This window comes from Argopecten irradians, chromosome 13, assembly GCF_041381155.1.
Source record: "Argopecten irradians isolate NY chromosome 13, Ai_NY, whole genome shotgun sequence".
NCBI classification, from domain to species: Eukaryota; Metazoa; Mollusca; class Bivalvia; order Pectinida; family Pectinidae; genus Argopecten; species Argopecten irradians.
Window position 1 is genome coordinate 26,344,378 of NC_091146.1, and position 72,089 is coordinate 26,416,466.

A 72,089-nucleotide genomic window follows, 5' to 3' on the forward strand; every position below is an offset into this window, starting at 1 on the left:
TAAAGCAAGTGAGACGACTGGTTCGCCCGCTGTCTGTGTATTGTGAACTAGTAATCGGGTGGCTTCCAAACCAATTGCACTTCAAGCATGTAACACCGTTTGGACGAGAGGTTTTCCCTGGATGTTTCTGACTGTGAAAGTTACTCCGCGTGGTATTTTTTCTCTGTTAAAAACAGCAGCAGTCGCATTAGTATTATTTTTTTTCAGTTAAAGAAGTTACTTACTTTACTGCATTACCAAAATTAAAAAAGTTTGAGTTTCTTATTTTTGGTACCGCGGTTGCCGAGTGGTTAGATGACATAAGATGTCTTGACATATTATCCCCCCATCTCTGGTTCATGAGTTCCAATCCCAAGTGAGGCAGTTGCCAAGTACTGACCGCTGGTCGGTGTTTTTTCTCCGGATACTCCGGCTTTCATTCACCAACAAACCTGACACGGTTTTATATGACCCCGGCTGTTAATAGGATGTTAAACAAATAAAACCCAAAACCCAAGCTTTTTATTTTACTTCAAGATAGAAATTAAAAAAAAACATCCCGGAAGCATATGGAGATGGTGTCATAGGATACAGCTCACTGGTGTTATAAGATATTGTAGAGTGGATATGGTTTAACATCTTGTGTCATACGAGGATGGTGTTATAGGATACAGCTGGCTGGTGTTATCAGATATTGTAGAGTGGATATGGTTTAACATCTTGTGTCATACGAGGATGGTGTTATAGGATACAGCCAGCTGGTGTTATCAGATAAATTATTACAATTATATGTCATAGAGACCCAATGTTTTTACGATGCGCATCATATGTAGTTGATAGGGAATTATTGTTCTACAAATGAAATGATAAAAAAACAAAGTATTTGCATTTACGTTCTGTTCTATTTGATATTGACATTAGTTATTATGATATTGCATTATGCTTGTCTATGCTTGATATAAAAATCCGACAATAGCACCAATTCATGTCCATCGCCGATATACTGTTGACATATATCATAATAACATTCTTGTTAAGGCACATTGTCATTTTATAGCACTTAAGTACATTTTGTTTTAAATGTAAAAAAAACGACCAGTACGCAATACAGAGATATTGATAAAATTAAAATCAGTATATCTGACCGCATCATTTCATTCTCATGAATCATACTCACATACAATGTACATACTTATTAAGAGGGCACACAGCGGATTAAAGACCCTTTATATTTTGCTAGAACGCCGTCAGCAGGGAGGTAACACTATAGAGAATGTAAATATGATAGCGTCTGACACTGGGTGAAAATTACGAAAAAGTGAATTAAATCTCGTTTCATTGTTGTCAGAGAGAATATCTCAAAATATGGTAGCCGTATCTTGAATGAAATATAACCATTCCAACCTAATAATGAGTCAGAATAGAGTCCCGCGCAATTTATGTATTTTAAGCTTAAGAAACCTCTATAGACAACCTGTTATAATCTGACTTCGAATTACGTTGCATAATTGTCCAAAGAAAGGACGAAAATCGACTAGAGTGGGTGTCCATATTTCGACGTTTTTTTTACTCGTTTTTTCCAAGAGTAGATTTTAATTGTTTTTATAACAGATACAATTAACAGTCTAGATAAAAGGTTCCTCATATTCTTACAAAATTGATTACTTACAAAAGTATGAATAATATATTTTTGTATGAATAAGGTTACAATATCTTCGAATTTCGGATACCATTTTCCATAGGGTGTCCAAATTTCACCATTTTGGTAAATAAAGACGATTTAAATGAAGATATAAAAATAGATATTAAATAAAATGTCTATGCACTGTCAGATGATTATTAAATAGGCCACTCATTCAACATTGTATGAAATCATTCACAAGAAACAACATTTTATCATTTTTTATCAGGTTAAACTATTTGATAACCTCAAGGGAAATAATCGCCCTTTCTAAGAACCGTACTGGAAAAAAAGGTCTGACAACCGATGTGGAATGGAAATTTTATTATTTGAATATTGTTATGAAGATTATCTTCATTTCTTACTGATACTGTGCTGCTCATTTAATGTCATGATTACCAAATTATCACTTGTTATCATAAAATGGCGAAATTTGGACCCTGGCGAAATATGGACAATGCTATACCCTAGATTTCAAGGTTTTAATGGAATTTATCAAACCTTTAAGAACAATAACAAATTGAAAACAACATACCTATATATTTTTAAAATACCGTATCTAGAGTGTTTTGTCATAAAAAAAGGGTAAAGTCCATCATACATCGTCGACTATTTCGTTGTTTTTTGGGGAAGATCGTGGTATACACTGGTAAAGGGAGATAAGTTATCAACTGCTGTGACCTTCAATATTATTATACATTCGCAATCTATTTGCCCTACATGTACATAATGATTTTTTTTCGTATTTTGACGTTTTTATCAAATAAAACTGGTAGCCAGGTATATTTACATTCTGAGTGTTTCGTCACTATATGAATCAACCATCTGACGAAAATAAACATTTTTCTATGAAAACACTATGTTCCTTGATATTCCGTCTTTGCATAATACAGAGTTAGCTCCCTTGCGGGCAGGTATCGATTGTTACGTCATTATTTTGTGAGCGCAATTCACGTCGATTTATCCGAAACGTATGACGTTGCGCTCCCAAACACATGACGTCACAATCAATACCTTCCCGCAAGTGCAGATAACTCTTTGATATGCAAATTCGGAATAGACTCAATAATGTGTACTGTAATAAGTCAATCAAATCTTATTTTAACTATATTTCTTCTTTATCGTTTGTCATTTGCAAAAGTAGGTCGACCGGAAGGCGGAAGCTTGAAAACGCGAAGTTGTGGAACGACTTTGTCATCCAGCTGTTCCATTAATCTCGTTTCTCGTCGTATATGGGTGTCATGATTTTAAATATAATATAATAACCTTTCAATAATTTTTATTTTAATAAATTATTCTAATGTAAATATATGGATTGAATGTATTTTTCTAATTTTCATATAGGCCATGAATAGCAGAAGCTATCAACATGTTTTCCTTCAATATTATTATACATTCACCATCTATTTATCTTAACATCCTTGTTATTTCCGTGTTTTGAAATTTTAAGCTATCAAATAAAAATGGTAGCCAGGTTTTACAATTAAAGTTTTGGTGTACAATTAATGTTTTGTTATGCATCATAAATCAATATATCTATAAAACAACAACAGACACACACAAAGAAAAAAAACACGAAAAAAAACGTGATAATATAGATCTTGATAACATATTACATATAACTAGGACATACCGTAAACCAACTGTCTTGGATTTTGTAATTCGAGTAAATTCACGAATGTTTACCCCCGGTAATGTGATATGAACATCACATACCAATAGAGATTTCACTGGATTGTTTCAGACAGAGAAATTTATTCATTGCTACATTGTAACTACTATTAAGAGGAAAAGCGAGAAATTTATTAGATACAGAACACTGTTGGTTTGTAGAACTCCTGTTATGTAACGAGGCAGATAAGACAGTTGGTTTTCAGTATTTGAGCTACAGTTCAGTTTTATATAGCAATTTGTATCCAATCTTTTACACGATTAATTTGATAAAATTAAGTACCGAAACTTCTAACCATCAGTATGTACCTTAAGTTCCTTTTTCTAGATTCAAAACTAACTTAACAAAGGAAAAATAATTAAAAAGTTAGTAAATAGATATCGCGTCAAATTGAAATACATACTACACGTACTAGTATCAGTAGGCCTAGTATAGACCTATAACAGAGATGTAACAAAACGTTAAAATAAAATAGAATACTCCTTGTTTCTTGATAAGCTACAGTTGTATTCTTACATGTTGAAAATATCAAAGAAATAAGGTATATAAATAAATTGATGGTGATATAAAGTAATATTTGCAAAGACAATTACTGGTAAAATAAACTTTCCATCCCATAGTTAAGACACATGACAATGCACGTTAAACTATGTTGAAAATATGTAAATAATTGAGCTATCAACTCACAAAAAAGCATATATATACACGAATTGTATAATGAAACAAAAACTACACAGACATCATTATATTAACATGATAACTATAAAAGGTTGAACCTTGGAAATAATTCAACAATAACAGATTATAAAAATACAGAAATATTTATAAGACATGACAATCAAACATCTTATATATAAGCCAATACGACGGTTTTTATATCGAATTGATATTATCTTGCGTCGTAAGTGTATTTAGAGTGTTTTTATATGTTTCTTCGCCTCTCTAAATTTTAAACTTTCGCTGTTTTCCGACTTTTGTAAAGTTCGTAGTCGCAAAGTTATTAAACACGTAAATGAAAATATCGTTTTTTAACGTGTACACGTTTATAATAGCTCGGAAGTATCCATACTATTCCAATATGTTCCGATCCGTACGGGTAATGCCGATATTGACCTAGTGATACGGGCTCGGGAGGTTCTGATCTATACGGATGTCGATTACGTGATGCAACTCGTTTTTCCGACATTACCCGAAAGTTTGAAACATAATATTGAGTGTGGTGTTTTTTTCAAAACGTGTGAAATTTCATGCGACATTAATCGCGATGTCAATAGTATATTGGTACTTTAATGGATCTGAACCATCATATATAAGCATCCATATTCACACACTGTATGTTTTATGAAAGTTTGTGATGGTGAAATTTACAAGAAATACAACTTTAACAGATGTTTTTTCATAGTGACGCGTTCTGTGTTCGTCCGTTCTAAAAATTCTGAAAGTTCATTGACCCATGATCATGATCTATTGAAGTGATTTCCCCTGCACTAAATTACAATGCATTTAGAGATGACAAGTTTCATTTATTCTTGATGAGTAACGCACTATCTGTCTCCAACATCGAATGTCATATGCAAGGTAGGATATCGTCATATTCTTATTATTTTCGCTCTTAGCTGGTTCCCTGCAAAAGACATACAAAATCATATTCAGCATTTGATTTCAAAGCTTAAAATTATGTTAAACTACTTACTGTAAACCAACTTTTATTCGCGTGTAATTTACTTTCGCGAAATTTGCGATAGATTAAAAATCGCGAAAGTTAATCTCCGCGAATTAATATCGATACATTTGTATGACTGTATAGTTCAAAAATGCTTTGTTAGCATTAAGTTGATCATATTTGTTCAGAAGTAAAATATCTATAAAAAATATGTCAAACTAAATAAACAATTCAAAGATCAGTAAAAAGTAAAATCCTAGAACGCTACCGTCCACATTAGACAGTGTTTGTGTTGGGCGCCATGACAGGCCAGAGGGAAAACATTATCTGTGCATTCGTTTTGTTTCAGTGAGGGGACAAAAGGGGTCACTTCAGTTCAGAATATTTCAGATCTCAAGTCCCAGAATTTTGAGTTATGATATCCTTTTTAGCTAGCAGATTTGTTTTTTTAACTACACTAATACCTTTTACCCAAAGACAATTCAAGACATACTGATCGTCGCCAACATTGGCAGATTCCATTGTTTATTTGTGTGCAACCGTGAGTTCTATTCTGTCGTACTGTACGTGTTTTTATAGTGATTAACACTTAGACCCATTACGAATGAGATATCTTATACATACGTATGTAAACGACTACAGACTGCTTCACAAAACAGATCTGTAATACCTTATAAATACTTTATACTTTCACGAAATAATGAAAGTAGACAAATAGTCTGATCCGCGAAAGTCTATCTCCGCGAACTTGTTTTGAAACGAAATTCGTGAAATTAAGTAGCCGCGAATAATATTTGGTTTACAGTATACATTCAAATGTCCAGATCATGTTAGGAAAACAGGTTAAGGTTATTTGAAAATAAAAATACCATAAAAAACGAATCGTAAACATGAATGCACTTTGTATTCGCATAGATGAAAATCAAAATCTGAGGGCAATGACTTGATATTGTTATTATTTTTTTCAAAAGTCGATTTTCTATCTCAAACAAAACAATCATAAAAGTGAATATAGTCAGTTCTGGAAACTTATATAATAAAGAGAGTTTATGTAATACGATACCTCTGTGGCGATAAATGCTGTGATAAGAGACTCCGTGTCCATGTTAAATTCTTGCATCGCCAGTAAAATCATGTTCCTTGTTGGCGGAGGCTGGGTCTTGGTGATGAACTTTTCCAGCAATGCTTTCAACGTGTGTTCTGGTTTGTTTCTGTACTTGAAGTCTGCCCAGTCCACGTCCTCTGGCTGGAATCCGAGTTCGATGAACAGGTTGAAGTATGCTTTGACGCTAATATACCTCGCAATGACTGGGACATCATTTACAGAGAGTAATTCCTGTAACCACCCGTCTGGTAACCGCTCGTCTGAAATCATTTATTATACATTACTAGAATTTCTTTATTCAATTGATTAAAGACATTAAGAAGCTTGTATTCAGACAAATAATGAGTTTTAGAGTAATTGGTCTTTCCCAAAATTGTACATGTTTAGTGTTATATATTTAGCCTTTACGATATATGTATCATTATGTTCTGATATCTTTTTAAACAGGGCTTTTACAGTTAGATGGTTTTGCTTAAATTGTCTTGCTCATACGAATCACCGTTACCATAACAAAGTATAGAGGACCCTCGATAATCCGGACTGCGATAGTCCGGAAATATCAAACACCGGACGGAGATATCGGATTACATATTTCATTATTAATACGTAAACATAATATAATGCGACAACTAGCAATCCGGACATTTTTTCCCTTTTTGATGTTCGGATTATCGTAAGTCGACTGTACATACAGGCAATTAACCCTCATGTTCTATACTGCCAAATGTTACACACGTATCCTTATCACAAATCTTAATATTTAAACAGACAATATTGAAATTCTTGCATTTAAATAATAATTAGTAGTACTACACTGTTTTGCAATTCTTTAGTTCCATATTTTTATTATTCTATTTCTAACAAATGCCGACCTCTATATTGTGTTGTCCCGTTACAATCAATGATTTCGATCAGCTTTTCTGGATCCATTCCGTTTTGTTTCATTTCTTCTGCAATTGTCCGGAATTTTAGATCCGCCTTCCGTTTTGTTAGTTGAATTAAAATCTTTGTGATTCGAGATCGGAACACCAAATGCCTGTGCTCTTCCATCTCCTGCTCCAGCAACTCACTTGGACAACCCAGTCCAACAAAGAATGTCTGGTAAGAACTTCCGATGTATTTGGACACTCTACCGATCTCTTTAAGCGTCAAATTCCTTTCTGGTAAATCAGCTGACAACTCTGCAATTACATATACTAGTAACTCTGTACATCTTGATGAAAACATATATCAATAAATGATTCATATTTCTTACCAGTTGAACTAAGGTAAACATTATAGTAAACGACATGTGGTCTTGTCGGTCATCCAGATGTAATTGTCATGAAGTAAGTAATTAACATACGATACGCTCAACTCACCAGCAGATAAAGTGGTCTTCCCATCCATCTGTAAATGATATAGGTAATATTGGATTATAAATATGATAAATAAACAAATATATTATATCTAAAATATAGAATCTTTGAATATCAATTATTAAAAAACATACTGCATGAAAAAGCAGACATATTTACACACCTTTTCCGTAGGGTCTTTGAACCAGACGTAGATATCATCTGTCTTTATCAATGTTGGTCCATCGATGCCAAAGCATTCCAGATTCTCAAACGTCTTCAGGTCGTCTACCTTCACCATCTTGTCATTTTCGTTGAAGCGGTAGTCATTGTGAAGGTAAAACTGGTATTCGAGGTGACTCTGGTGATTTTGCTCCAGAATTTTCTGTAGGAGGTTTTTGAGAATGCTACATAATAACTTACTCCAACCCCCGCTGTTGACCTACCGGTATAGTTTGTGAACATAACTACCCTTAATGCATTGTCCTGGCAGTTAACAACCATGTTCCATGCCGCGTTCACTTTTAGGGAAACAAAGCTACGCTGAATGACCTCGATTTTACCATACCTTGGTTCATCTAGTTTTTCAAATCGGTGAATACAAGAGGTGATCATCTTGTCCCATATGGCCCTTGGGATGAATGACTTGTTGAACTTGATACAAAGAGTCACAGTTGTAGCAGCATTTGCAAGTACAGGAAGAATGAGTTCTGGATTGGCGGTTTGAAGCATGCATGGCACTATGAAATATTCTACCTCAGTGTTTGCATTTGTGATCGGTTTTGCGATAAGACTGAGAGATTCCATTACGATGCAGAGTGTCTCGAAGTTATCCACAAACATTTTCTCACTCCATAGTTTTGCGGCGAATTCCATCGTTAGAACTCCGGATTTTTCATACTCTTTCCACTGTGTGAACAGCTTTGTTGATAGGTTTTCCTTGAAGTGTTGGGCTGTTATGATTTGTTTAAAGCCGTCAATTATCCACTGCGGCTGCAATATTACAAAGGGACGTCGTGTGTGCATATTAAAACACAGAAACGTCCCTGTAAACTTAAGGTTTCTGAAAATAAAATCCATAACATGTTTTTCTGATTAAGGGCAACAGGTCTGTTTAACAATACTAATAATATTAATAATAATACACATGTATAATAAATGGATATTGGCATTCCCTTAATTCTTCAATATTTAAACTTTTCAATTTAAACCTTTTCAGTGTAAATGGTAAACTACAGTCAGTTCATTTATCAAACAGTTTTATGTCAATCGCTGGCCTTTGATCGGCTTGATAATAAATTATGGAAATGCTTACATAATAAAGTTACCTAATTGTTGTTATGCCAACTCAGTTTTGAAAAAAAAAGTAATGTTGTTGTTTATATATGAACACAGCCAGTAATCTGACATATTTACCTGAGGAATTGATGGATTTCAGTTTCATGCAACGGTACGGCTACGCTGCTGTTGACATTCAACAAATCTTCATATGTCAGGATTATCTGCCCTTGGTTCTTCAGTCTAATGAGCTCAAGCTCCAATGCAACACATTTAGAGGGAATGGGCTTCCTCCAATGCGATTGCAATGGAGCAATCTCGGTTACTTTCTGCCACAATGCTTCATAAAATCATCTGGTTTTACTGTCGAATCATTGAGATTAGCTATCGCGAACATTTCCTGGATATTTTGTTCCATTATTTCCTTAAGTTGTTGATTTTCTTGCAGCTTTTCAAGTACCTTAACAAACGATTCCTTCTGCACCACAGTCTGCGTTTGAAAATAAAATTAGTTATAATTTATATTGCTAAAGCAAATATGTTTATTTCATAAGTTTCTATAGTCACAAAAGCGATCTCCTGCTAAACCTAAAGTCATTCGATTCGCTCAATCATTAGAAATTCTTTTACTGTAGGCTTAGATATTCTAACTTTGGTGAGAGAAAGATATACCGTACTTAATTAAGGTTAAGACAGCCTGCATGCGTATAACAATTATATGAAGTGACGTCACGACAACACTATCATGACGGCACGACCGCAACGTTCCATTGAGTCAACGTGGTGTTTATCTATGCTAATATATGTACACCATCAATCTTAAACGTTACCCATGAATTTTACATCGTGGAATGAGATTTCCCCAACTTGATAAATAATACTTATTTTAGTTCTTACATCGGAGGACACAAGATCCATGTGCGAACCCACCAAGATGATTGGTGGCGTTCCTTTGGCTTCCGTTTTATCTTCTGAAGAGTACGTGGCTATATTTTTTAACCAGTACTCTGTGATCTCTGTTAATTAGAAAAAAAAACAGATATCATTGAATCTTTTATCTTTCACATTGTTACAATCTACAATTATCAGTAATTAATAACAATTAAAGATATATGTGCCATAACTGGGCGAAAATGGTGACATGTTATTTTCTCTTCAGTAATGTATTGAAAAACATCAGGTTTGATAAATGGAGCTATAGACAGGCAAACATGTGAAATATCTTATCAGCATTAGCATTAGCATTAGGTTATGTCCTATATATATTTAGATGGAAACATGTATCACCAGAATTTACTGAATTACAATTACTTATAATATTGTGAACAAATGTAATACAATTGTAGACTTCATGGTATTAACTGCATGGTATATACTCATTTCACAACACGATAAATGTGAAATTACTGAATTTTGGCAGTCTGCCAAAAATCGTTTTCAGCTCTTATTTTTACTTTTGAATTTAAACCTAACCAATCCACTATGTATAAATGTTGGGTGATGATTGAAAATAAAAGCTGTTCTTGACTCATTTGTATGAAATTTCCAGCAAACATAACTTTTAAAAACATGAAATATATATGGAGTAAATACCGTAGCCTGTTCTTGACTTTTCCGGATCCAAGCACATGTTCACATCAATCACTAAAACAAATACCATGTTGCTGGACAGGAAACAGTGGTGCGTATTATAAAATACGCACTCACCGCCGAAGTCATATATGGTGACGAAACCTTCCACTTCCTCTTCAACCTTATTTGTTGTTTTCTGCATAATCTGACGGATTACATCTTTTTGTTGTTTAGGCAGCTCTTTTACAGTCTGTTTTACTTCAGGTATTACATTTTCGTAGTTCAAAGGTTCACTTTCTGTATCAAGGAACATGACTACAAACATATTAAGAAACAATATTATAACGTAGCAAAGATAAAATAGAATGTTATGTATTTGTTTTAAGTCTAAGCACGATTTAAATTATATATGCTTGGTAAATGTAATGAATACTTAAATTACTTAAACTAGTAAAACATATAGTATGGAATGGAAATTGTTGAGAGCATTTGCCAAATGGAAACACTTTTTGAGTTATTCATCCACCTGTATTTACGCGCTCACACAAATAACTCTATAGATATATGTAATGAAGTTATACCTTTAAATTCTTAGACTATTTATTTTCTTTTTTTTCCACTAGATATGTCAATAATAAAAAGTGACATCATTAATCAATGAAAAGTGTCACTAACCTTTGTCCCTCGCTCCCTTTATCTCAGATGTTGTTGTATCGCCTGTGTATGTCACCATTGTTTCCGTAGTTTGGTGATCAGGAGCTATGTCATACATTGTTCTCTTAGCTTCCTCTCCTTTTCTGAATTGTTCGATAAGTCGTTTTATTCTAATAAAGCCAGTCTCGATTTCTCCATTTTTGTCTAGCTTTTGGCGAAATCCTGTTTTATGGTTATATGTTAAGAAATTAACGTAGAAATCGGCTGTGTCTGTAGAACCAGGTCCACCTTTCGGTATGCTTTCTTTTATTAGTTGTTTTACAAGACACGATTTACCAACTCCTTGGTGACCAACAACAGCGATAGTGATGTTGCAAGGATTTTCGACAGTTCCGGATATCCCTTTAGAATATTCATGTTGTAGTCGTACGTTTTCTGAACACAATAGAAATACATACAACTCAAATTGTTACCTTACGTCAAAAAGCATGATTCTGATCATCACTTTGTAAAGTGTAAACATTCTGCAAAACGCTTAAAATTATGTGAATGGCTCTTTAATTAACAAACAATATAAGTAGCAATCGTATGTACCGATAGAAATAGCAATTGATATATATCATCATTAAATGATTTTCTTTTAATACCAATGGTACGTAAAAAGCATTTCATTTTCCACTTAACTGCTAATGCATATGACGTACTGTAGAGAATATATATATTTTGCGAGTGGAAGTTTTCGATAAGTTAATTTCATAATCAGCATTATATACTTTCACATTTCCCCGATCTAGGGTTTTGAGTTTTATTACAATAACGTCCTTTACAGTCAGACTATCATATATGTTGGTGTAGGGAAGCCAAAGTACCGGCAAAATAAACCATCGACTAGTGGTCAAGACCAGACAAAGGCCTCATGGGATTCGAATTCGCATCTCAGTGCTGAATGGCCTGTGACAATATGTCGAGACATCTTAACCACTAGGCCACCACGTACCCCCTTCCCGAATCTAAATATAAGTTATTTCTTCATGGGCAAATAGTTCAATTTGAGTCGAGTCAGTAATTACATATTTAATCAGCATATCAGGTCACGTTGACCAAATTTAGGTTCATGGCAAAGTTTACGCCAAGTAAATTTCCACTTTTACCGTATGTTGATATTGAATGTAATGTCAAGTCAATTGATTTGAAGTACGAAACGCCTCGAATGATGTGACTATAAATATGAATGTGTTTATCATTGAAGAACTACATTTGCTGTATATTGGAAACGTTAACGAAGACTTCCATGACAAGTAAGTATACAAACACGACTTGTGCAGAAATATGCGTTAAGGCTCAGTATAGTGGCTAAGTGGAAAATACGTATACAAGAAAAAGCATTATAGTGAAATTATAAAAAGGCGTACAACCTTGATGCTTTGCAATGGCATCGGACATAAGTCTTCTTTGTGTCTCTGACAGCTATAAATACAAAAGTGATAAGACATTATTGACTTCTTTCTATGGAACAACTTCAGAAAGGTAAACGATATATTCAGCGCGATGTGTCATGCTATATTATATATATATCAGATAAATAAGACACGAAATGTTGAATACGTGACAATAAGTGGTTTTAGTAGTAGTATTAAATATTTCATCAATATACGAGCAAATGTTCTAGGTCATGTAGGATGAACGTTTGTGGCTCCTTACCACGTTTTGCTCTCGCCATTTCAAAAATTCACATTTTTGCTAAAAAACATATTGTTCTACTTCACCGTGGAGAAGGTTAACGAATCAGGGTGCGAAGGAGGTGCGTACCTCTGACTAAGGGGGCGCTTAGGAGCTCGAATCGAGACAATGGCCGACGGTAGTTGTTTACATTTTTTCGATGCGATCATAGGCAATTTTTGCATCTAGTGTGATTTCCATTCTACCGAAGTGAGATGAACTGAGAAGAACTGAGATGTGTTGGTTGAAGCCAAGGATGCACAATTCGTTCAAGCTAAGCCACATAAGTCATGCGAGTAGGGGCGTTGGTGATTTGTTTTCTTTTTTTCGCAGTAAAAATACGGAGAATGCGGTGGTTTTACGTACTTAAAACTGTGTGTAAAGATACCTAATTGATGTTAGATGTTTGAATATTAATTTGTAACGAAATTTTAGGTGTAATTCAGTGGCAATTTGATGAAATAGTGAATATATTGGGGACGGAGGTATGGGTGAGGAGGCCGAAAGCCGGCGACGGCGGCCTGGGTGAGCACGTCCGTGAATTTCATAATGAGGAAATAATTAAACGAGTGTTATTTTGCCGCTATATTGTAATTTGTTAGCCTTATAAATTATAAACTAGTGTCAAGTAATCCCATTAAGATATTACAATTACTCGATATTTCAACTACACATGGGATCCGTTGAGCGATACGTGTACGTTTTATGTTTATATCTTTCTTTCATTCAGGTAATTAATTACAATACTATGTAAATATGTTGCAACTTTGGACAAGTACCTGTACATACCGGAACCAGGATGTTAGTTAGTTAACTCAAGGGGTATTGTCTTGATTGAACACATACTACATGTATAGTAATACTTCGAAAAAAAATACAATAAAATACTTGCATAAATTTTCAAATAAAATTAGTAGATTTTCACAAGATAAGTAGATAATCTAGGTTTACTTAAAATTATTATTTCATTTTGTTTCGTTTGGAACACAACCACATGGGGAAGTCTAGAACGTAGGCTTTATTTTACTAGTTAAAATTGTACAGGTACATACAGATGTAACTAGGCTGTCGTTATAAACGGACCCCCTGGAGATCGATTAATTAGGTAACAATGAGCTATATTAACCTACATGCTGTGACGTTTGACTGATCATCATATCAGGTAAGATGTTATATTTGGTATTTGGGTAGGGAGTGGCCTCGGGGAATGAGTCGAATGGGGGCAATGTGGAAAGTTAAAGGCCTTGGTGGTCATAACAACAGACCTACAGGTATGTATCTGTAGATAGTTACAGGTACAGTATCTAAATATTAGGTGCAATTATTATACAACTATGTATATCTGTATCCCCATCTGTGTCTGTATGTTAATATATCTATGTATTGGGTATATATATAAATAAGTAATGATACGATTCAGAATTGTAAAACATAAATTTACTGGATTAAGATAAAAACCAGTAATTTAATATTCTGTGTGTAAAAGCACTAAATCAGATTGACAATTAAAAATGTTTCTGACAGCATGAATTATGACACATTGTCTGCAACTTTAGCGTGATTTCAATGTAGATATAATGTCTTCCACCCGAAATGATCATATCAACAAGCAAACAAAATCAATAAATAAAATATGTAAATCAAAATTTATTTCAAAGCTTTATGAATATTATTTGTCTACAATATCAATGTAGAACTATATGATTGAAAGAAATAAATTAAAGTATGTCTCTGGTTTAAATATCGCCCAAAACAGGGACGTAGTTGACTTATAAATCATGTATATGGAGATTAGACTCATCTGAATTAATTTTAAGTGAGGAGATCATTCTGCAGATTAAAGTAGGCCTAAGATGTATACGTAACGTAACCCCGCGAGGCTCACCCATGCACCGTCCCCAACTAAAATAGGGTCTCCCCCGATCCCGTCACTCGCTAACGTAGGGAAAATTTTGCCAAATTTCAACCATTTTACAAGTCACGGAGAAATTTTACTTATAATAGCACCTTTCAATGTTAATAAAAATCTTAATTGGTCTAGTTCACGAATTGTAAACTACGTAAAATCACCGCATGCTCCATATTTTGACAGCGAAAAATGTAAACAAATCACTCCACGCCCCTACTCGCATGACTTATGTGGCTTAGCTTGAACGAATCGTGCATCCTTGGCTTCAATCAACAGATCTCATCGGTAGAATGGGAATCACTCTACATGCAAAAATTATTGGTTTATAATTTTACTCTCAATATCTATGTCTATGATCGCATCGAAAAAAATCAACTACCGTCGGCCATTTTCTCGATTCGAGCTCCCCCCAATGCCGCCTTCAGCGCACCCTAAGTCAGACGTACGCACCTCATGCGCACCCCGATTCGGTTGACCTTCTCAAAGGTGTACTTTACCATATCTTTCAAAAGTCTTCAGAACGTCTGTCGTAATTATATATATATACGTTAGCAAGCTGAATGGAAGAATATAATCTGGAGAGTAGAATGGTATGCGGCGATTTTAAGGATGTACTCCTCTGAGAAGTCAGAATTGTCTTGTATTAAACTTTTTTTCTCATATAGATTTTCGGAAAGAGGAGTTCATACCATGAAAGAAAATGGAAGAAAAAAACATATGTCCGTGTGCTCGTTTTTGAGCTACTGTCACTCAAAGATACCTAGTTGACAAAATATTGGAGTTTATGGGAATTTTGCCGTTTTGACCATATACACAAGATGTTAAAGCCATAATTTCCTAATGAGGTGTTTGATATGTATTTATGTTTGTAGAATTTATTTTCCAGTAGTCTTCTTTTAAAATATACCAGTTTTGATCAAAAAGACTAATATTTTTTCTCAGAATAACAACATATGCTACCCCTACCCCTTAATTTTGAGCTACAAAATGCACCATTTTCAGCCATTTTTGCCAAATCTAAACCTTTATAGGAAAGTTCTGGTATTAAACGTTTGTTAATATTTTGCATATCAACAGGGAAAGGGTTGTACTTTGAGAATCAGGCAGAAAAATGGGTGGTCCGTGTGCTGACTTTTTTGCCCCACTTGAATATTTGTTATTTTTCAGTATTTTAGAGTAAAAAATAAAAGTGATCAAATTACCATTAAATGTAAAAATAAAGTGAAAAAAGTGAATCATTTCATACATGTACATTAATACTCAATATCTTAATTATCACGAACCAAGTAAAGATTTACAGCAAAAATTAGCTTGATTCAGCTAAAAATGCTGGTGCAGTGATGATTTAAGTAAAAACAATTTCAGTAAAAAATGGTAAAACTTTGGCTCTACTCAAAGCGAAAAAAGACACAATTTCAAAATGGCTGCCAAATGGGCCATTTCTTAAAATCCCCGTATAAATAAATCTGCTAAAGTTAGAACTGTAATTTTTTGACAAAATTTGCAACTAGCAACTTGCTACAGATAAATTGTATTTAAAAAATCTCATAACTTCTTTGATCTTTGTCGATACGAGACTTCAACGGGACTGGTACCTCAGAAGAATACATCCTTAATTATAAATCTGTTGAAAATATACTTGTAAAAAAAGTGTTTTTCCAGTTATGTATGTATTTCATTTGATTTTTCCAACATGTAAATACTGATGGTTGTACTGCTAAAAAACGATCACATATGTGAGTTTTGAATGGTTTTCACGTTACTCAGCAAGGGTTTGGTGTTCAGTGTCCTAGTCTGTATTGAAACTACCACAGTTTACGCTAAACCATGACACATAACAAACGAAACGGTAAAAAAATATAGAAAAGTCTCAATGAGACAGGGCTATGGAGTGCGAGTGTGATTATGAAAATAAAAAAGTTATGTACACTTAAGAACAGCTCTTTAAACAAAAGTGAATACAATTGCGCAAATTGCTAGTCATTGCAAACATAATATACAATGTATATATATCTTTCTATTTCCTTTGTTGTTAATATGTACATTATTTAAATTAATTTAAATATCTTATTCTGACTACAATGTTACTGGCATTTCAACTATAAAAATTAACAATATGAGCTTTTCTAAATTATGCGTGATTTAGTTTGAAATTTAGGTCATAATGAATATATGCGTTGAACTTAACCAAATTAATAGTAAACCTTGAACATGTACTGGGATGATAGAGGGGAACTTTATTATCAAAAAAAAAGAACACACACACATACAGTATATTCAATCAAATGTTATGAACAGGTGGTATGAACCCGAGACAACCTGTACTTCATTTGTTTCTTTTATTTGAAAGAAGGCCATATTGAAAAACAATATGGTGTATTTAATATATTGGCCTTGGATACAATAAATAACTGGTAAAATTTTAATGCGATGTCAACCTCAAGTTTCAATTTTATCTATACAGATATATATCAGTTAAACTTATTACAAAACATCAACAGGTACAATAATACAAATAATGACATAAGTATTTATACGTTTTTATATAGATGTAATAGTAATGTGATATTAATATAAGTATACGTATCGTGCTATGAAATCCATCTCTTCATCGAAGAATCCTAGCAAGTTCAACTTAATTAAATATAAATTTCTGTACGGACTATTGAATTAGCTTACAGGTTAATTAATCAACTGAATATTATAGTATAATCCCATATTTACAAGGAACCCAGTTGAACAATAATACTGTGTTTTGTTACTGATTAACCGATACTCATTTAATTAGTTTGTGAGTCTTCAAACTTTGCTATAACAACTACTTGTTTATCATATTAAGATACAGTAAACATGGAATTAATAGATATAGCTACACACAGTTAAGTTCAGACATTATCAGTTTGGATTGTTATAGCCTGTACATCAATAATACACGTGGACATTTGGTCAACCCAGCTAATTCTTTATTATTCTTCATAAAATGTTATATTTAACACGAATTATAACTTATAGGATACGTTAATTTAAAATCACTACATCTATATTTAGTTTGTATGTAACTAACAGAAATAAGATAATGATCACTGTTATATGTCTAGTAGTTGTAAACAATTAATTAAACAGTTGCAATATTTCAATTTGATTTATTATCAAAGATTATCAAACAATGGCTCAGCTAATGTATATTTTTATAAACACGGAATGTTGTTGGATATATATGTAATTGTCCTAAAATAGCAAACGTAGTCATGAGACATTTTAGTAATAATACTTGGCAAAAAAATACAATTCTAATTGAGTAAAAATGGTTAAAAAGTGATTATAGTAAGTAATTTTAAATAGCATCTCCACCAGTTTAAACCTTAGTCATTTATTTTCCAAGCGCAGATTAGAAATCTATTGATCACGTGTCTCAATGCTGAATATAATGTACACCGCATGCTATGTAAACAAAGTTAATTGATCCTTACATGATGTGTCTTCACATGATTTGTCAAGTCATATGTTAGTCACATTACAAGCTATTCAACTGCATACATTTGCGAAATTCAAACACTTGAAGATAGCAATGGTACTAATGATAGATACTGATATTACAAAAATACACTTTGTTACTGTGAACTAGCTGTTATATATAGCATTAAAACATGGTTTTAAAATAATGCAAGTATATTGTTATTAATAAACTGTTTTCAATATTTCAAAATATTTTCATTAAATTGAACAGTTAAACTAATCGCACAGTAAATATACAGTGAGTATGTGTTATATACCACGATGTGTCTAAACCCAACACATGATAGCTGGATATCCCTCCTCTCACATATGGTAAGGTAAGTTATTAGTATAACACAGAAATCCAATTCAATTAATTTACTAGGAATTGGAAAGTATTTTAAACCTGAGAATTTCTTAATGGTATGTTGAAAAGCTCAAGAAATGTAGATAAGTTAGTTTGTGCCAGGCTTATTATACATATACCATTGTATAATTATTATATATCACTCATAAGTGCGTGTTAATTAGCGTATACTGTATATAATTGTATCCGTGTCCAATTAAGGAGAGGATGGTGTTAGGGGGTAGTTGCATTCAGATACGGGTTTACAGGACTCGCATCGCTCCGTCTGGTGATTAAAGGGTTTTAGGACTAAAATGTAAAATTATGTACTACGTTTATACAGCCCGGACTTTCTGTGTCTGAATATGTAAATCATCATGCATCTAAATAAGGTAGAGTGGACGTGCAGGGGTTTCTAAAAAGCACATAGACAAATGGAGGCTATAGAGAGTTTGAGTAAAGGTAAGTATTATTTATCGTTTTGATGTTGGATTAAAGTTTGGACCTTATAAGGCAACTTTGAGATCGATAATATGAATAAAGAGATAGATTGGAGTGAATATTTAGATAAAGTATATATTAAGTCTAACATATTTTGAAAACAATTAATGATATTTAATTATTTCATTAAAATAAACTACATAAGTTACACTTATGGTTTTGTGTTATTACTAAACATCGAATCGAAAACGCAGCACGACTCAATAAGAATGAGTGTTGAAGATGACCTAGGTTGATTTTAATTTTAAAGCAATGGTCGTTAAGAATAATATAATTCCTTGAAGTTGATTTAATATAAAGTTAAATAATCATGCCATTTATTCTTACGTTGTTAATACCATTTGCCACATCCATGTGTACAACATATAAGTGATAGAGCATTAATATCATAAATTGCATTTAGTTCTTATTGCAATAAAAAAACAACGTTCATTTAAAAAAGTGATGACATATGAAATATATTTGTTTTCCACAGCTCATTAAACATTTATGTATCAGCACGAAACGGATAATTTCATAAAAATGTGCTATTCCTAATAAGTATTTTTGTATACAAATGAGCTGTAACCGTCAGGTAAATCGTTAACATAAAAAATATGAAATGCGTGTATATGTAAATTACAATTCAACAATGTACCTATCCTTGTCCTTTTTAAGTCTGCTCCTTTATCGATAAGAAGCCTTATCATGCATGTAAAAGTCACTTTCCGTGCAACATTACTAAATGTGCGAATGAAACTGACGCACACACGTACGGATCTCATATAAGTCGGCCCCCACATATACTTGATTATAGCGGACATTATGGCTCCACATAACTTTCCACAATCGATCTTATTATAGACTCGAGCTCCCAACCTTAGCTGAATCAATTTTAGATAACAAACGTTTGGAACATTACTTGTTGTATATGTAGTGAAAACTGCAATCGCATTAAAATACAGATCCTAATTATCTATTATTTGTTTCATGCAGTATATGTTGCATTAATATAGAGTTAAGCCAACACCACTGAGGAATACTCAACTCAAACACCCTAATGTAAGCTTTAACAATAAAATTATGATATAGTTTCTTCAAAGCTAGAATCGTGTACCTATTCGTGCTCTGTATGTAATATTGTTTGAGATGAAGGAGTAGGCTGATAGTCAATCATTAAATGACTTCTCCTTATGTAGGAATATCACTTTCACGTTGTTCGGGTGTCACGGATGACGTATTATCTAATACTTAACCAATAACATACAATGACACACAGAGCTTTGATATGTTTTGATATGTAAAGACATATCGGGCATGATATGTATAATTTGTGACCATATCGAAGAAGGCCATAATAAAATTCAGTACAAGAAATGGTTATGTGCACTCCTAACTACATCTATGTATGTAGAAGTAATGCCGCTTTATTTATGATTTATTTCTGCAATCGGGAATCATCACGACCAGAAGTCCTTTCTTTAAATACATATATATGCATGGTTCCATATATTTTTCCATTTAATCCGATTGAATATACTTATTTCAGAAACTCAGAGTCATGTTCAATAATGTCAAATAAACATATCATGCAGATTTCGAAAACAGAATGAAATTATTTTCGAAATATATCCAAATGAGTTATCTGCCGTTTGAGGCGGCAATTCTATTTAATTATATTCTGATTTTACGGCTGATCAAGTGTGAAGGTAAAATGACTCCTAACGACATTTTGCTCTCGCTGTTTCTAAAATTCACATTTTTGTCAGAAATATAGTCTTGTACTTTAACAAGTTATGTATGTTTTTCAATTGATATTGCGAATATCATATAATTGATAACAATAATAATGATTGATTTTTGAGGTTTATCATATTTGGTAACTTGTTTCGTGTACTAGCGTATATTGAAAGTAGTGCAGATTACAGTAAAAAAAAACATGGGAGATAACAACTACAGTTCGAAACGAACGGCATAGATACAGAAAAATATATTCTTTTTTAAAACAGGGTTATGAGATGTGAGTTTGAGCATGAAAGTAAACACAAATTTCTTTCTTTTTGTTCATATGTACATGTACACGTAAGTACAGCTTTCTGCTCAAATTCTGATGCAATTGTGCAAAGTTCTAGTCAATGTTAACATTATATACACTATGTATGTACTTGCCAACAGTTTACATCTTTTCATTTTCTTTGTTTTCCATATGTACATATTTACCTACGTCAAAATGTCCGGTCTAAAACTATATATTAATTACCCTGTCTTTTATGATTTTGTATATCATTATTAAAGGGTTTATTGAAGTTGAAAAAAATATGTATAACATAAATTGAGCGTTTGAAATGCTTACGAGAAAGCCCTTAATCAAATGTCATTTACAGCAGAGTAAGCGATCATCATCTAGGCCAAGGTACAATCCATATTGGTCAACAAGGAGTACATTTTCTATAATTTAACTATTTTAGATAATTTGAAATATTTACAAAATACATACTCACAGTTAACCAGCATAATTACGGACATAAAAAAACGATGACTATAGATGTCTATTTTGTAAAAACGTTTGGTTACATGTGTTCATGAGTAGTTACAAAATACAATGTACTTTGCATATCGTTTGATATCGTTTATATATTTCGTTATATAACAATGTGTTAGCATGTCGAATAAAACGACACAGACATTTAAAAAGAATGAACTTATAATAAGGCAGACGTCAGCAATATCTTCCGCTTCTTTTGTTATCCACAATGCGTTTGCGTACTTTCTATTAACATGGATCAACAACTTTCGTTTTTTCGTATTTACAGCGAAGATAATTACGAGAGAAATATCACTAACTTAATGCCTTTTCTGAACTGTTCAAATAAAGTTAACATGATGTAACGACTTGTTGGCTACGACCGTAATCATTAGCATAGAGTAGAATGATACAATTAATTCGTTTTGCCCTGGGTTCGACTGCCGCGTTAGCTTGCAGATTCCTATGTCTCGCTATAATATCCAAAGGTTCTAGTGAGTATGGACAATGGACGACATCAAATTCATTTTACAGTTTATTAACATTTAACATATGTAAAGTCAACAACAACAAGAAAATACCCGCGTGGCTCAGTGGGAAGTAGTGTGTCATGGACAGTCTTGTTGCTAATATTCTCACGTTTCCGCTATCATAATAAACTCCTACCCATCAATGAAAGACCGATCACGTGGCGCTTCACACCGTGCCGATTATCGATAGGTTAACCTCCAATTTCACAAACATCGTTCTCCAGCGAAGAAATATCTCCTTAACGGCTACCCCGAAACTCACTATAGGAGGCTCCCACTCTTTTCCAGCCTACCAACGGCTCTCAACACAAGAGTGAAGACTATTAATTACTATCGAAACCCGTCTAAAGGCGAGACATGCCAAGTCCAACATTGCACAATTTCACAAGTATTTCAACCTCAAAAATATAGCAAAAATATCAAACGCGCCCCATGAAATATATTCTTAGAGGAATTGCTCCATACAAGCATGGTTAACATAAAAGCGCAATCCAATACCTATATAAAACATAACATAAATGTTCAAATATCATCGATGTAAAGGCCATTTCTGCATAAATCATATCTCAGTCGGATTCAATGTGGCTTTGGTAGTAAAGTGATAGTAAAAACAAATAACTAATGGATGTATAAACCAAGATGCCGAAAGGTAATGTGTGAAAATGGCCAAAGCATATCAGACTTGATAGATTGATTCCTATGGAAGCTAATACTGTATCAAGGATGTAGTCAAGTTACGTATGAAAATAAAGGAATCACAGTGTGCTTATATTATCATGTCAGTACTGAAGACAGCAATGGACATATAAATGACATACATTCAGGAATCTTAAAACGACGAGAGAAAACAAATATAGAGGCCAATGGAGACTTGTTTAATGTATCTGATATCCAAAACACGTCATCAAGTACTAATTTCCATTGGAAATCCTTCGACTGTGTAAGACAGCGGAGGAAAACGACACCTGTTGACCGATTCGTTGTCTGTTTACACACAGATACGAAGACACAGATATTCAAACTAATGTTTTCGCTCTGTTCTAACTGTATAGTAAATACTGAGCGCATAATACAAAAAATAAGAAAAACAGAAGAGTTAACTTGAAATGGAATTGCACGGCGGAAGATTGATGCACTAATAATAGATTTTCTTTGATGTGGATACAGGTACCCCTAACCTCGTCAACGACATTCTGTCGTTAACAGAAAGCCCCTTTCATACTCAATTACAAATTCAGGACGCCTTTTATAATTAGTTGGTTAGACAAAATATTAGGCTTTTGCTGCTGAATCTGTGATTGACCTTACATCAATGCAACAAATAAAAACAAAATATCTTCTTCGTATGTATTGTATGAATAAAAGTACAGAAATATTTGGACGACGAACAACTTTCAGTAATTGAAGTATCCCATGCATATATACAATGTAAAGTTGTCATTCATTTGTTGCATTCTTCGACAATGGACGTACCAATGTGTTCGATTTATTTTCCATGTTTGTTTTGTCCTGAAGACACGAAAATAAATGTACACATCTATTTCGACAATTCCCTCATACTCCACCGAGTCTAGGAATCGTTGGAGCGATGACAGATGCCAGGTTGGGGGGGGGCTTACCTCGACGGCCATTGCCAGTCGGGGGAGTGGTCTGGGGATCAGGTCTCCGAGCACATCAACGTGCTGGAGATAAGGCTGTTCGGTTGGCTCTGCAGGCTTTGCGGAAGATTCTACATTCCAAGGTGGTTTGTGTGAATACAGACAACTCTACAGTTGTCGCGTATCTGGAGAGAAAGGGGTGTGTGTGTGGGGGGGGGGGGGGGGGGGTAAATAAATGTACATAATGTTCGCTGTCCGGAAATGCGGTTCAGTCCCTCAGTCAAGCATCTTCCTGACAGGTTGAATGTTCTGGCTGATACTCTTTCCAGGCACCGCAAGCCGGTTGTGACAGAAAGGCAGCTAAATCTCCTGATCAGGGCATTTGCTAGATGTGGAACAGACCTCATATAGACCTTTTCGCCACTTCTCCACCAATCGTTCACGTTTGTCTCTCCGGTGCCAGACCAAACGACTTGAGAGCTGTGGACGCTCTATTGTGAGGGGATACATGCTTATGAATTCCCTCGATTCAACCGGGTGGGCAGGGTTCTAATAGAAGTTTAGGGAGCATCATTTTCCCCTCCGTCTGATCGCGCCCCTATGACCGAGATAATCCTGGTTTCCGGAGCTCTTGGCGTTTCTGTTGGTGGATATTTCTCTGGTTTTCCCACTAAGAACCAATCTCCTGCGCCAGCCTCAGTCCCGGAAGATCCATTCAAGAGCGTGAAAGCTATCTCAGAGGCCTCGCTCACTAGGCCTTTCTTAAGACGTATCAGCTCTCATCGTCCGATCAATAAGCCTTCCTCACCTGCCGTCTAACAGTCATGGAAGATCGTCTGTGATTGGTGTATCGACAGGAAGATTGATCAGGTCAAGGCCTCTGCCCAGGTGATTGCGGATTCCCTTCCCTCTTTGTTTGAGAACGCAAACTTGCCTCTAGTACTATTGCAGGCTATCGCATGGCTATTTCCAGTGTACTATATTCTCATGGTAGACCAGAGTTAGGGTCTTTCAATTCTTTGTCTGCCTTGATTAGGTGGTTCAGTCTGGACAGGCCTAGGGTACGGCAGTTAGCTCCGCAGTGGAATCTAGCACTTGTGTTACTGAAGGGAGCTCCTTAAGAGCCTTTGGTGTCGGTCTCAATTAAGGTTTTTACTTTTGACTTTATGCTTGCTTTTGCCTCAGGCCGTAGGAGGAGTGATTTCCATCTATTCACCTTTTGTGCTTCGTTGGGTCAGATATAGCTCTGTTACCCTACTCACTGATCCTGCCTTTTTGGTAAAGATTCACAATCTTTATTGAGACGAAGGAGAATGATCGGCTGCTTTGTCCCAGTCGGACGCTTAGGTTTTCCCTTGATAAAACAAGGGGGCGATGTACTATATATTTGCCCATTAAACAGGGTAAGCAGGATTTCTCCTCCCAGTACATCCTTCTCCAGATGGATATGTCAGGTGAGGAGGATTGCTTATGAGCAGTCTGATTATCAATCTGGTGCGAAATGCAAGGAGATAGCCCAAGAGGTTAGAGCCCTTGCGGCTTCTTTGGCTCTCCATAATGGGTCATGGTTCCAGGACATCATGTCTGCTGCCTTTTTGCGTGGTTAGACTACTTTCAATGACTTTTACCTACGGTCCCTGTCCTCTCATTCTAATTGACTGTTCTCCTAGGATCCCTTTGTGGCGGCCCGGTCTGTGACTGTTCCTCATCAACATATATTATATGTATTTGTAGTTTTTAACAATAGTAACAAGGTTTAACAACCTTTTTCATGGGGAGATATATCCAAAATTGAAGGAGAATAATTCGATCCCAGTTGTTTTTACTAAAACGAAATAAATTATTACGGCTATTGGGAACTGTCTTACTTATGGATAAAACATGTGAACTAGCCTTTGGATGTTTACTGGATCCGGGAATGTATATTTTATAATTATTGGGGAGGGGGTTGGAGGTCATATCGCTTCTTCTGCTAAAAACCATAAATCTATCCTCATATAATACACATATGTTTATACAAGAGTCAGTTCAATTCAGAATAACGTTACAATGTGTTTTGACAGAATATTTGGAGTTTTAATTTATTGATTTTGTTTTCATTTTTTTTTCTTCTGCATTTTCTTTTCGATGTGTGTGTGGGGGGGGGGGGAGTTTTTCCTCTCTTTATCCCACCTCACTCATATCTTTATAGTACACATGTATGCACATATGTTTAAACAAGGATTAGTGCAATTCGAAATGACTGTTACAAGGTGTTTTGTCCATCAATTGTTTTACTTCTTATGTACATTATGACATTTATCGATTTTTAGGGGAAAAAAAAGCTGAAAGTGTCATTGTTTTCCCGTCATTTCACAAAAATGAGAAGACGTAACGTCATTATTATGATTTAATCGTATTCAGCATGTTTCAATCATATCGAAAAATGTGTTTATTTGCCTCCGAATGTTGTCTGGTTCTCTATCTATGCGCATATATGCGAATGTGTCATTTTGGCCATTTTTGATACCTGGAATCCAAGATGGCCGCCATATGGGACATTAGTTGTCAATGGCAACAAGCATATTCTGAAACTAGACATCATACCGGGCCTAAAAACCATGTTACTAAAAACTGCCAGAGGAGTACATGGGAACCTATCTCTCCTCCCCCACTATCTGGGTTGGGATTTTGAAACAATAATCCCATATCTACATATGGTGGCCTATTCCTATTTTGAGGAATGAGTAGAATTTAGTCCGCTAAACTTGCCTAAATTATTAGGGTTTTTTCTATTATATAGACTTTATATTAGGCAAAACAAATAAAAAACCCTACTAATATAAGTAGGTTTTAGCGGACTATTTAAGTAGAATCTACTCTGTGTAACTATACTTTGCGTGGTGTCACTTTTCAATATTTCATCTGTCGGCCTTTGAATTTACGTGTCTTTCGGTTTAAGCTTAAAGTCATTTGTGTCTTCTTCATATTTACGCACCAAACAACACTAAACACCCAGAACCCGTAGGTTGATAGTTATAAACGGATACGACTTCAGGTTTCCATTTCCGGACTTCCAAAACTGCACAGGTATATTTCAATAACATGAATTTTAACTAAATCATCTACGTTTAGGTTATTTTTTACTTTGAAATTACATTACATTCAAGACCTTGACGGATCGACATAGATGCTTTAACTTTACAAGACCATGAATAACTCATACCAGAATTTTTTTATGTGCAAGCCCGGGCTTTTTATGTATAGCAAGCTACGCCCCTGGTAGCAGTAACACTACTTCCCTTAATACCCTAGCTGGCCGGGGTTCGATCCCCGGCATGGACTTCTGACCAATCACGTTGGCTTCCTTTTGATACTCCCACTATATGACTCACGTTCTTATTACATCCGGTTATTTTTGTATCTATATAGTCAACGAGTACTCGAATAATGTCAATTTCCTTGAAAGGTAAGTTTTAAAGGATTTTTCGCTCTAACAAGAAAGAAGGGGAGTTAATTAAAAAGAGAGAAAAAATACTACTAAATGTACTAATAAAGTAGATATGCATTCACAGTGGTATATCAAAACATTTTATTTTGAAAAAAAAAAAATAACCATATGTTAAAGCTATATTCTACATGCTAAGTGTCATTACCAAATGACGTTGATGTTCGATATTTCGTTATGCATTCTTAAGTTTGGTACTATGCGATAATTCTACACAGTTGTCTTTCACTGAGGATTGCGGATTTCAGACCCAGTTTGCATGCGTATCCGTTTCGTGACCAAAGCGTAAGTATATAATTATATGTTTAGATGAGACATTTGAACTCTCATATTGAGAATTTGTTTGGAATATCTTTATTTGTAGATACACCTTGTTTTTTGTGTTTCAGAAATTAACTGAATAATATTATGTGTTGATATGTGTCAAATAACCATTGGGATGTTCCATGTGTTAGGTGTCGATCTCATACGTTGTGTACACTATCCTATGCATCAAACAAATGACCAGACAGCAAAAATACACTATAATATGATAGTGAATAACAAAGGTGCTTTGTAATCGTTTCGAAGACAAAACGTTGAATGTTAGCTCCATTATCTAATTATAATGTATGATCATCTCTATTATGGATGTGACAGAATACCAGAATACACGTGTTATAAGTCATCGATTTATCGATATATAAACCTTATCACCCATCCTGAAGTATTTGTTTAGTAATAAAATGCACACGTTTAAAATATAACGTACCTGATTTGGATCTGCTCCGTGTTGCAGTAACAATTTAACGATATCTGCCTTCATCCACAATACTGCATCTTCCAATGCCTGTAATGATAACAATGTGACATGCTTTAGTGGTATGTTATTGTCATTTTTTATTTAATTTTCCCCAATCTTATTATAGCCATACATCCATACATTATTGTATGATAATTATACATGTCTTACCACATCATATGACATGTGAGCTAATGAGCTATTGATATGACCAAGACTATATATTTTTAAGCATTCATGTAACTATTTGTTTACTTCATCGGGATATGAAAGAAAAAGCTTGCAAACAAAATTTAGTTTTTACCCTGATGAAGTTAAAATCATAGTAACATCAATGCGTATACTTAATTTTCTTGATAAAATATAGTACGTTTAAACATACGGTTCCGTTGATTTTCCAATGGATTTTTTTTTCAAATCAATAAGTAACGTCGACGTCTCTATTGCAAAGTCATCAAAACATCGGGTTTTCCATTCTTGGATTTGTTTTCTTGATAGTAGTATGTGATTGTGTGTACGAACTAAGCTCTACGCCAATACGTATTTTAATATAACCCGTGAATAGAAGAGAACAATTATTATAATCAGATATAACGTTCTAAAAACCCTTCAGTGTTTATATACAAAAAAAAAAAAAAAAAAAAAAAAATATTTAAAACTGTTCAAATTACATGTATGCTGCAAATACGAACAACCCAATTTAAAAAGACGAATGGTGTAAATGTTGTTTACACGGGAATTTTTTTACTTATTAACATGATACAAAATTTATAACAGTCGAGATCCTGGTAATATATTAAGGTCATGCTGATCTTAATTGGATGTGATACTGGAAAGTACAAATGTACCACGATTGTGTGCACAAATTTTACTCTATACCAATACGTATTTTAATATAATCAGTAAATAGAAGGGAACGATTATAAGAACCACATATAACGTTTTAGAAACCCTTCAGTTTTTATATATTGCCGTTTCGGATTTAAGTCGATTGATATTAGATTTTCTCCATTTTATATTGATATCGAGATCAAGGTTTATCATCGGACAACAGAGATGGACATCTATAGTTCAGTTTGTTTCGTTGACAAATCGATATTATATACCTTAAAGCAGTTAGATTATTTCATTTTTATGATACTTTTCCAATGAAACGATAAACGATAACTCATTTTACGAGTTATCAAGATGATGTATCACCCTTCTCTTATTCATTCTTGGTTATTTAATAAATGTAAATGGTTTCAAAATATCTATACATAAGATCCGTAAATCAATTATACGATTTGTTCACATGACAGCGTCTAATTAAAAAAAATGCATATAAAATAGTTCGTTTTACTTTTGGTGCATCCACAATCAGTACTTAATTTCGTATAGGACACAGTTGCGACGGATTTTTTATCGGGACGCAATTATTTTTTTTTTTAATATTTCTATAATATTTCTAAGTAAAATTGGAAACTTTTCAATGTTGGTAATATTGTGTAAAGAAAGTAACTTTTGTTACTGAAGAAAAATACTAAATTCTCAGCTCCTGTTTTGATAGTGAGAAAATACCATTCGTCAGCGGTGGGAAATCTATAAAGCAATGTATTCTAAAATATTTGAAAATGGAAACGTGTTTATTATATATTATGCTAAAAGATAAACGTGTCTAATGCCTGCTAATGTTGTATCTGTAAGTGTAGGGAAATAATGTATATATGATTTTGATAGGCCTTAAAATACAAATTGACCGCACCTCTCCACGAAAGGATAATAACTTCCGGTAAGCGCTTTTTTCAGGTTACAGGATCTCTGAGACTTATCACACTTCCCTATTTGTTTTAATTGTTTGCTTCTGCAATGTCTCATATAATTCAGAAATCGGATAATGCACAGAAGAGGACTACGGTATACGTTGGGTATGAATGTGCATGTGTTCCATAGTGAAACTCTCAGACTTGATATGCGTGTTATATATGAAAGCACTGGTGTACTTGTTTCAACTTCTGGGCTCTGTTCATACCCTGGCCATTCTTATATAATTATCGTAGTAGATGAATCAAGTACGAAATTCGTTTTTTATTTTTTTTTTTATTTTTTTTTTTATTTTTCAGAAGTTTTCAAAATGTAAAAGTTACATTAGATATCAGCACACAAATCATTCATAGTCTTCATTCACTCATTCATCATCATCATCATCATCATAGTACATATATTCACTCAATATACAACGTCATTCATTAATCACCATATACCACAGTAACAAATTATATTTGATTACCATTATCACACTCAGTAAACAACAATAGTTACAGCTTTGCACACTAACATCATCACTCAGTTTGCATCATCATTACCATGATCATCATCATTGTCAAAATATCCTTACTACATGTATTTTAATATCATGATCAATAAATTTAAATCTTATATTTTGATATCATAATCAAAGTTATTACATGTCCTCTTATCCTCAAACATAACATTATATATGATATCACCCACAAAGACATCATTAATAGAGAACGATAATTGTATGAGGTAATCACTGTACATTTTACATGTAAGCATCCAAATTGATCTGAATTATTTTTTAAATATTTTTAATTGATTTGTGTACAAACAAACATACCAAACCTAATTAGAGAGAGAGAGAGAGAGAGAGAGAGAGAGAGAGAGAGAGAGAGAGAGAGAGAGAAGAGAGAAAAAAGAAGAGAGAGAGAGAGAGAGAGAGAGAGAGAGAGAGAGAGAGAGAGAGAGAGAGAGAGAGAGAGAGAGAGAGGGAGATAAGTAGACAGAGACAGACAGACAGATAAACAGAGACAGACAGACAGAGAGACAGAGACAGACAGACAGACAGACAGACAGACAGACAGACAGACAGACAGACAGACAGACAGACAGACAGACAGACTGACAGACAGACAGACAGAGAAAGAAAGGTGGGGTGCAACTATGAGACATCAAATATTCAACATTGCAAGAAAAGCAAAAGCAAAATTTGATTAATTGTGGCAATAATATTCAAGGTCGGGAAGATAAATAAAAAAGAGAATTAAAAAAAAAAAAAACAAAAAACAAAAACAAAAAAAAAAGATATCTGGGCAAATAATGAATACCTTTTACAATGCTACCAGTTTTTCCCATTTCTTCCAATTCTTATCAAACCTTTCTTTAGCAGAATCACCTTTACTAGTAGCTATATATTTTTGTACCCTATAGTGGTCCTTGATAGTGTTGATTAAAGCATTTATACTAAAGGAGTTATGCAGATATCTCATTCACTTGTAAATATAATGTTTGATTATAATGATATTTCATTATCTATCCCATTATTTTTCAGATTCTGTGAAAGAAAACCAAATAGATATGATTATTTATTAAAACTGAAGGGAATGACGAGTGCATCTAAAAGATTTTCAAAAGTATAAAGAAGGTTCTGAACCTCTTGACATTCCCACAGCACATGTATAATAGTCTCAGTTTCAGAATTACAGAGAACACATAATGGAGAAATGACAACATGATATTTAAAAAGTAGAGAGTTTGTAGTAAGAATATGATGATTCACTCTATACTGAAACCATTGAAGCTTTGTGTTTTAGTGATAGTGAAAGGAAGTTTGAAAATTTTATTCCAAGTAGGATTGTCAAAGTCAAAAGTCTTATTCCATTTTTTCTGTCCAGTTGGAATTACATTATTTTTAATAAGAAAGTTGTAAAAGTGTTTAGATCCTTTGGACTTCATTAGAAATAATTCCAGGTTGATTGGAATGTAAGGATATACAACATTAGCGTATGGGAGAGCTGCATTGGCGCAATATTTCTTGACTGCGGATAACACACTTAGATAATGTAGAAAATTACTGTGAATTTGATATTTTTGAGTAAATTCATCAAAGGTAAAAAAGTACCTGCGGTTTTATCCTTTACTAGATCTTGTATCACTATAACTCCTTTCTGATACCAGTCCTTCATAAAAATATATTTTTTTCCTATAGTAATTTCATCATTGTACCAGATAGGGATTTTCATATAAAATTGATGTTTGTTAACATTCTTCTTGTAACTAGAATACAGATGCTGATAAGCTTTAAATACATCAAACCAAAAACTATTATTACATTTATTTTGACACATTCTTACATATTCAAGCCCACAGTTAGCTAACAAATCTATGTTTATATATGTTTTGAGAATCACTTGCCATTTGATGTACTAAGACGAGCTCTTCTTATCCAACTGACTTTGAGAGAGTCAATGAAGGCCTTAATATTTACCATTTTAAGTCCTCCTTCAGTATAGTTTTGTATCAAAATATCCCTTTTAACCTTATCTATTTTACTATCCCATAGAAATTCATAGAGAACAGAGTTAATTTTGGAAAGAAATTTTTCATCTGGGTTTGGCAGAGATATAAATAAATGATTAAATTGGGAAATAAGTAGTGATTTAATCATATGTATTTTGCCAATTGGAGTTAAAATTCTCCTATTCCATGATGTTATGAGAGATTTAAGTTTTATATCAGTTTTTTGTCAAAATTTAACTTGGGTATCATATGCATATTAACATGGAAGTCAATTCCTAGAAGAGTGAACCTCTCTTGCCCCCACTGAAGATCTAGTTCTAGAAGAAATGTATCTGAGCTATATTTTTTGCTTCCGATCCATACCACTTGAGTTTTCGAAACATTCATTTTAAGTCCTGATATATTAGCAAAATGTCATAATTCTTTTATCGATTCCCTAAGTGATTTCTCTGAACCATCTAGTGCCAGTGAGGTATCATCCGCGTATTGCGATAAGAGTATTGGACAGCCGTTAATATCAATTCCTTTTATTCCTTCATTATGTCGTAATTTAATTGCCAAAATTTCTGCGCATAGAATAAAGATATAAGGAGCGATAGGGTCGCCTTGACGACAGCCTCTTTTAATTGGAAAAAATGAAGATAAGTTCCCACCTTGATTAATAGTAGCACTAGCATTGTTGTGAAAGGTTTTTACCCAATTTAGTATACTGTTCCCAAAATCAAAAAAAATTGTAATACTTTTTCTATAAAAACCCAAAGAGACCGAATCAAAAGCTTTTTCAAAATCAATCATTAAAAACATACCTGGAATTTCATTTTCTTCTGTATATTGCATGACATCATAGACAAGTCTGGTATTTTCGCCAATATAACGCCCCTTTAAAAACCCAGTCTGATCATTATCAATTATTTCATTCAAAACTGATTTAAGTCTACGAGCTATGGTACCTGATGCTATTTTATAGACAACATTCAAAAGAGTTATTGGCCTCCAATTTTTTATGAAATGTCTGGATTTATCTCCCTTAGGGATACACGAGACGATACCTTGTCGTTGCGAGATAGATAAAATGCCTGAAAGATACCCTAAATTGATCGAGCGCACAACAAAATTACCTAAATATTTCCAAAAACATTTATAAAACTCTACTGTAAAGCCATCTATACCAGGATTTTTGTTATTTTTCATATTTTGCAAAGTTTTCCCAGCTTCTTCCAGTGTTATTAAGCCCTCCATATTTTTTGAATCAATATCACTTATTTTTTAACATTAAATGGTTCTAAAATGCTATCTAAATTAATATCTTTTAGATTGCTATTAGAATCATACAGCTTTTTATAAAAATTGAAAACTTTTTGCAAAATTTCATCCTGGTTTGTTATTACTTTCCCATCATCTAGTTGTAACTTTGGTATAATTTTAGATGTGAAATTTCGATTTTCTAAATTGAAAAAAATAATTAGTAGGTTTTTCCCCTTCTTCAATCCATTTAGCTCGAGATCTAACAATATTCCCTTTAATTTTCTTTTCCCTTATCAATTGTAACTCTTTCTTTTTAAGTTCTAAATCAACTAAATTTGGTTCATCTTGATCCTCTAATGCCTGAATTGCCTTCTTAAGATGATCTTCCCTAATATTCTGCTGTTTTTTCTTATACGAGGAGTATGAAATAGTTTTCCCCCTAATTTGCATGAGCAAGGTTTCAAAAAATAGCTTGTCATCAATAGTAAACTGTATATCTGAATCTGAAATGCTAACTATATTGGACTGATTATAATTGCAATTTTGTCTCAGAAATACATTTTTTACAAGATCTAAATATTCAATGTCCTGAAGGAGACTATTATTAAATTTCCACACCCCCTTTTCCCGGGTTAAATTTTTGAAATTGAAAAGATATTACAGGAAAAGAATGGCCAGAACGATAACCAGAAGCAATACTCGTTTTATTACAGCTTGAAATCAAATTTTCGGAGATGAGAAAAAAATCAAGACGAGCTTGTCTCAAAGGTCTATTCTTCCTCCAAGAATACCTTCTGATATCTTTCATGTTGCTCTCGAAAAATATCGGTTAGATTAAAATAATCAATTATTTCTAATACCTTTTCTCTGGCCTTAGGATTGTTAAGATTTTTATAGTTTTTACCATAATCAAGCTTGGGATCCAGCACTAAATTAAAATCACCACAAATAATTGAATGTTTATTATCAAATTCTTCCAGGTTTCATTCAAAATGTTATAGAATTCGGGACTATCCCTGTTTGGTCGATCCACCCCAAAGTAGAAAGAAGTACGGGACATAACAGGAGTAAGACAGAGAAAATAGAATAGAAAAGAAAAGAAGCATACAAACGTATACATCAGTCACAGATACACTAAGTTAAAGGTAAAGTCGTCGACTACTACCTGACTACATACTGGTACTAAAATTGTTAAAGTCAAATATGTGTACACACATGTGTCCCTCAACCTGCCATGAGACCGGAAGCACTATTCTAATACATTCTACTCGGAACTCTTCGAACAACTATGCTATTACATCGATCAAATCCCTAATATTCCGAGTGCAAATAATTCCGGAAATATGATTAATAAAAGTAAACCAAACACGGACCGGAATGTAATTATATGAAAATCATTCGTGAACATAGAAATATATATATATATTATATATATTATTTATTTCTTTTTATTATATTATATATATATATATATAAAAAAAAAATAAAAAAAATAAAAAAAATAAACCCAATCTTAAACACTATATTAATATTAATTAAGGATTAACCTGAATAGATTTTTATGTTATGAAGATATAACACAAAAATCTGAGTGTACTTTAAATAACCATGAAGCCGTTTACGACGTTTACGACACTCAGGATTTTGTGTTATATCTCCATAATATAACAAATCTATTCAAATTAATCCTAATAATTCAATTTACTAAAGATCTCTTCTATATTCAAAATTCATTTTGGCTTTTGGATATGAAATCATTACTTCGTCATCTCAGCCAATCAGAAGCAACGTGACAAACGGCGACGCCATTGTTTTCTTTTTATGGGCTGATAAAGTAAATTGTAGGCCAAATCGTGACAAACGGCGACGCCAATATTTTCATTTATGGGCTGATAAAGTAAATTGTAGGCCAATGAAAATGCTCGTAACAAGCAAAATTGAATTATTTAAGAATAAATTGTTACTCATATCCATTTACATACAATAACACTTGTGTGTATTATGTATTGACCTAGATAAAGATCTGTTTTCTATCTTCATGATCCTGGCTGTTAATAGGACGTTATAAACTAATACCCCATCTCAATATAGTAAATGTTATTAAATTGCATGGGATAATAAAACGCCCCCACCCTGTCACATTATACTAACAATGGACAAACCAGTGCTTTCACTCCCTTTATCAAAACGATGTTCAACTCCATTTATTAAATCAAACCTTTTTTTAAAAAGTTAAGAAAAAACCATAGTAATGCAATCAAGCATCCCACAGAAAGATTTTTCATGTTCGTTATATTGGAATGTTGTCATTTTGGACTCCCATATCAAATTAACTTAAACTTGTTTTCTAAGGTTGTTACATTCAGGCTAGTTAATACATGTATAACCAATAAATTACACAAAACCAGAATGAAAATATAAATATCATAAACCATTAAGATCAACAAATTCAATTTGGCCTTCGAAAAATATCAAAATTAACATAATAGTGAATTTTTTATAAGAAGCAGAAAACATTGTTATATTAAATATAACGTAATATTTCGTGTAGTACTTTGTAACAGCGCTTTGTTAATGCATTAGTCCTAAGTTTACTGCCTGTTTTAGATTAAACATAATAGTGTTAAATATCAATATACATACATATTTCAATCTAATTGATTGAGACGGATATGATACAGGTGAAAAATTGAGACTGCATTTAAGATGAAGACTTTAGGTGAAAAATTGAGACTGCATTTAAGATGAAGACTTTAAAGTTATATCTAACCACAATACTGTAAATGATAAATTATTCTCTAGCAGTCTTTTATCTCCTAAGGTATTTATTCTCTTAAAAACTCGTGTCATAAATGATCGAAATATTTTTGATTAGTCAAGTGGAAAAACTCTTATCAGTGTAATTATTGATGTTTGTGTTTTCTCTTCATGTATGTCTGTTATAACTATTGTATGTTTTTCTTGTTAATGTTGTATGTTTCTATATGTAAGAATAAGGAGCCAGTGCCAAAGTTTGAAAAATCTTAATTTTTGTCCAATATCAAACATTATTGAAAGTAAGAATTCAGTACTACTTGTATAAACATGTATTTTTTATCATCATGTCAGATAAAACCACATAGTATCTGAGAACTGCCAGGGTTTAGGTGTAACAGAAAAACGCTATGATATGCTCAATTATTTAAAATCAAATAATAGTAATTGCAATATTATGTGTTTACAAGACACTCACTTAACTGTAGAACAAGAGAAGAAAATCACAGAGAAATATGGATTCCAGTGCCTTTTTAGTTCCTACCGTTCAAATGCCAGGGGTGTATATATACTATTTCGAAATAACTTTGAATTCAAAATACATGAATCACAAAAAGATAATCAGGGCAACTTGTAGCAGTTGATCTAACTATTGAAAAGAATATATATACTCTTATAAATATATATGGTTCAAATAATGATGGCTCTACTTTTTTAACTCCTTACAAGAAATTTTAAACAAATTCAATAATCCGCACACCATTATTTGTGGTGATTTTAACCTCATTTTAAACCCAGATATCGATTCTTCAAATTATATACATCTAAATAACCCTTGAACACGTAAAACTAATAGAAGACAATAATTTGAATGATGTTTTCCGTACTTTAGAAATAAAAAACAACAAATTCTGTCAAAGGAAAAGGTCTGTGGAAAGGACTAGGTATGGTAAGGGTCTTTTGTGGCCTCCAAATCAGCTAGTTTTCAAAGTTTGTTATTTTAAGATGTTATTCTTGCATTTCAAATATTAACTACATACCTGACATATTTGATAGAGCTATTAGGTAATATAGCATCTGTATCAAATTATGCAAAATGTGTCTGCTAATTCCATTAAATTATATATTCTAGAACAAACTTTATTTGTTCTCAAAATGAAATCTGCGTGTGCTAATTCCATTAAAATAAAAGTTTGTTCTAGGTTGTGCTCTATATCTTTTAAAAAAAAAATTATCAAAAAAATGCCAAAATTGAACAGATTTTCAAATTTGCATAATTAATGCAAAGTTACCATGGTTATATAGCAAAAACATACTTTCTTTCAAGAAAAATATAATTACTTTTTTATCAGGGGCATATTCAATATTTCAAACGCAGCAACTTAATTTCTGCATAGTTAATTTGAAATTTGGTAGAATTAGGGGCCAAAGAGAGCCATTACCATATCTAGTCCTTTAACAATAGTTTACTTTATGATAAAGAATATTTTAAGAAAATAAAAGATACAATCACTAGAATTAAACAACAATATGCATCTCCAATATATAGCTATATAAGACTTAAGAAAACTAAAATGCATGGGGGAATGTTTAGATCAAAAACACAATCGTTAGAAAGAGGGAGAAAAACCATAAAGATAATTTTGCAACTTAGAATCACAAAACTTCATAAATGAAACAATTTGTAAAATAGAAAAGGAAAATGTGGAAATTATCACAGAGCCCTGACATAAACAGGAGTTGAGTAAAATATTATCTAGAGTTCTCCGATATGTCCCCTATTAATGGAGTTTATATATTAGCGGGGTATACAGTATTAGTAATCTATCCTGGCGACATTTCTACATGTATATAGAATTCATTACATTATTTTAGACCATATTCAAACTAGTGATATTTTGTAAGATTATATATTACTTGAGGTACACTTGATCATATCTAACTAAGTTGATACAAATGGTATATGCAGGTATTAGTGGTGACTCAAAGATAGCTGTGTTCTAAATAGTAAAAAAAAAATGAGTTGTGTGAAGCTGGCTAGATATACGAAATTCGACATTCAACATTCAAGCATCGTTGGCCACCAAGCGGAATTTTGAAAGTTGCGCAGCTCGACATACGACATTCAACATTCAAAAGAAGATAGCTGGCCAACGAGAACATAATTTGAATGTTTTGCAGCTCGACATACGACATTCAACATTCAGAATTTGAATGTTGTGCAGCTCGACATACGACATTCAACATTCAGAACTTGTGTATAACTGACAAACGAACGGACTTTTGAATGTTGTGCAGCTCGACAATTGACATTCAACATTCGGAACTTATATATTACTGACTAACGAACGGATATTTGAATGTTGTGCAGTTCGACATACGACATTCAACATTCAGAACTGACTAACGAACGGGCTTTAGTCGTACCGCACGACATTCGACATTCAACATTCAAAACCAATAACTGGCTAACGAGAACAGAATTTGAATGTTGTGAAGCTCGACATACGACATTCAACAGTCAGATCATATGTTTAACTGACAAACGAACGGACTTTTGAATGTTGTGGAGCTCGACATTCGACATTCAACATTCAGAACTTGTGTATAACTGACTAAAGAACGGACTTTTGAATGTTGTGCAGCTCGACATACGATATTCAACATTCAAAACCAATAACTGGACAACGAGAACAGAATTTGAATGTTGTGCAACTCGACATATGACATTCAACATTCAGATCATATTTATAACTGACAAACGAACGGACTTTTGAATGTTGTGGAGCTCGATATTCAACATTCAACATTCAGAACTTGTGTATAACTGACTAAAGAACGGACTTTTGAATGTTGTGTGGCTCGACATTCGACATTCAACATTCACAACTTATGAATAACTGTGAAACAAACCGACTTTTGAATGTTGTGCCGCTCGACATTCGACATTCAACATTCAGAACTTGTGCATAACTGACTAACGAACAGACTTTTGAGTGTTGTGCAGCTCGACATTCGACATTCAACATTCAGATCCAATAACTGGCTAACGAGAACAGAATTTGAAAATTGTGCAGCTCGACATACGACATTCAACATTCAGAACCTGAGCATAACTGACTAACGAACGGACTTTTGAATGTTGTGCAGCACGACATTCGACATTTACAATTCAGAACTTATGTATAACTGACAAACGAACGGACTTTTGAATGTTGTGCAATCTCGACATTCGTCATTCAACAATTAGGAATTGTGCATAAAAAATTCTCAAAATCCATGCATTGCTTGATAATGTTATTTATACTAAAATAATAAGCATTAATTTGTTAAAAATAATCAATGATAGAATTTGGTAGAAAAATGAAACAGAAAAACATATTTCTTTCCTGTGAATTTTCTGAATTTAACATTTGGATTATCTCCCTTGGCTGTGATTAATTATATAATTATCTCGCTTGCCTGAAACTCTCCATTCATGAAACAATAAAAGGCGATCTGTTTACTGAACAACATGTTTTAAGCCTGCTCATAGTTGCTGTAAACTATATTTTTGGCCTTAATATGCGTGAAGAATTGGAGAGGAAGTGACAGGATTATTTCGGTAAGATTCTTTATCATGCAAGTGCTTTAATGCGACAAATTGAATACATTCCAACATAAAATCAGTTAATATTCTTAATTATTCTATTGCTGGTACCAGTGGTGGTTTTGCAATTGAATACATTTCTAGTTACCTAGGTCTAATAGTTATATTTACTTGACTGAAATACTTATTTTCATAACATAACATAATATGTACATATAGTTTGATGAGAGTACATGGAGCAGTGACAGATTCAAAGAAAAGTCAAGGGGGGGGGTGTTATATGGTAAAGATCAATTGATGAATTTTGAAGAAACTGATTATTTTATATTATCTAGAATAATCTAGGTTTTTAGTAATCAAAAATATATACTAATCTTTTGTATCTCAGGATTTTTGAGAAATGAAAATGAAAACAGGCAATGGTTAGTAGAACCTCTTAGTCTAAAGGTAAGTAACTAGTTAAATTATTAATATCTTGTTTGATTTATTCCATTCCTGTTTTTCAGTTCCTGTACATTCCTTTTAGTACTGTACATTTTTTATTACTGTTAACTATTTAGTGTTAAATGAATTATTTATTTGTGTATATGAATGTCAGTGATGACATTTCCATGCAGCCTCGTTTTTCTTTTAGTACTGTATAGTTATATCTTACTGTTAATTCTTTAGGGTTACATGAATTATTTATTATTGTGTATGAATGCACTACGTCTACTTTATAGAAACATTAACATACTGGTGTATTTGTATGTAGTGTCAGACACAACAGAAATAATTTCAAGTACTCCAACAGGTTAATGATTGTTCTCTTAAAAAAGAATAATTGATATTTTGACATTTTAAATTTCGATTTCTAAAGGCATTGATACCCCAGTGCTGAGGCAATATTATACATGTATAATTAATATCATCTATTGTTCAATCATCAAATGTACACTAATAAGTGTGTGTATGTTTATGCAGTATATCTTTGACCATTCGTATAAACTTTTCTGTCTCTAATTCTGATTATATTAAACTAAATTAAAATGTGCTGCCTACTGCAACATCATCTATATCATTTAATCTTTCAAATATACAGTTTGATTTTGAAAACAATTAGAAGAAAAATTTACTTTTTTTATTTTAACTTCTAGAATGACATCTGCATTAAAAGACTCATTGGATCCGGTATTGCTGAATGACCAAATGTCAAGATGAATTAACTGTCAAGTAATGTCACAGGTCACATATTATAGTGACAATATAATTATTTTTTTTGAAAGAGGAGGCAGTAGAAATATAATAAGATGTTGCTAAGGAAAAATAGTGTTGCTAGGGACATTTTCAATGGCAAATAGTCCTAAAATCTCACTTTTTATATATTTTTTTTTATTTTAAGCAAACTCAATAAGCTTCCAGCAGTGATATCTATTATTTGAATGAAACAAATACAACATTGAAGGACTATTAAAGAGAAGGAATATTAATGGAGCACGTGTAAAGTTACATAAAATTTACACGGGCTCCATTATCATTATACCCTCATAACTTCAACAAAATAAAAAAAAATATTCCTTATATTTACAGTTTTTCACGCAAATGTATATAATTTATTCTCGCGGCAGTTGCATATTTTTTTATTAAAATACCCATATTTTTTCTCTCTCGTCATCGTCAACGAATTAGATTGAACAGCTGATTGGAATCGACTTGTTCATATGTTCCCACCACAAGTGGGGTCATGACCCCATGTTGCTACGCTATCGGCTATTCCCGTAACAATAGAATCGCCGTACGTGTCATGCTATCATTATATACTGATAATGATAATACTAGAAAGCATGGTTATGGAATCTGTCAGTGCAAACTGTAAAAATATATGTAAATAGTTTCAAGATATCTATTAGAGAAGATCCACAAAACAATTATAAGACTTGTTCACATGAAAGCGGGGGGGGGGGGGGGTTATATCATCCGCTTGAGTGACATCAATGCTATCTGGACGGAAGTTGGTGCTAATGTACCAGTTTTGCACTGCTTATATCATGGTGGAAGTTGCAGTTATCACAAATATCGCTGACAAATCATTCCATGACCACGTGTATACCTGCCCTCTTGTAATTAATCAGAGTACATCACCTATGATCTGATACGAAAAATCTCTGTTGATCAATTTAAGACGCTGTTTGTTTGTTTGTATTGATAAAGGATAGTTATGCTGCAATATATTCTGTAATTCATGTGAACTTAAGTATTAGTTATACATTATCAATTAAGAAAGAAAAGATACAATGCTTAATTCAAATATGTTTCCTTAGAAGGGTGTTCGTATCCAATGTTCACACTCAAGACGACAAAAATACATTCTGGACCAAGGCATGGCCTATCAACAAATCAGTTAAAATCTGAATTGTTTATATTTTGTTAGAATCAGGAAAGAAATGTTTACACCTTAAGAATTATGAATACAATTTAATTAGTGAGTTTCCTCTTTTATTAAATAATCTCTATTTAGAATATAAAATTAATAAATATATACTATGTATACTATTATTTTTTAAGAAATGTATTCTAAAATGGTAAATTGTAATTTGGTGAAGTGTGTGATATCAAAAGACCAAAGCGATCTTTATCAATTCAGATAAATTAATCAGCTTACAGTGACTGTGTGTAAGATGAATTTAAGCTTTGGAACGGATACTTTCACAAATGAAGTGAAATGAATATAGTATTTTAGCTGATTATACAACTTGAAATGTTGTGAAATGTTTAATGAATGTATTTCAGTCTGGTGAGGGTATTTTGAATGGTGGCATACAAGTGAACAGTGTGATGACTAATGAGGGCATAAGTTTGTAGTGTGATGACTGATGGGATCATATTTTATAGATTTACAGTTTTAGGATTGATGAGGGCATTATCTTATAAAATAACAATAAGAGGATTGATGAGGTCATAAGTATATAGTGTGATGACTGATGAGGGCATACATTTACAGTGTGAGGACTGATGAGGACAATATACATAATATTATAAATTTTACAGCTTTAGGACTGAAAAGGGCATTATCTCATAAATTTACATTAAGAGGACGAATGAGGGCATTATCTTCTAAATTTACAGTAAGAGGACTGACTGATGAGCACATTATCTTATAGATTTACAGTTGAAGGACTGATGAGGGCATTACCTTATAACTTTGAAATAGGTGAAGTGATGAGGACATTATCTTATAAATTTACAGTAGGAGGACTGATACATATATCATCTCATAATAATACAGTTTGAGGACTGATGAGGTCATAAATCTACAGTTTGAGGACTGATGAGGGCATTATCATATAAATTTACAGAAAGAGGACTGATGAGGATATTATCTTAAATATTTACAGTTAAAAGACTGATGAGGGCATTATCTTATAAATTTACAGTAAGATGACTGATGAGGATATTATCTTATAAATTTTACAGCTTTAGGACTGAAAAGGGCATTATCTCATAAATTTACATTAAGAGGACGAATGAGGGCATTATCTTCTAAATTTACAGTAAGAGGACTGACTGATGAGCACATTATCTTATAGATTTACAGTTGAAGGACTGATGAGGGCATTACCTTATAACTTTGAAATAGGTGAAGTGATGAGGACATCATCTTATAAATTTACAGTAGGAGGACTGATACATATATCATCTCATAATAATACAGTTTGAGGACTGATGAGGTCATAAATCTACAGTTTGAGGACTGATGAGGGCATTATCATATAAATTTACAGAAAGAGGACTGATGAGGATATTATCTTAAATATTTACAGTTAAAAGACTGATGAGGGCATTATCTTATAAATTTACAGTAAGATGACTGATGAGGATATTATCTTATAAATTTACAGTTTTAGGACTGATGATACCATTATCTTATAAATTTACAGTAATAGGACTGATGATGGCATACTTTAACAGTGTGAGGACTGATGAGGACATTATCTTATCAATATACATAAAGAAGACTGATGAGCACATTATCTTATAGATTTACAGTTTAAGGACTGATGAGGACATTATCTTATAAATTTTCAGTAATAGGACAGATGATGGCATACATTAACAGTGTGAGGACTGATGAGGACATTGTCTTATAGATTTACAGTTTAAGGACTGATGAGGACATTATCTTATAAATTTTCAGTAAGAGGACTAAATTGGGCATACATTTACAGTGTGCGGACTGATGAGGACATCATCTTATAATAATACAGTTTGAGGACTGATGAGAACATTATCTTAGAAATATACAGTTTGAGGACTGATGAGGGCATTATCTTATAAATTTACAGAAAGAGGACTGATGAGAACATTATCTTAAATATTTACAGTTAAAAGACTGGTGAGGGCATTATCTTATAAATCTACAGTTTTAGGACTGATGATACCATTATCTTATAAATTTACAGTAAGAGGACTGAATTGGGCATAAATTTACAGTGTGTGGACTGATGAGGACTTATCTTTTTAGTTTGCAGTGAAGAGTGGTGAGGGCATACTTATTTAAAGTGCAATGTATATTTGACGTTCTGTGCCTTTGTGAGTGAGCATACTGTTATAGTTTGGAATGGTAGGGGATAAAGTATATTCTCTATTTTCAAATAAATGTTTTGAATTGTTTTCACTGTTTTGTCTTAGTATATCACAGAGTTATCCCCATTGCGGGAAGGTATCAGTTGTGATATCATTATTTCGTGAGCAAAAATAATAGAATTGATCTAAAACTTACAAACACATGACATCACAATCAATACCAATCCAAAAGGGCAGATAAAATATGTATATATCTTTATAATACAATGATGAATTTACTGAAATAATGATTATTACCCTGTCTTGTGTCTCTGTCATATTGGATATTATATGAATACAAGTATGAAATAATGTCTTAAATTTTCGTTAAAAACACGACAGCCCAAGAAATGACAGCAAGCTTCAGAAAGTAATGCAGAAAGCGGATGTCAACGGAAAATCAGTCATCGCAAACGTCACGGTCAGTGCACAAACACAAAAACTCTTGCGCAGTACTTGCACAACACCCAGTGTGATTTATCCTTCTCATATACGTCCTTTCTTAAATATAAATGTTTGAACCTTTACATTTGATTGAAGAGTGTACTAAGTAGAACCATTCTCTGTTTATATGAGGTTTTAATCCTCAATTAGCGTCACTCTAACTTTAAAATTGAAATAGTACTTGTATGCAGGACACCGTACTTTTTTAAATCAGAACCATTATCCTATTTTTCTTTGCAATCTTTAAATTGTTTCTTTTTCTGGTGATGTTAAATAATTTTTTAACTACTGTATTATTTACGTACATACTGGTATATATTTGTAATAATGTTCAATTAAAATGTTGTTGTTTTCCGTTGACGGTAATTTCCGAAGACGGTTAGCTTGCATATTTGTATTTGTATGTGAATGTATTTGATGAAATTCTAATACGTTATGCTTTTGTGAAAATTAAAAGTTTTGTTGTCAAAATATTATACACATATCTACTATTAGTATACATTGACGTTAATTTGCTACTCCATGCCACGCCCGCCAAATTTATGACATTACTAAAATAGCGTATTTTTTTCTGTTTTGTTCAAATTTTATGGGTATCTTTTGAGTGGCTCTTAAATGAGAACCTCTCAACTAAATAACATAATACTTGGATTAATTAATTCACACACAATTTAATAAAATTACTGTGAATAGGGCCGTTTTTGGCCCTTCGTCGCTCTACTCCTTAAGTACAGTTTTTCGAGATCCTGGTAATAGATAAGGTTAATCACATATTATACTAATTGTTTCATGGGTTACTCGGTGATGGTAATCAACAAATGTTATATTGCACTCGGTTTTTGGTCTCGTGCAATATAACATTTTGTTGACTAGCATCAGCGTCGGGTTAAATATTATGAACTAGAACACAGTAATCCATGAAATATTTGTTTTATTACATAATCAATTAATCACCAATTTTTAGTTGATTTTTAATTACTTCCAAAACAAATCAAATCTCTCAACAACAGTACGTATGTTCACATGAGGAGTGTGGAGAGGGAAATTATATCCACATGGGTGACACCAATGTTACCTGAACGGTAGTAAGTGCTGATGAGGTACAATTATATTACTAAAAATCATTTTGTGACCACGTGTATGTCTGCCCTCCTGTTGGTAACCAGAGTATATCAACTATCATCTGATATGGAATTTTGGTCGCTGTTTGTTTGTATTGATTAAGGATAGTTTTGTTGCCATATACTCTGTAATTCATGTGAACTTACTGGGTAGTATAATTAATTAAGAAAAAAAGGACCCATAGCTTGAACACGAATATATTTCCTCAGAAACTGATCGTCTTCCAATTACACACCCAGGTCGAACAAACTGCATCCTTGACAAAGGCGTGACCTAACAAGAAATCATTCGCCAGTAGATATATAACGCTTTAATTGTATTCCGGATATAGTTTACAGGTTCCGTATCCGTTTGTAACGTTTTTACGTCACCCTCTCTCTTTTCGCCTGTTTTCTCAAGTAAACAACGTGTAACTGTGGCTTCCTTTTGTTACTTACTGGCGTGGTGGCAGCGGATTTCGGACTACACGCCTAACAGAAGAGTTATAGGTATCAATGGTATGATTATTGACAATTAGGTCACATCGTAGTGACATTTCTACGGGTAATTACACAAACGGAGTCGTTTCTTATTTTTTCACAGTGAATAGAGCACTGCAACAAAAATTAGCACTCACCGTCCACCGAAACAGTGGTGCCTAAGTAAAAACGAGACGTTCAACTCGTTTGAGAACTGCCAGCAGAACATTTTATATACTTTGTCATTTGATGCAAACTTTGCTCTATTCCTGAGTGATGGTGTGAGATGGGAAAAAAAGTCTAGAGCAACACTACATAGGGGGTTCACCAATGATGCCCACCCGATACCAGAAAACGTCGAACGCGCGAGCAAAAGGTTGTCATCTGGAGCTTATTCTCGGCCAAATAGCAAATTATTGCCCAGTGATATCGCGAAAACACACTCATTAAGAACTCCACGTCTTTGGAGTTTATTTGGCAGCAAATAAGATTATCGTTCTCACATGGTTGCGCCTCATACACCCTGCTCTGCCAAAATTGGTAAAGCATCGTTACGGCAACGATTTACGTACACGTACATTATCATCCATACAACCTTAAGATATCCGAAGCGTTTGATTCCCTCAATGAAGAGCTACAGTCAACTGAGGAAGCCCGTGCAATGAGGGCATATGTGCTAAAACCGAAACGCGATCAACACCCCCCGCCGAAGGCCAAAACGAGTGTGCCCACTGTGTAAGGAAGTTGAAAGACCAAACAATCATTTCCGTAGTAAGTGTCCTTACCTTCCGTTCGATGATAGGCTGTTTACTGTCAAGGCTCATCAAGTTGCGGATTGCGAGGAAACTGAAAACCCTGGCAACATCCCTTGTAATTCCACCCTGCAGATCAGTGACAGTAGTAAGGTCAATCGCGTGGCAATTCGGCAATCCCCGTACCTCGACGTTTTTTTATGGACACCATACTGTCCGGCTTACCATCGATAGCGGTGCTATAGGGAACATGAAACGACTTTTCGTGTGCTCAGCGGCTAGGTGCGAAAATTGAGTTCCCACTCTGTCAGTCAAGAGGATGGTTCGTCGCAGTTAAAAGTGGTCGGCGAGACATGCTTATCATTCTCACACGAAGGACATGATCTTTACTATGAAGGCATCGTAGTGGAAACCCTTGACTCTGACATTCTTAGCGGGTATACCGTTTATGAAACAAAATGACGTTTTCCGTCCGACCGGCCAAACAACAAATCCTCATTTGCGACTCGTTAGTGTGTTTCGTATGGCATCGACCGGTATACCAGCTGATGGACTTGAGGTAAGACGTGCGCATGTTCTCCGAATCGTCAGCGAAGTCCGTAATTTGGACTGGTAAATTTGTTGAACGTGGACTCCCTGACGATCTGGTTTATTATGAAGGAAAAGAACCTCATGTCGCGTCAGAGTCGTTGGCGTTCCCGTCTATTGTGTCAAGTGTCGCAGGTTAAAATTCGAGTCCCGAACCTCACAGTGAAGCAAAATCTGTTGGAAGGAGCGAAAATGTTTGCAAGGTGCGATCTACATTCATACCCGGAAAACCGGACAGTCAGCCTCCTAAAAATTCCGAAACTCGTAATGTCGCATGCTAAAATTAGACACTCTGAGCACGTTTAAACTCGACCCCGATGATATCACGACCGCAGATATGAAAGGAAATTTCCCTGACGTGTTGACGGAATTTGGACGAGCTGTTTAACCGCCAGAAAAAAAAAAAGCTTCCATGGATTTAATGGTGCAGTCGCTCCTCTACAAGGTAAAGTCAATATCAGGACCAAGAAAAAAAAAACATATTGGTGACAGGCGGCTATTTACTAGTTTTATTACTGCAGTTTGTTACTGCTTATACCTTACATGCAGGGCATCCAGTAGACCCATGAGATAATGTTTTTGACTCTTAAAAATCATATTAGACTCTTGGGTTTGAAGCTTATGTCTCGATGTTTGTCATGTTTGACTCTTCATATTTCTCAGAAATGATGGTTTGCTTCTGAAACTGCTTTAAGTCAAGGTTCAACTAGATGCCCTGATATGTAGTTTTCCCATCGTATCCAATTTTTCATTAGGGAAAGAATGAAAGAAGAAGAGGAGAAAAGGACCATCTTTTATTTGACATACTGATATGCATAATTCAATAGTTTGCACCAAGATCCACCTAGGATCTTTTGTTCTTTTGTACTTTTTTCTTATACTACTTATAATTCCAATAGCATATATAAAGATTAACATACATGTACCGCAAAGCTTGATCTCCTCCCACTCTATCACAAATTCTTTCCTTAATTCTCATGCTACATATTCTATATTTGCAGTTTACAGAGTTATCTGCCCCTGTAAGTGAGTATAGATTGTAACGTCACACTTTTCAGAAAAAAACGACGTGAATTTTACTCACGAAATAATGACGTAAGAACTGATAATATGCAAAGATTAAATATGTGTTTGCAGATAATTCATCATATCTATGCTGATATCATTTAAATGTTTTTATGAACTTTTCATAAACATGATATTTGCCTTTGTATGAGAAAAAAGACACTACATATTGTCAACCATGATATTTAAGTTTTCACTTGCTAGTTAAAGGTTTCTGATATACATTAAATTAAATGCATACATGTTCATCATACATGTATATATAAGTTTTTATACATGGGTGTTAAATGTATCACTTTATAATATGCAACTGCATGAATTTACATGTGCATTGGATAAAATAAATGGTCATTTATTTCAAATATGTATACACGAGTCATGAGTCTTTTATACATATACTATACATATACATGAACATAACATCCATACAAATTCAATGTTACTTTAAAATAGGCGTTTGAAAGTTTGTCAAAAAGGAACATGTTTTAAAGATGTCATCTGCAACAATCTGCAAACTTAAAGGCATTGTTCCATTCAATATATGATAACATTTTATACGCAGGATAGCACGTTCCACATGGATTCTAACTTCAGCGATGCGTCTAGTAGTCTCCACTTTTTCACATGACAACTGAAAATGTCCATCACGGAATGGGGGTATGTTCAAAAATGCATCTTTCCTTGTCAGTTCATCTCGAATTTCAAACCCTCTGTCGGCCATAACATTATCACCAGCTTCAATGAGATCAAGGATTCCACTGTTTTGCACAATAAATTTGTCTGACGCAGCTCCGCCATATAATGTGGACACGAATGACACAGTTCCATCTGGAGTGATTCTAATTTAACATTTGTATGTATTTCTGTTTTTAAGATGACCAGGTTTCTCGCTGAGCTTTAAGAGCTGATGGTTTCTGTATAAATATCTCTGTGCAATCCAGAATTATGCGTGTGTTTGGAAATTTCTTGAATGATTCCGGCATAAGTTGCTGTACCTTATCAGCAGATGGATAAGGAAAAAGAAGCTGCAATTCCAAACTCAAAAATCGAATCCATGTATTAAATATTTTTGAAAAACTTGCAACCGAAATGTCTAGACGCTGTGAAATATCTTCTAACAAAAGTCCAAGTTTAAGTCTAACCAGAACTGCAAAAAATTCACTTTTCAAAGTAATTTTTCTAGGTCTTCCTCTATCAGTAGTGGTTCGATCTGCTGTTTCAGTTCCAGACCAGTATGTCATTGCTTCTGCTTTGGGTTTTAGATATTCAAATAAAGCATTGAATGTCAAAAGGTTAGGAAGTCCTGTATAAAATTGCACAGCATGGTCAGAGGTCATAAGGTTTTCGGTGCAAAACTTCTGTGAATTCAGTAACTGATTTTTCCTGGTAAGAATGTCAACTTTGGTTTTCAAGTCTCTGACTAGTTTTGTTTGGTGTTTAAGTTTTACATCTATCAAACTTCCATGAAAAGTGTCAACTTGCACACATTTTGTAGCATTTTTTATGTTATCAGTTTGAACAGAGCTAGTTGTTGTTTCATTCTCACTTTGAGTCGAAATTGAAACACTGGACCTTTCCATTGTTTGAGTTGTTGAATCTTGAGTCATTGGACCATGTGGGAAAACCCAAAATTTGTGGTAATCATGATCATTAAAAAATGGACTTTCATCCTCAGACATCCGTGTACTGCATATATTGTTCTCGTTTTTAATAACTGTATCGACTTCAATCTCTGTCTGTACGTCATCAATGTCCATAGGAAATAACACTCGACCCGATTTTTTCACAGTTTTTGTTTTCAAGTGCTGTTGCTTCTTTTACTGCATTTACATAGTTCGCTGCACGTTTACTGGTATTTGTTACACGTTTAGGGTGTCAAGCAAAAATGGTATATTAAGTGATGGAATGTAGTCGATGTCTGTCGGTCATTACTCTTCCTACCGCTTACAAAATGAGCACCACAAAATTTGGTATTTTCTGTAACATTAACTCACCCTTTTTCTTACCAAGTTTCCTCCCCGACGCCCTAATCCATCCATTTTGCCGCGATAAAGGACGGGCAGGTATCTGATGGAAAGCATAACTTTTCGGAAGATTACTTCTTCTGTTGGTACAGTTAACTACGCAACAGTGATCTTGGCCGCCCATATCGTCTGTTTGTTTTCATATGTAAATGATATTGCCGGAAGTCATGACTCATGCCCCCAGTACAGTGAACTCTCGGAAGATAACGCGTGACTTGCGACTTAAACGCACATGTTGATCATGAAATCAACTTTACTAGACGCTTTATTAAAAGTAGGGATTATTGAATGTAAACTGAAAAGCTACTGAAAAACATCGAAATTTTGTTGTATTTTCAATTTTTTATAGGAAATATATTTTATCACTTTGAACTTGGCTGTTGAGGTTAAATGGCTGAAGCGGGAAGTTTAAATGTCCACTCGCATCTAAATTATGTTTTACTTTGAACTAGAAAGTAAAATGTAAATATAACAATTGACTGGCGCTATTCTATTTATCTGCCACTCATATTGCATTTATATCTTCAATGGATGCAACCAAACAATCATTTAATTGTTAAATAAACCAAACAAAACTACTAAAATATAGATAATTTACCTATTACCAATGTCACAATCTAGAACGTCATGTGATCGGATGTTAATAAAACGATAACACAATCACGTGATTTGATAACTCACGTAGCGTTACTGCTGTTCATATTGATGTGTTAATGGAAGTCAAAAACACGGGCGCTCTCAGAAAATAATGATGAGAGTGTTTGGTAAACAGGGATTGAAGGACGAACTCACCAACTCGAGTGTATAGTACTCGAATCTGAATGATGCGATAAGTTAAGTAAGTTGATGTTATACTACATTCTGTAGCTGTTTTGTCACTGGTATCGTTTACAACGTACTAACAAATACGCCCCTTTTCAAAATATATAAATATGACGCAGATGCGTTAACCATAGAAAAACTATGATATTTTGCTTTTAATATATACATCAATTATAAGTTTAAAAGATACTACACCGCCGACGGACCATAAACGATACTCATCATTTGAACTATAATTGGTGTTTAATCATGTATATGTATGTCTAATTAACACACAAAAAATAATACGAAATGATTTATTTTGCTTTTGGTGCATGCGCAATAAGTACTTCATTCCATATAGGATATAGTGCCACGGATTTTTTACGGGATGCAAAAAAATATTTTTGATAGTTTTATCTTGAAGTAAAATGAGAAGCCAAAACCTTTCAATGGTCATAATGGTGTAAAGTAAGTAACTTTTGTAACCGAAGGAAAATACTAAATCGCCTGCTCCTGTATTTCATAGAGAAACAATACTGTTTGTCAGCGGTGGAGCATCTTTAAAATAAAATAGTTTTAATTGAGTGTCGCACTCTGACATGCTACACATGTATGAGGTCGATGGACTGTTTATTTAAATAAAAGCGACATTGGTTACCTTATAGTTACGTTTTATACTGTGCTATCCCGAGTCACTAGTTCGTGGTTTCTTATAAGCTGTGTATGTTGATACCAAACGCAAGTGACTTCGTATGCCGTCTGGGACAAGCCACGTTTTGACGAGTATCAAAGGATAGGTTCCCAACGACTTTTATGGTGATATAATATCGCGACTGAAACTCACTTGCCTATTTTGAACGAATGTTTGATTTTTTTTCGCAAATATCAATACCATTGTCAGTAGCGATTTATACCATTGTCACTAGGACTAATACCATTGACACTAGGACTATTATCATAGACACTAGGGACTAATACCATTGACACTAGGACTAATACCAATCACACTAGGACTAACACCATTGACACTAAGGTCTGGTACCATTGACACTAGGGTATAATACCATTGACACTAGGACTAATACCATTCACATTAGGACTAATACCATTAACACTAAGGTCTGATACCATTGACACTAGGGCTTAATACCATTGACACTAGGGACTGATACCATTCACACTAGGAATTAATACCATTCACACTAGGGACTAATACCATTGGCACTAGGAACTAATACAATTCACACTAAAGACTAATGCCATTGTCACTAGGAACTAATACCATTCACACTAAAGACTAATGCCATTGACACTGGGGACTAATACCATTCACACTAGGGACTAATACCATTGACACTGGGGACTAATACCATTGACACTAGGGACTAATACCATTCACACTAGGGACTAATACCATTCACACTAGGGACTAATACCATTTACACTGGGGACTAATACCATTCGCACTAGGGACTAATACCATTCACACTAAAGACTAATGCCATTGTCACTAGAATTAATTTCATTGTCACTTAAGATTAATACCAATGTTACTAGATATTAATACCATTGTCACTAGAGATATATACCATTGACAATAGGGACTGATACCATTGACACTAGGGACTAACACCATTGGCACTAGGGACTAATAGCGTTGACATTAGGGTTTAATACCATTGACACTAGGGACTAATATCATTGACACTAGGACTAATACCATTGACACTAGGGACTAATACCATTGACACTAGGACTAATACCATTGACACTAGGACTAACACCATCCACACTCAGGACAAATATCATTGACACTAGGGACTAATACCATTGACACTAGGGACTAATACCATTGGCACTAGGACTAATACCATTCACATAAGGGACTGATACCATTGACACTGGGGACTAGTATCATTGACACTAGCGATTAATACCATTCACACTGTGGACTAATATCATTGACAGTAGGGACTAACACCATTCACACTAGGGACTAATACCATTGATACTAGGGACTAATACCATTGATACTAGGGACTAATACCATTGACACTAGGGACTAATACCATTGACACTAGGGACTAATACCATTGACACTAGGGACTAATACCATTCGACACTAGGGACTAATAACCATAAACACTGGGGACTAATAACATTCACACTAGGGACTAATACCATTGATACTAGGGACCAATACCATTGACACTAGGGACTAATACCATTGACACTAGGGACTAATACCATTCACACTAGGGACTAATACCATTGACACTAGGGACTAATACCATTGACACTAGGGACTAATACCATTGACACTAGGGACTAATACCATTGACACTAGGGACTAATACCATTGACACTAGGGACTAATACCATTGACACTAGGGACTAATACCATTGGACACTAGGGAAAAAATCATTCATTTTGACACTAGTGGACTAATACCATTGACACTAGGGACTAATACCATTGACACTGGGGACTAATACCATCGACACAAGGGACTAATACCATTCACACTAGGGACTAATATCATTGACACTAGTGACTAATACCATTTCACACTAGGGACTTATACCATTGACACTAAGGACTGATACTATTGACACTAGAGATTAATACCATTGATACTAAGGATTTTATACCATTGACACAAAGGGACTCATATCATTGACACTAGGACTAATACCATTGACACTAGGACTAATACCATTGACACTAGGACTAATACCATTGACATTTAGGACTAATACCATTGGCACTAGGGACTGATACCCTTCACACTAGAGACTAATACCATTGGCACTAGGACTAATACCATTGATACTAGGAACTAATACCATTCACACTAGGGACTAATACCATTCACACTAGGGACTAATACCATTGACACTAGGGACTAATACCATTGACACTAGGGACTAATACCATTGACACTAGGACTAATACCATTGACACTAGGGACTAATACCATTGACACTAGGGACTAATACCATTGACACTAGGGACTAATACCATTCACACTAGGGACTAATACCATTGACACTAGGGACTAATACCATTGACACTAGGGACTAATACCATTGACACTAGGGACTAATACCATTGACACTAGGGACTAATACCATTGACACTAGGGACTAATACCATTGACACTAGGGACTAATACCATTCACACTAGGGACTAATACCATTGACACTAGGGGACTAATACCATTCACACTAGGGACTAATACCATTCACACTAGGGACTAATACCATTGACACTGGGGACTAATACCATTGACACTAAGGGACTAATACCATTCACACTAAAGACTAATGCCATTGACACTGGGACTAATTCCATTGTCACTAGGAGATTAATACCATTGACACTAGGGACTAATACCATTGACACTAGAGAATTAATTCCATTGTCACTAGAGATTAATACCATTGACACTAGGGACTAATACCATTGACACTAGGACTAATACCATTGACACTAGGACTAATACCATTGACACTAGGGACTAATACCATTGACACTAGGGACTAATACCATTGACACTAGGGACTAATATCACCATGACACTAGGACTAATACCATTGACACTAGGGACTAATACCATTTACACTAGGGACTAATACCATTACCACTTAATACATTGCACTAGGACTAATACCATTCACACTAGGGACTAATACCATTGACACTAGGGACTAATACCATTGACACTAGGGACTAATACCATTACACTAGGGACTAATACCATTGACACTAGGACTAATACCATTCACACTAGGGACTAATACCATTGACACTAGGGACTAATACCATTGACACTAGGGACTAATACCATTGACACTAGTGGACTAATACCATTGACACTAGGGACTAATACCATTCGACACTAGGGACTAATACCATTGATACAGCCTAGGGACTAATACCATTGACACTAGGGACTAATAACATTCACACTAGGGACTAATACCATTGACACTAGGGACTAAAACCATTGTCACTAGGGACTAATACCATCGACACAAGAGACTATTACCATTCGCACTAGGGACTAATACCATGGACACTGGGGACTAATAACATTCACACTAGGGACTAATACCATTGATACTAGGGACCAATACCATCGACACTAGGGACTAATACCATTGACACTAGGGACTAAAACCATTGTCACTAGGGACTAATGCCATCGACACAAGAGACTAATACCATTCGACACTAGGGACTAATACCATTGACACTAGTGACTAATACCATTCACACTGAGGACTAATATCATTGACACTAGGGACTAATAACCATTCACACTAGGGACTTATACCATTGACTACTAGGGACTGAATACCATTGACACTAGGACTAATACCATTGAACAGGATTAAACCATTGACACTAGGACTAATACCATTTAGACTAATACCATTTACACTAGGGACTAATACCATTGACACTAGGGACTAATACCATTGACACTAGGACTAATACCATTGACACTAGGGACTAATACCATTGACACTAGGACTAATACCATTCACACTAGGGACTAATACCATTGGCACTAGGACTAATACCATTGATACTAGGAGACTAATACCATTCACACTAGGGACTAGGACTAATACCATTCACACTAAGGACTAATACCATTGACACTAGGGACTAATACCATTCGACACTAGGGACTAATACCATTGACACTAGGGGGGGACTAATACCATTGTCACTAGGGACTAATGCCATCGACACAAGAGACTAATACCATTCGCACTAGGGACTAATACCATGGACACATTAGGGACTAATACCATTCACACTAGGGACTAATACCATTCGCACTAGGGACTTATACCATTGACACTAGATAGACTTATAACATTGACAATAAGGGACTAATACCATTGACACAAGTGACTAATACCATTCACACTAATGACTAATAACATTGACACTAGCGACTAATACCATTGACACTAGGACTAATACCATTCACACTGAGGACTAATATCATTGACACTAGGGACTAATACCATTCACACTAGGGACTTATACTTGACACTCAGGATTGATACACTAGGGACTAATACCATTGACACTAGAGATTAATACCATTGACACTAGGGACTAATACCATTGACACTAGGACTAATACCATTGACACTAGGGACTAATACCATTGACACTAGGACTAATACCATTGACACTAGGGACTAATACCATTGACACTAGGACTAATACCATTGGCACTAGGGACTACTTGACACTAGGGACTGATACCATTCACACTAGAGACTAATACCATTGGCACTAGGACTAATACCATTGATACTAGGGACTTATACCATTGACACTAGTACTAATACCATTGATACTAGGGACTAATACCATTGACACTAGGACTAATACCATTGGCACTGGGGACTAATACCATTGACACTAGGACTAATACCATTGACACTAGGGACTAATTCCATTGACACTAGGGACTAATACCATTTACACTAGAGCCTAATACCATTGGCACTAGGGACTAATACCATTGACACTAGGACTTATAACATTAACACTAGGAACTTATACAATTGACACTAGGGATTAATAGCATTGACACTGGGGACTAATACCATTTACATTAGGACTGATACCATTCACACTAGAGACTTATAACATTGACACTAGGAATTATTCAGTTTGTGGATATGAAAGATAGGAATATTTTACCTGATGGTCACAAAATGTTGCCAAAACCAGAGGCTTGCCGAGGTTTTTTATAACCTTTTGAGATCATTTTGTCACACTTCGACTTTTTAATGCAATTTCACAACTATAATATTCCGCCATTTTGATAAAGTTCGACGAAAACCGTGTCAGCAAAGCAATTTTCCATGCATGCAAAATTTCTGATATTTTCAACGCAAATAACGTTAGTTGCATATTTTTTAAAAAAAAGCAGTCTAATTTTTGAAAAAAATACTATCGTATCAAGCAAAAGCAAAACAAACCAAAATAATTATTTTTCTTTGTTTTCAGATTAAATCTGGTTTTCTGATTGACCAATACTTTTTCCATTACACTATGAAAGCAATTCGAAAATGGCACACGAAACACCGACGTTATCGTGGAATCACAGTATTGATTCGGGAAAAGAATACCTTTAAAAATCACTAGAATGGTACATTTAAACACACTTTATTTTATCAAATAGATAATAAAATTAGTTATTATAAGCATTGCTGTCACTATTTGTATTAATTTCATCGGGTTATGGAAAAAAAGTATTTGCAGACTTTACGCGGATCCAAATAATTTGCAGAGAATTTAATATTTTTTTACCCCGATACTTTTTTTTTAAAAAGTAGTGACACCAACGCTTCAATAAGCAAAGCTTCTGTTGAAGTCTCATTTAGACATCAATCAAAAAAAGTTATGAGATTTTTAATTACAATTTATCAATATAATATAGTTGTCAGTTGCAAATTTTGTCAAAAAATTACATTTTGTTCTGTTAACGTTTTTATACAGGGATTTTAAGAAATGGCTCTTTTTGGCGACTATTTTTGAAATTGTGTCTTTTTGTCGTTTTGAATAGAGCCACAGTTTTACAATTTTTTCACTTAAATTGCTTTTTTTTTTATCATCACTGAGCCAGCATTTTTAGCTCTATTGAGGTAATTTTTGCTACAATTTTTTTCTGGGTTCGTGGTAATTAAAATATTGAGCATAAATGTATGAAATGGTACACTTTTTTATCACTTTATATTCAATGGTAATTTGAGCACTCTTTATTTTTCATTTTAAGCACGCGGACTCCCATTTTTCTGCCTGATTTAGAAAGAACATTTTTTTTTTTCTTATTGATATGCAAAATATTGACAAAAGTTTCATACCAGAACTTTTTTTTTATAAATGGAAAAAAATAGCAAATTGGCTGAAAATGTGTGCAATTAAGGGGAAGGGGTAGCATATGCTGTTATTCTGAGAAATCTATGGGTCGTTTTAATCATAACTGATATATTTGTAAAAAAGACTATTAGAAAATAAATTCTGCAAATATCCATACATATCAAACACCTCATTATGGAATAATGAGTTTTCATCTCTGGTATATGTGGTCAAAAACGGCAAAATTCGCATAAATTTTATCAACTAGGTATCTTGGAGTGATAATAGCTCCAAAACGAGCACACGGACATTTGTTTTTTTCCTCCATTTTCTTTTATGGTATTAACGCCTATTTCCAAAACTCTATATGAGAAAAATCTTAATGCAAAAAAAATTTTGACTTCTTCGAGGAGTTCATTCTTCACCTCTTATAAATGATACGCGCTGAATACAATCAAAGACACAACCGCAAAGGGTGTATACTTGTATCGGGTTGTCCGTCTGTCTTGCTGTCTGTCTGTCTGCTTTATAAAATTTGGTACACATAACCCTGACATACTGTTGATGTCACAAGCTTGAGTGTAAAGTACTACGATCAGCAGGGTGCGATTAGATAACTCATTTAATGTTTTGACACAGGTATGCTGAGTAGAGTACATGCAGGTAAACTACCGACAGAGCTGCCCCTTTTTTAAAGCCTGTCATCATGTCAACGTGTTTTTCATCATAATGGATCCCTAACTAAAGGTAAGAACGGTTCTTGTAGTCTACGTACAAAATATTAATTTACACTGTGATTCGTTTAACGAAACAACTTATAAGTACACTGCAAAATAGAAAAAAAGTAGACCTTATATTTCATATGGGGATTTTAAACAATGTCGTTTGAGGGTGTATTTGGTGTCTTCTTCCATTTATCTTTCTTACACGGAAATCTATATTTTGGTTAGTGGTCAGCAAACCACAAAGATACTGGAGTCTCGCTAACATTTGGTCAAAAATGATTTTCTTTAGCCAAATTTTTTAAAATGATTTTTTAGAGAAATGTCTTGGTTACCATGTTTACAAAGTAAAGTAATCCATTCATTTCGTAACACAATTCAATCACAACCAATCACCACCACCATACTAAATTGTAATACATACCCCAATATTTAGCAATCCACATCCTATTCAAATCCCTATTTATTCAGCGGTAATAAAAACAGTGTTTCTGTAGAATTGGTTCACATCACAAATATTAAAATGGATATGGACTTAATTCCACATTCTTAAGTTTAAAAACAAACCGCTACAACTCGTGTCTTTTTGAAGTTTTATTTTAAAACTTCACTAGTGTGAAATATATTTTTTACCCAACAACCTATCGCTGTGTGATTTATCATCATATTTACAGCTGTGCCACATTCGAAAAAATCAACACAAATCCATGATAGATATAGTCATAACCTACATGTTGAGAAATTGTTTAGTCAAAAGCTGAAACAAACAATACCATGGTTTTGTCATGGTGTTCCAGAAATATATCGGACAGAATAGACAGCCAATAGAAATAAGGACAAATTCATTCTGAAGCAATAATATGTTCCCTGGTCAACGTATTGGGCGTTATCATAACATCTCTAACTATTAGAGTCTTAAACATGGTGACGTCACAGGGTATCACCTGTCTGAACGGAGGCTATCGAGTATATACCCGCACAAACTGTTTGCATCAACTTGGCCTAAATATGAAGTGATGACCTAGATAACTATAGATTGAAGTATCAGACAGAACACGTATACAGGAAAAAAGGGCTACTATATTAATGCATTCAAATCTCTATTTTAAAAAAGAAGAAAAAGAGAAATTAAATATGAATATAAAAATTTTTTAATGTCGTAAGGCATAACCACTTATTGATAAAGAAATTTGAAGCATTTTTTTTTCAATTTTCATTTTTTGAATTATTATTTTCATAACGACATCACTCACTAATCTTAGGCCATGGGCTAGGAGGGTCCCACAGAGCACCCCCCCCCCTTCCCCTCCCCCCAAAAAAGAAAACCTTGCGAACCAAATATTTTTCTGAACCCCTATGACCCACTGATCACAAATCAAAATGTTATCATCGCATATCCGGTTATGACGTCGACAAGATAGCCACCATCTCGAATTTGACTAAAAAGTGAAAAATGGTCATAATATTGACATTTTTCAACCGAATTAGACAAATGAGGTATCAATATTTGAACAATAAATAAACAATCACAACCAGATAATCCAATAGCTGTAGTGATGTAGAGAACGGAAATGATAATTGATAGAGAAAAAAAAAAAAACAAGTAAAATATTTTCTCTCCACCCGCCAGGGTTACGGACACATTAACGGGTTCGGATTCGTGCTTTAAGCGAAAATAATATCACCAAGTACACAGTGCGTTTATTCCTAGTTGTAGTGTTCTAGCATATCTAACGCGCACCATTGGCTATACTAGAAAATATCCAATGTATGTTTACGCACCAATGGATGTCAAAAATACGACAACCACTGCTTAATTGATCATTTAGATTGCCTTGCACGGCATATGTAGAACTTTTAACTTAAAATACCCCTAATAATCTTTTGAGGACATTTTCAAGTACTTTAACTTGCTTTAACATGTTCACATGGTTCAATGTAGATAGGGAAATACGATCAGTCGTGTGAAAAGGGCAATGGCAGTATAATACAAATACAAGCATTAACATATTAAGGGAAAACAGACCAAAAGAAAACAATGATAATATCACAAGCTGATAATTCACAAGAGTGTAAAATAAATTAAATACATTACCTATTCATATTACTATTTAGAGTGAGGGCAAACAAAACAATTTGTAAACACAAATCGTGTTTTTCCCCCACCAATAAATACGAGGAGCCTCCTTATTACGTATTAGGAAGAGTTTTGACGTTTCGTGTCCAAGGAATTCTCTCCGAGGGTATTCCTGAATAACAACAAAAATGGAGGCATTGACAGACGAACGACGCTTTCGTCCCGAGGAAATGTATTTTGAATATTCTTCAAGAATAAAGGGAATACCGAATAACACAATTACACCTCACATGGAATTTTTTATATTATCAATAACATGCTAAAGGAAATTGATTTGGTCCTGAAAGATACTGTAGGTCTAAACTTCTAAATTTTAACAAATATCTGTAACGATTAGCCTCAAACAGCGGCAACAGTGTTTTGGGGCACCAAATTAATGTCCCCTAGAGCCATTACGTAAATTAGACATTGTATACTAGCGCGAGAAAAAACTTTATATTGTTCGTATATAAATAAACAATTCGGGCTACACCCCCTCGGGAAAATATGACAAGCCCCCCTCGGGTAAACAAAAGCGTTCATGTCCTGCCGGCTACCCCGCGCCAGGGCAATAAATGTATAATATGATTTTAATTATTGACCACTGGCAATGAGCCTCATGATTTACCATGGCCCTTAAATGAAGTAGTTTAGATATAATAACCGCAATGACGAAACAAGTAAAAACGCCATATATATTCCGTTTATGTTTGGTAGTTATCGAAAAGTTTTATTTATGAGTAGATGTAGTTTGCTTTGTAAAACAGGAAGGTGAACCGGCAATGTACGATCTTAAGTTATCATAAGTCTTAATGATACTATAAGACTCGAAATCTGAGATGATACTAATTAAGATAAGTACGCCTTACGTGTTAAAATGTGTTTAGACAGAACAGTACTCCTGAAGTCCTGGAATGAATACGATAATGACTTTTTCAAATTAAATACTAACACTAGCTGTGTTTGGGGGTATGACACCTGGTGTTTGGTTATTTTCAAAAAAGGCACGTAAGCGTGATTTGCTTTTTATTTACATACTGAATGTGTGGCGAACGCGACCAATTTGAAGAGACGTTTTGTCCCGGTATTACGACAGGACAGGTGCGCTCTTTTATATACAAGCTTTTCATACTGGAAGACGTTATTTTAAAAAAACAGAACAAATTTTTAAAGGCCAAAGGTTTAAAACGTGATAACAGAACACTATGAGCAACATAACAATATTTTTTTTTCAAACTTAATACAATCATAGTGGGATAATTGAAAGAAAAATAGAGCTTGGGAGTGCGAATTTATTGAAAGGTGTCAAAAGGGCAACTACAAATCATATTGTTATTCAAAAGTTACCGGGACGTATACCACGAGAAGAGCATAAACGGAATTTGTTCAAACATCAATAGCAAAAACTAAGCTATATATTATAAAATAGTCATTCACGGGCAGGGGACGTGTGCGTTGCTTTACAACACTTACTGTAACTCTCGTTAGAGTAAACAAAGGTTTCAATTTTTACTTTTTATATATTTTTTTGTTGATATTTGAACCTTATTTTTTTCCATTTTTTTTAGAAATCATCAGTAACATCTCTAACATAGAACGTCAAACCATTTCAATCGAAATGTTGTGAAATCGAGTAGACACACCAAGTGGGGACGAGTGGAAAGAATAATGACTTAAGATTGAAAGGTGAAATTGAACTAATATATTTCTGTATTATAACTCCGACGTTTTGTAGTGTTCCGCGTTGTAGATCGGTAAACGAATAAGTCAAGTCGATAGCCTATGATCACCAGAAAGATTATTTGATTTAGCCGATACCTGTATAGATTAAGGATATTAGCATGGATGACCTTTATGCCAGATTTGTAAAAATAAAGCGATATAAGGTATACATGCCGATTCTGGAAAAATAATCATGCATCATTTTTTTTTGCAAGGTTTAAAAAGTCTTTTTAGTATGCTGATAATATTTACAAAACATACAGAGCTGACTTGTATTCCCTTTTTCAATATATATATACATTGTTAGGTGGTAACTCATGCCCAATCGGATTGTTGTGCAGTATCCTAATTCAATCTATACCGGAATTCACTGTGCTGGTTTTCAAAGAGGGCTCTGCTATACTAAGGGGGCTTAAGCCATTTTTAACTCAACAACACATACCATAAGATATAGAAATGGCCTGATGTGAGTATATTTTTCTAAAATATTTATTCCTTAATGAATTCAATTTATTTATATATTTTATTAAATTAATTGAAATAACTAGCATAACGCGTTGACCGACGTAATTATCCCTCTCAATCACATGGTTCAGTATCAAACTAATTAAGCTTATATATACATTGAACTTCACAGGGGGTATTAACAAAGTAATTAGTATCGACGATGTGAATATCAATGTGTACAGTACTGGACATTTCTACCAATAATCAAAAAAAAACACGCCTTAAAATGAACAAGGTTAATTATCGTTATAATAACTGTAACATACTTTTTAAGAATGTTTGCGTACCTGGTCCCTATTTTCGAAAAGTTTACACATATAATATTAAAAAGGTAAATTTGACCTGTAACTGAAACATTTTGTTTTCATTTTTTTTATACAACGTAATATTTAGAAATAACAGTCTTTTGTGGGGTTTTTTTTCAAATTGAGCTCATAAGTCTTTTACATTTTTAATTTGCATTAATAATCTTTCTACCTTCATGTGGTGTCAGTGAACGTAAGTAACAACCGAGCCAATTAAAATTAAAAACAAATAAAAATATGTCATCGACAGTTATTTGTATTAAAACACACTGGTACACACTACAGTTTAATTATTATTTTTTAGGTAAACACAGTTAGACTTCGAGAGGGCGGTAAAGGAAGGTAACAAGGCAAAAGTGCAAAATACTAACCTGAAAAAAAGGAGCAGAACCCAAACGAGGGGTGAGTAAATTGGTAAACAATATTTTAACAAGGAACAACTCCAGAAGCTTGCTAAAGACGCAACATCACCTTTTGTTATAGAAAGTTTACTGACACAATTCACGGAATGGTAAATAAAAAAAAAGGTCATGATTCCTACGGCAGAACAATTTTACATGTCAACATTTCCCAAAGTGTCGCCATGATAACTAAGTTCTATTTTAATTCCAAGATATGTTAAAAGTATGACACGATATTTTCAAAAATTCATTCACAGAATAGTAATATAAAAGTACTAAAATTAATGGAAAATTAAAAATAAGCGAGAACGGAAAAGGTGCACATTTTTGCGAAAAAGATGGCAGAGAAACTTTTGATACACACTTACTTGGTTTGGGGAATGTTGTCATGTACAATCATTTTTTTGTAACGTTTTATTTTTTCATACCTTTTTAAGAATACAAAATTATCAATTAGAAGTGCCAATTATGTTTCTTGGCATTTTTTGGATAAGGAATAGTGAAGATATATATATGATCCTTTTTTTTATTCCTAATGATAAAATATTATGTATTACACGTGGGATAACACTAAAAAAGAAAATTCCCCTCCAAGTATAAGATTAACACATATTTTTTTTTTTATCATAGAAATGTAGAAACCTTATTGGTATACACACTTTATTCAAAGAAGATAAACAAATTACTTATAAATCAAAAATGGGAACTTCGTCGATAAAGTTTTAGAATAATATATTAATTGTAGAACGAATATGTGACATTAGTTTTATATCTTTAAGAATTAACTAAAGGCCAATGTCATTAAAAGTTGAAAGTTATTCTTCATTGTGTTTTTTCCTATTTAAACACCAAAAAAACATCGTTTCAACCGCTTAAAGCTTGGCACTGGCTAGCAAGACCACGTGCACAAAATCGTGTAAACTTTTGTGCGATCCATTGTATATTATTATTTTGTTCTATATACACTTTTTTTAATGTGTTCTATACAATTCTTTTATTCATGATGTCGTTTAGTTTTCTCAGTAAAAAACAATCACGACAAACTCTTCCCAGTATCACAATGGGCTAATTGAAAATCAATATTATCCCTGATAAATAAACAGAAAAATCGACTGCCACTTAAATGGTGATAATCACAACGCCTTTCGACTGATAGTGTTTTTTAAATCATTATACTTTACTCGTAAGTTCTGAGATCCACCGATGTTTACTATAAGCAACGATTTCTCAAAGTCTTTGCCCCCATACTCCTTGATTACGAAAACAACCTTCAGTCACACGTTTTGTTGTTTAAATTGAAAAAAAAATATCCTTTTTTAGAACTTCTTTGCATTTCACAAGCTTAGCTTAGAACATAACGTTATTACATGTCGACACATGCAAATAAGGTATATAAGAATATGTGAATGTAATTTTTATGATGCATGGAAAATGTATTATTTTTAAAGTCTTTTTTTTCTTTCAAAACTTTTAGCGTATGTGATCACATACATCCCTAAAAAAGCCCATAAACAAGTAAGGAAATACAAAATGGCAATAACTAATTGAATATGATTTAATCCAAATAAAAGGAGTGGTTCAAATTTCTGAGTGCCTCATAAATAGGTTTTGGTTTCATATGTCTTACATTTTTTTATACCATTATACCGAACGTTATTTATTTTCGTTTTCAGAGTATAGCATTACCCTGATGGTTTTTAGGCAGGAAAAAAACTACACTAAATTGTGGCAATCAGGCGATTCGTACCTTGATAGTGGTTTTTAGATATTCCACAACATCCAATACGTATTCCCGAGATCCACCAATGATACTATTTTTAAGCCCCCCCCGTTTTTGTTTTCAATTCAGTCCAATAACTTTTTTTTTGAAGATGTATAGACTATTGCGAAACTACGTTATACTTCTCGGAGATTATGAAGCGATGAGTATCAACTGATTGTTTGCGTGATGCATTTATGCGATTTGGCTAATATATGGAAATAGCATTGTGGTGACAGCATGATTCTTAAAAAAATATTAAAACAAAAATTACAACTTTGCAATAGAAATATGTACATAATCTTGATAAGACTGTTAAGGGCTTTTTCATATATTATTTTTTATTTTAATTTAGTGCTGATGATACAGTTAAAAGGACGCTGGCAATAATTATATATTGAATTGAATTAAGGTTTATTTTTATATAACACATAATATAAACAACTGGGTATAATAACTGGCTTTTGAGGAACGAATTACACACAATAGTGGCATAACGTATAAAGTGCTATTATCTGAAAAAAACGGGACAGAGTATCTGCAGAGGGGGTAACGATAATCATTTTAAATTGTTCATATTTATTCCTAAATTTTGGTTAGAAGTGTTGATATCACTTTCTTGTGTCACATTAAGCAGATCAGTGAATGTTTTTCGTTATGTGAACGAATCTACGCATGACATTAGTAACACGAGTAACACAGTGAGACTCATTAACCACACAAAATAACATAAGCCGTGTAAAAAAAGCAAAGAGAGGCCAAACAGTAATGGGCCATTTGAGTAGCGTTACGACACAATTAACACCAACACGTCTTAAGTACATTTTGTAAGTGTTATAATTATTATTATTAGTTTATGTTGCCTGGTCATTTGTCTGACAGGGGTGAGAGTTTAGACATCGTATTTACAACACATTGAACATTTCGATGGTTTTATTTTTAAGCATATCCATAACATACTATTATTTATTAGTTTTATAATCTGTTTTATTTCAAAGCGAGAATCCCAATACGACAAGTTTTCAAATGTCTCACCTTAACATAAGGAAAGTAGGTTTTTTGTATGACCGCATATCAACATAAACATATTATTTTCAGTTCACATTTTTTTCCAGTACTCCAGAACTTTAGTGACATTACTGATTGTGCTTGCTTCCTCAAACTTTATTTGTGTGAGGGTCAAGCCTCTCACTATCAAATTATTGGGGTACAGCCATAAATACATCAATAATGTGACCATGATTTTCTGATGTTTGACTTTTGGTTACGTCATTAAGATATATCGGATTTGGTGGTCAGCGTTGCAACATACGCGAATAATATATAGCTGTTGGAACAATGTAATTTTCCTGTGATAATAAACAGCATAACACATTGCCAGCATTGCAACGTGTGTATGAAAAAAGGTTTCTACATGACGGACATAAACGATTTGATTATCGTCTTTAATTCACCTAACCTTATGGCTGATACTTTATATTTAATAATAAATATTATAATAGGACTTCTTCTTGCATAACAATATTTATTCCCATAAATAATATTAGCCATCACAATTAATGTATCACCACAACAAATACTGAGTACAAACTTCTATAATGAGTACTCCATTCTACTTGACGGTCGAGAACCGACTTATTAATGTTAGCAAAGTTTAACTAAAAAAGCTTATTACAAAAGAAATAGTCAATGTCATGAGTGTGATCAAGCGTCAAATTAACCTAAGTTTTATATGGGAAATAATTATGTTCCCACTGTTCTTCTCATGATCAATAATTTCCTGAAATAATTGAGTAACGTAGGCGATTTGTTAACAGTCCGCTATACAATCAGACTAATATTTATAACAGCCGAATGTTTGCCACGCTAGATTTACCAAAAATAAATAAAATTCATCACTCATGTTATTTTTAATTGGGGTTTTTGGGTTTTATTAGTTTTAATGTCCTATTAACATAACCAATGTCATGTAAGGGCGTGACATGTTTTGATGGTGGCGGACAGATGCTTGACTTTTATCCGGAGTAAAACCACCGACCAGGGGTCAGTAACTGGCAACTTACATGGATTTTTGGAACTCCCAATCCAATGGTGGAGGGCTATATGTGGTAATTTGTCGAGACATCCTAAAACCACCTCGGCCACTGCGGCATGTTAATTAATTGTTATTGTTATTATATCCGACTATACAAGGTTTTTTTAATTTGCATAAAAAGCTAAAAACTTAGAAACCAAAAATTAAATTTTGTATTGTAAGACATACTATCAATGTTGATTATCATTTACCATTATTTTACTTTGGTTTCGCGACGAAGCGAGACTCTTCTTTGCCGATGCGGAAGAAAATAAACTGGATTGAGAGTATGTTACCTTACTGAGTTTATACGTTACCGATAAGGAAAATATGAGTTAAGTCCATTCGATAAAATGTTATTACCAAGTAATTCCTATTCAGTGTGGTAATTATCCCTGAAAACAACTATTGGAAAATCCTGAAAAATAAAATCACCCAAATCAAATTAATAAATTTTAACAATACATAGTTTTGTTCATGAGGTCAGGAGTGAAAAGACTTGAGATTTTTGGCTAGTTTCTTAAAAATTACTATTTTTTAATGTGAACCGCCAAAACTTTTAGAACGGGAACTTAAATGATTACGTTTTCATTTCAAAGGATCCGTTTAAACCGTCGTGTGTCAATGCTTTTAATCATCTTCCATTTTTCAATTATGCCATATCTCTTTTGATATTTTTATCATTAAACTTGCATATCAATATGTATGGGGAAAACAGATGATAAAAATTTCGGACCAAAAAATGAAATCATGGTTTGATCGTAAAGCAAAACGATAAGCGACTATTGACAGTATTGAATTTTTGTTCATTTATCTGAAAGGTTTTTTTTTATAAAGCGACAACCCGTTTGTCCAGAGCTGAAACTTTATTGCGTTACACCTCCAGATCCCTAGTATGACTTACACTAACACATCCCCCAGTTTTTCGTTCAGGTTGCCCATGGATAACACTTTTAATGTAAAAACCCATACATTCCATAGTTATGCATATTTTTATGGACTGCCAATATCGAAAACGCTATAAACCTAATGCCAAAACTATGCACAGACAACGAACGCGTTTTTTTGGTCAGGAAGCAAGTACAAATTGGGCAAATAAAAAACATTAATAGTTTACATATGTTTACAACTTTATTAAAATGTGTAGTATTTAAAAAAATGCGAAGCCATAGTGGTTAAGACATAAAAAAACTGAATATCTATATAGGTAATCATTAAAAGACCAAATAAATTTGAAGATAAATAAATAATAGATTAAATTAAGCAGTCAAAAAAATATTTAGATATCTGTTTTAATGGCTTATAATATATATAAACTTTAAGGAACAAATTGTCGTTTGTTTATTTACATCAGAGGACACATATAGACGCATTAAAATATATGATTATGTTGCATTATTTAAGCTGCTTAAATCAAGACAATACTTTAAAAATGTAGAATAAAAATACTGTTATTAAAATTGAGTATCTAATGACGCGATAAAAGGACCAAAAGATCATCCATTACAAATTATCGTATCTTAATATCATTTTTTACAATGGAATATTCCCTGAGATATAGTTTAGAAAGATATTTAAGGTACACTAATTTTTGTATTGCATAACCCTTTTATGATACATACTAACTATTGTATATTATATATTTACAACCTAGTTAACGGTAACAAATACTTTTAAAACCATGTGGCATTTTGATGATTTAATAATGGAATATGAATCTATAAGCAATTATTCATTAATACGGTCAAAAAAAATCATTTCAAATAGCAGTACCTACTATCAATATGTGTATATTCCTCACCATTGAATACAAAAAAATGTGTCTCGCAATATATATGTTTTAAGTACTATTTGCTATCTTTCTATTTGAAAGGTAATGTAAATTGATATTATATTAATAAAAATGGAAAGAATTAAATTATTAGCTTGATTATGTTTAAGATAATTATGGTCCATGTCCTTGGGTCCTACCAGGATTGAGCATTTTGTTCGATTTAAAACAATAAAATTGCCCTCTATTCTCTCTAAATCTACAGGAGTTTGTTGACGTTCTGCCCACAATAATCTATATAGTATTAATAGATAAAAATACCGCCTTCCATATAAGTTTTTTAATCCCAAGTCCATTTTGAAAGAGTTTCCGGGGCAGACGGTCCGCCGGGCGCCGACTTTTGTTTATTCGAGCATCCCAAAAACCGATGCGTGTTTAGACGTACACACAAGATGGGGCGATGGGAACTTAACTCAAAAAACATGATTGGGTCTGAATCTAAATCAAAAGTACCAGAAATGTTTTTTTTTTGTATAACACATAATCAATTATAACAAACCGTGACATATATACTCATTCCTATAAAACTTAATATAATAGTAAATCAGGACATATCCCACATTAATATTTTTACTTTTAACCCCATTTAGTTTCCATTACAAGTCAGTATTCCCGGTGCCCATCAGTTCATTATGATGTTCCATTGAGAGTCTGCACTCACACATGCTCACCTGTTTAAAAACTTAGATCAAATTGCTCACTTTCAAAAATATCTTTATTTAATGTCAAACAGACAATGATAAAATTGTATACGAATATGTGATCTTATTCCATAGATATTTTATAAGTAACAAAACTACCAGTGTTCTTTGAACCATTAAAATAACTTGAGGATTTAAAAACAATAGTATCTAAATCTTCGGTTTGTGTCGATAACTATGTGTGACGTCAGCGCATGGATTACGTGATGAACATGAAAACGTTCTCGTGGAGCCCTATGACGAAACTCTTATATCATAACTTTCTCCAAAATTGACTTTAGTATTCAAACTCTTCTCTTTGTGAATCAGGGGTTCTGTATTCTTCTCTATGTGTTTATGTGAGTCTATATATTATTAGTGATATAATCTTTTATCTCATACTTTAATTGTCCACCCATAGCCCCTCCTCCGACATCGGCAGCTCTGTATACATCTCTGCAGGTACATTGCCGCAGACACAAGTTAATCAACAAAACATTTTACCGAAGGTTGAGTGACAAATTTGGCCAGCGAATGCCATTTACAATTCCTGTGTGGTATTTTTATATATGTAGATAAGGGGTAATTTTTTTATATATTTTATACTATATATAAGTGACAAGAACGTCAAACTCCGATGTAGGCTCAAATTCTAGACAAGGATTGATATCTCTAGCGGAGTGATGATATCTAGATAATGTTCATCAGAGACAGGCATATATAAAGGCTATTAATGTTTTCTGCAATCAAGTATTTTACCATGGTAATAGACTGCATTACAGCCCACGATATTGCGAACCATTGTAACAATTAAGATGACATCTATTAACTATTAGAGTTAAATAATCAAGCACGGTCTGAGCTTGTAATTAGTATAACAGTCATAGTGATCATAAACTAAACGGCAATGCATAATACCTCCGGACACAATATCACTGATTACATTCAAGATCACTCTGTCTTTGATACTTTCTTATGTTTGATATGATATATATTTTGCATTGTGTTTTTAAACTTACGCAATGGATCACTTCTTATCAGGATTTTTTTATTTCAATTAACAAGATATACAAGTTATGATAATAAATCAAGTTTCGTTTCTGTATGAGGTTCACTGTCAGCGAGAGGTTTTTCTTCAAATACCTTTATAACTAGAAATTGTCACCGGGTGACAATTTGACGGGCTTTTCACCTAAAAGATACATTCCGTTCAAGGTCATTCATAACACCACTTGGTAGCGCTTAGTTTCAGCCGTTCGAAAAGTCCAATACCAAGTCTTGAGGCCTTTCAGAACTTTACAATAAGTATTTTGGTTGATTTTAGGATTGTTAGCCGGAGTGCTTTTGATATAGGCCAAGGTTCAATCACATTTATCAAACTTGGCTAGGCATTTATGTAGAGCATGGCTTCATATCTTAATATTAGGTATCTAGGCCTTCTAGAAATTGAGAAAGAAGATTTTTTAATGATTTTGTCGAAAAAATTGCATTTTTGAAACTTTGTCCCTTATTCCAAC

General features: G+C 33.8%; 1 long non-coding RNA gene and 2 pseudogenes across 1 annotated transcript; 1 reads left to right on the forward strand and 2 right to left on the reverse strand.

Moving 5' to 3' along the window:
- Positions 1-4,257: 4,257 nt before the first annotated feature.
- LOC138306419 (uncharacterized) lies at positions 4,258-27,854 on the reverse strand (annotated as a pseudogene).
- Positions 27,855-49,133: 21,279 nt separating this feature from the next.
- On the reverse strand, positions 49,134-51,026 carry LOC138305765 (uncharacterized; annotated as a pseudogene).
- Positions 51,027-51,448: 422 nt separating this feature from the next.
- LOC138305949 (uncharacterized) lies at positions 51,449-62,943 on the forward strand. Its single transcript, XR_011205737.1, has 3 exons — positions 51,449-51,590; positions 59,095-59,202; positions 62,862-62,943. It is a non-coding gene; the product is annotated as an uncharacterized lncRNA (long non-coding RNA).
- The last annotated feature ends 9,146 nt before the right edge of the window (positions 62,944-72,089 follow it).